The following is a 71,633-nucleotide window of genomic DNA, read 5'->3' as shown; positions in this document are numbered from 1 at the left end:
ACAGCATGAAATGCTTGTATTTAAAAAAAAAAAAAGAAAAGAAAAGTCAAAGCTGAAGGATTTAAATTCCCTCTGTAAGGGGGAAAAGAAGCCAATGAAGCTCAAAGAATGTAAAATAAAGACAAGAAATCAGTAAAACAGAAAACAATACAATTAAGGCAACCAAAAGCTGGTTCTTTGAAAAATCAAATGCAGTTAATAAAACTTGTTGGACTGATTTAGAAAGATGATCCATTTTCCAGCTTCAAAAATTAAATGAGAGGACAGCTGTCCATATACAGAGACATTAAAGCAACAACAGAACACTACAAATACTGTACATCAGTAATCCAAGAGCTCAGGTGAAATGGTCAGACACGTCAACAGAGACAAATTCTAAAACTGACTCCACAAGAGGAAATTTGCATAGCCCTCTATCTATTTGTAAAATCTAATTTGTAATTTTAAAACCTTTCTGAAAAGAAAATTCCAGAACTCTACAGCTCCACTAGTGCACTCTACCCAACATGAAGAAAAGAGCCAGTCCTACATAAATCCTTTCAAAAACGCAGAGGAGGCAATGCTTTCTGGATTCACTTACTGTGACCACAATCAACCATGGTTGCAAAGCCAGAGAAAGACTTCACAATAATGGAAACCACCGCTACTCCTCCAGCAGAGACACAGCTTCCTAGCAAGAAAGCAGCAAGGTGGGAAAACCAAGGCGCTGCAGTCAGGGGCTCCAGACCTCGAAACCCAGGAGGGGAGCGGGGAGGCTTCTGCTGTACCTGATGGCGCCCAGACAGCAGGGCGCCACCTGGGGACGATGGCGAGGATGGAGGGTTGGGCTCCCTGCTCCCTGGCCTTTCACTCACCTGCTCCAGGTTTCCATGGCAGTGGTCCCAGCACAGGAACCCATGTCTGTGAAACACGGTCTTTGAGGACATACTCACCCGTTTCTCCCAGCAGTGGGGGCCCTTGAGGCTCCCACCCGGTGCTGTACATGAACCTTGGGCTCAGTGGCCTACATGGCGTTTGCAGCTTCAAGTTCATGTAGCCACCGTCTTGAGTAAGAGGAGACCCTGCTCCTGTCCCAGGAAAAGGGACTGGGAGGACACCCAGATCTGCCTCTCAACCCTGGCCTGCGGCAATGTGCCAGAGGTGAGCACACAGCCCTTGAACTGTCCTTGGACGTAGCTCTTCAGCTCTACTGTGTCCCCAGATCTTCTGGGCCTGCCCACTGCAGTGCCTGGAGCACCTGCAGCACTGGGGAGACCTGCTCTCTGTGGCAGGCAGCGAAGCCTGTGTCCCCCCCTGGTTATTGGCGTGGAGCCGAGGTGTCCTGAGGAAGAAGAGTCTCGGATCACCCCCATGTGAAAAATGGGGCCTGGCCTTGAGAGTTAGTGGGCACATCGCTTTGCCCCAGGAAAGGTATCCCAGACAGAGACTGAGTGCCAGGGGGCACGTGTTAGATGACTCTGGGTCAGGGAGTCCTCCACCTCAGGGGAGACAGCCTTCAAGGAGGGAGGAGGAAGAGCGGCAAGGTCCACTGGTCACAGAAGGCTTCGGAGGCAGGGAGGGTGGGGGAGACTTCCAAGCCAGCTCAGAACTTCCCCAGCACCAGGCTGCTCCCAGCAGAGGCTGGCCACACAGGTGCTGGGTGCCCACTGCCCCAAGGCCTTTTGCCCAGATAAAAGCATGGCCAGTGTGGTGGCAGCAGGCCCTAGGTGGGCAGAGGAAGAGTCTCTTCTTGGTCTGGGGAGACTCACCCCAGGGAGGCTCTGGGAGCCAGAGAGCCGCCACCACACGAGCTTTGAACGTGCAGCCTCCCCTCTGGGGAAGCCCCATAGATGGCCACTGTCTAAGAAGGCTCAGGTGGCCGGGTGGAGCTGGGTTCAGGTGTGCTATCAGGTGTGTTGAACAGGTGAGACACTACGAGCAGAGGAAAACAAAGTTCAGGAAACAGAAGACAGGCATCACCCACAGACTGCAGAAAGGCCAGGGTGCCCCTGGAAGTTCGGAGGCGGCAAGGAGCAAGGGCAGAGGGCACAGGGAGGGAGGGAGGCTGAGGGCCCGTGGGATCCGGCCTTTGTTCAGGGATCTCTTAGGTTTTCCAAGGGCTTGTGCGTTGGCTGACTTACACGTGGAGAATGGGAGAAAGGAGCTTCAGGACTCTGCTGTGGGCCATCAGATTGTCTTGTGGAGGGGACATTCTAACTAGGCCAATGGCAATGGCATGTATCAGGCCCAAGATGGTCTTTCCCCAGCCTCCAGACAGAAGCCAAGGCCCCTTGGCCATTAACCAAGCTTATCACAGTGACCAGCTGTGTCTCTGAATGCATAGCTTGCCCTTGGCACACATTGCTTGGTTATTATTTCTTTGTTTGTTTGTTTGTTTGTTTTGGGGGTGCTAGGGATGGAACCCAGGGCCTCCCTCATGAAAAGGCAAGCACTGTACCATGAGCTACACCCCAGCCCCACTGGTGGATTTTAAAAAATGTAAACTAAATTTGCTTTTCCCACCCATGGCCAAAAGTTAAAATTGTCTTTTCAACAAATGGAGCCAGGCAGCTGAACATCCATATGGAAATTAATGACTCTTGACCTTTTCTTCATGCCATATTCAAAAATTAATTAAGGAGTCACTCTGGTAAATGGTGGAACAGACAGCTGCAGGCTCATCTTCCCTAGAGAAATTGAAAAACCATCAGAAAAAGAACCAATTTTGTTAGAACTGTGGAAAACAGTCACAAGTTTATAGCCACCAAGGAACTGCTAAATGCCCCTCGCCCAAGGAGGCAGTCTAGGTCAGAAGCAGCTGCAGGACCTGCAACCCAGTCCTGGAGGGAGCAGGGCTGGCCATGTTCACACGTCATCCCCATAGGTGCATTACGGCCTCTCTGGGGCTGCCTGCAGGGGCAGCAGGAGCCTTGCCTGTGTTCACACCACCCCAGAACTCAGGCCTGAAGAGCCTTGGACAGTGCCTCAAAGCACCTGCCCGGAGCCAGCAGCCATCGGTGCCTGGGGCGAGGACTTGGGTAGAAATACACCAGTGTCTTTTTGAAGGCCTGGGAGCAGAGGCTGGGGAGATTTCTTTGGAAACTAGGATGTTCAAAAGTCAGTATGTAGATGCAGGAGTTTAGAAAGCCATGTGCATACCAGCTTGCTGAGGAAAGACCCGAGAGGGGCCTGACCATCTACCTTGGGTGGTCTCCAGGCCAAGAGCAAGCCTGGACAGCACTGGAGGCAGAAAGGGCACCGGCCAGCAGCCGTACATCCCGTCTTCAGGGATCCGCTCTGGCATGGGTCTGCCCTCAGTGGATAGCCAGGCCTGCACGTGGCCTGGAAGAGGCCGGGAGGGCCCGAGGAGGGCAGGGGCCCGGGGATGGAAAGAGGCAAGCCTTGCATATCTAGGCCAGGGAAGAGCGTGTCTCAAGGCTGACTTCACAGTGGCACTTTCAGGGACATATGGCTCCATGTTGACAGAAAGTACATATTATATATATATATATATACTGAGAATTAGTGTGAATGGTAGGGGTGAAGTTCTAGGATTTAGATCATTAACACACTGAGCCGCTTACGGACTCAGTTAATGAGTGAAAGATAATGTAACTGACTCAAAATAGTAGGTGACCTAACAGGCTTTGGAGAGCAGCTCACACAGACACACACACACACACACACACACACACACACACATGCATCACACACACACACACAGAGACATAGGTACATACAGACACACTGATACATGTACACATCCATGTAACACATAGACACACACAGGCACACACATTCACAGACACAGAGACACACAGACAAGAACACACAGGTACCCATAGACACATGCACATGTATGATGCACACACACACAGACACACACAGGTACATAAGACACACCAATTCACAGACACATGCATACACATAGGCACACACATTCATAGAGACATACAGACACAGACACACAGGTACACACACACACACAGACACAGGTACATACAGACACACCAATACACAGACACATGCATACACATAGGCACACACATTCACAGAGACACACTGACACAGACACACAGGTACACACACACACACACACACACACGGCAACTGCCATTCTCACACAGATGTCGTGTTCCTGTAGCGCTCTCTCCGTGATCAGTTGGAAAGCCTCCATGGACAACGGTAGCAAGTGGGGACGTTACAAATGTTCCTCAACATAAAATCCCTACAATGACTGCCACAGAGGCCCAAGCCCCGGGAGTGGCGTTCAGTCCAGGGCAGCTCTGCCAGCAGGGACGGCATGGCATTGACAGATGGGCAGATTGGGGGCCAAAATGATGGAGTTCATTTCTACATGTTGGTCAATGTGATTATAGAGACTCGATCTGGGCTGGTGAAGACCAGTGCCCAGCAGAATGTGAGCCACTTGGAATCTTGGCACCCAGGACGCTGGGAAGACTGGACCTGAAGCACGGGCACGCTGCTCTGGCAGCAGAGGCAGAGGGTGGCTCTGGGGCACCCCGCAGGAGGGAGCCTGGTTCCACAGAGCGGCCTGTGCTCAACCCAGCTCTGGCTCGTGGCCAGGACACAAAGCCTTGGGTCAGAGTAACACGGGGTGCCATCTTTGGGGCTCAGTTTCCCTATGACATGATAAGATAATGTTTTCCCTGGCATTCCTCCAAGATGGGAGAAAGGCAAAGAAGATTGAAATTTTGGCATTTGCTGATAAATGGATGGAACTGGAGACTATCTGGCTAAGTGAAATAAGCCAATCCTAAAAAGAAATGCCAAATGTTCTCTCTGATACATGGATGATGACTTACAATAGGCATGAGTGGGGGAGTGTCACAGAATTGGACAGGGCAGAGTTGAGGGAAGGGAATAGGAAAGACAGTAGAATGAACCGGACATAGCTTTCCTATGTTCATATATGAACATATGAGTGGCTGGGGTTGTGACTCAGTGGTAGAATGATTGCCAACACGTGTGAGGCCCTGGGTTCAATCCTCAGCACCACATAATAAATAAATTAAATAATTAAAAGTATTTTTAAAAGAATATGAACACATGACCAGGTAACTCCACACCATGTTCAACCACAAGAATGGGAAGTGACGCTCCATGTATGTATGACATGTCAAAATACACTCTACTGCCATGTATAACTAAAAAGAACAAATAATTTTTTTTAAAGAAAATAGAAATAATTTACAAACAAAATTAAAAAGAAGTGAGTTTGTGTCAGAATGGAAAGCCACAGGATTTTACACCACGCTTCATGGGTTCCTCTGAAGAAAGGAATGGGAAACACCACACTTGACACCCTTGTCACCAGCAGGAAAAACAGTCATGTGCATGCCCCTCTGACCCGGAGGAGGTGAAGACGTGGTTAAAGATCCATGCACACCACTTTTATTGAACAAAATGCTGCTTGCAGAAAGAAATATTTAAATTTTCAAAATATGTGGATTAAGGATGGTTATTACCACAGGAAAGGAGTGGGGTCTGGAGCAGGAATGGACGTGAAGGGTTGCTACAGCCTAAATACTCCAAAATTATAAAGGATTAAACCAGCTGGGAAAATATCTCTGCCTGGACATGATGACCTGAGTGGTCAAGTTCAAATTTGAAAGTCTTGAACTCTTGTACCAGAAAGTGACAGAGGAAGGAAACCTGGATCCCAGCCCCACCCAGCCCCCTTCTGTTCCACCTCCCATTCTGTCCAGATTCAGAGGCACCTGCACCCTTGTGCGGTTACTTAGCTCACTGTCCCCACGAAGAGCTGCCTTTCAGCCATCTTTCAAACTCTCAGGCAGCAGAACCCAGGAAGGGTCTGCAGCAGGTGAGCAGAGCGGGGGTTGCTGGAAGGGAATTCCAGGTCCTGGGTTCCTGGGGAGTTGCCTCCAGGGCAAAGGCAGGCTTCGGGTGTGTCCTGGCTCATGACTGGTGTGGGTCTGGCTGAGGAGAGCTAGCAAGAAACCCTCTGGCAAGAACACTACTGGGCAGGAGACTTTCACCAGGACTAAGCACAGCACTGTCCACCAGCAACAGGACTAATGATTGAAGGAAATCTATCAATTATTAAAAAAAAATAGTTTTTCGTGGAATTAAAACTACTTCGAGTGAAAGTGAGAAAAAGCTGGTATGTCATTCACACCAACTCACAGAGGAATGTCCGCCCTATCCACACTGCATCTGTAGGCTGGAGACCGGGGCCACATCTCAAGCATATTCTTACTGATCAAGCAGGGATTGGGGCTAAGTCTGAATTACAAAGGAGACTGACTTTGTTCTCTGCCTGTGATGACTGAGTGGTCAGGGCTGAGATACTGTTTGGGGGCATCTGCTGGCATTTGTGAGGCTTCTGCCTGACAGACATCCGAAGGGATGTTGTTTCCTATGCTGTTCAGGAATGTCCGCTGCTCAGTGCCTGAAAGCTGGGTCGCAGTGCTGCAGCTCCCTAATCTGGGGAACACGAGTCTGTCCAGAAAGAGCTTTCCATCCAAGCCATCCAGCCGTAGATCTTCAGCTTCTCTACAAGTGAAGAGTAGAGAATTCAAAACCTCCTTCTTTGTTAAGGCAGCTCACTATATAGGTGTTGGCCAACTAGTGGACGCCTTCACCTCCTGCTTTGCTGGCAATCGGCCGTGACGTGACGTATGCGTATTATTAGATCACTGAAGTCTCAGGAAATGGTACTCAGTACAGAAAGAGCCCTGCTCACAGCTGCCCAGTGCTCGCTCTGCAGACCTGGTATCACTGCCTCTCTTCCCCCATCTTTCCTTCAGACTGTCAATAGTTGCGGAGGGAGGAGGGTCGGAAGCACACGTCTGTCCTGTAAGCTTCAGTCTGTGTGTGTGATGTCAGTAGGTTCGACACTTAAATCCTACAATACTGGCACACGATTAGGAAGTAAAGTCTATGCTTTACCAATGAAGTAGTTTTTCTGCTCCAGGGCCCCAAGGGGACCCCACATGACATGGCCGCCATACCTCCCTAGGCTCCCCTGGGTGGCAACAGCTACTTAGACTTCCTTGCTTTTGACAACCTGGACAGTTTGGGGCACAACCAGAATGGCGCCCATTTGGAATTCACCTGGTGCTTTCATAATGAGCATTCTGGGGTTGTAGGTCCTGAAGGAAGACGGTGGGGGAAGAGCCCCCTCGTCCCCTGTCAAGGGTGCCCGCTCTCTGCCTGACTCGCCAACCCCTGTTGCCACTCCTGGAGGCTGAGGATCACAGGCTTCTCCACACTCACGCTGCCCTCACCCCCTTCCATGCTTCGGTCCTGGGAAAGGAGCCCTCTGCACAGCCATGAAAGGAGCAGAAGCCTTGTGCTTCCTCCTGAGGGAACATCTCACCAAAGCCCTGGAAAGTCTTCTGCCAGACTTCCCCCATTCTCCCCGTTAGGGACTCCGTCACTTTCTCATATCAGTGTGGATTCACAGGGCTTTATTTTATATTCGGGTTACAGCACAATGCTCTTTTTAACACTTTTGTTGTGCAAATAGTTCCAGCTTTGGCCCTGGGAGCACTTCATTAAGCTCCTGTCAAAGTGGGGAGGTGCTTTTTTGGGGGGCGGGTGCTGGGGATGGAACCCAGGGGCATTTTACCACTGAGCCACATTCCCAGTCCTTTGTATTTTTGTATTTTGAGTCAGAGTCTTGCTAAGTTGCTTAAGGCCTCACTAAGTTGCTGAGGCTGCTTTGAACTTGTGATCCTCCTGCCTCAGCTTCCTGAGCTGCTGGATTGGCAGACATGCACCACTGCACCCAGCAGGGTGGAAGGGTATCCTCTGACCATGATAGTCATGGTTTCATGGCAGGAACAGGTTCCCTCTCTAATGATCCTTACTGAGAGGCACTTACCTGGGCACCCCACCCAGGTTTTATGGTCTGTATTATGATGTTGAGAATGGGTAAGGTCAGGGACCAGTGACGAGTTCATCTTTGAGAATGATGAATGGACAAAATTAATTCTCCCTGAGTTTGATGCAGTTGTATTCTCAAGGGTATAAGATGAAATAAGCATCAGGAAGCCAGAATACACATTTTGCACACAGCATATGGCAAGATCATACCTAAGGCATTTAGAGAACAGGAAAAGCATGGGTAGGAGTTGCAGGCACAGAATTACCCAGGTACCTTCCTCATAAAAGGGGGGAAGGAAATCAGAAATATGCCTCTCCCTAAGCAAGAATGAGCTGTAACTAAAGATGGTGGTGAAACATGTTGCTTGGATGGAAAAGCACTGCCGTTTATTTTCAGCTCCATGTTGAGAACTGTTTCTCCCTGGTGAGAAGAGAAGCCAAAGATATCTCACACCTACCACCCAGGAAGTGAGACTGAGAGCAAGGCTTCTGAGTGCTTGGGTTGAAATGAATTTCCAATGAGGCCAAACTTTGACTCTGTTTGATTGAGAGGCACCTGTTCCATTGGGTGTGCCCCTGTTTAAAAAGGAGCCTCAGATGTTTCCACCCCAGGCTTGGCTTGCTGCAGTGCCTGAGCTGTGGGGTGAATGTGGTGTAGGGACAGATCCCTTCCCTCAGTGCCAAGTCCTGGACACGCCATCCAGACACCTGGGATCCCTATGTTCCCTCCCCACCGGCCCTTGTGCATGCAAGGCAACCACTCTACCAACTGAGCTATATCCCCAGCCCTCTTTGCCACCATTTTAAATCATGTGTTTTAACACCTGTGCTTTAGAGGCTGAAGGAATATTCCATTTAACAGTGTTCTTGCTTTGCTGTGTGTGTGAATAAGACAATTGGAGCCATAGAAATTGGTGCCTCTTTTGCCCTGCAACCTGAGGTGCAGGCATGTCAGGACCTGCTGGGGTCTCCTAGCATGGCTGTCCTGTCAGTACTCAGCTCTATGTGCTCCTAATCCCCTCTGCCACGGGGACACCCTGCCTGCGCATAGAAAACTCCATCTTTCCTGCTTCATCTAAAAAGCCTTTTTCATCCAGGTTCATTTTGGAAACTGGCTGAGGAAAAGCTGCCGGTTCTGTCCTTGAGACGCGCACGGCCATCTGCTGCTCATCTGCTCTGGGGAAGGGAGTAAGTTGCCACCTCGGGGTTGGCATCCTGGCACCACACAGTGACCAAGAGAAAGCCACCTGGCATGTGCTGGAAAAGCTTCCTGGAGCAGACGCAGTCACTTGCTGTGTGGCCTCCCCTGGCTAGTACTGCCTTGCCAAGCACACACTAATGGCCACCCAGGTGCAGAGAGGAGGAAGTGGGGGGGCACTCCCCTGTGCCACCACTCTCACCCAGGGCCTGTGAACGGGGAGGAGCCTGGTGTGGGGAGAAGTGCTTGTGGTATTCTGCTACAGAGCTGGGAGCAGCAGCCACGTGCTCCAGACGGTAGCCCAGGGCCAGGGCTACCAAATTAACTCCTAACTGGGAGCTGTTCTGTAAAAAGTGAGTCCTTCCCTCAACCTCCCCTCACCCTTTCCTACACTTGGCGTTGATGAACTCCAGGAAGACAGGCCAATTCTGTGCAGAGTCCCAGAAGGAAGCTGGTCCCTGCCAGCGGGAGCCCTCCTTAGAACGGAATTCTTTAACTTGCCTCCTGAGCCTCCTCCCTCTGCAGTGGCAGCGCCTGATGCCAAATAAGGCCACAATTTCATGGGTGACCCTAAGCTCTAAAATGCAATGTTTAGTAACCTTCAAGGGTGGCTTTTGGAACCTATAGCAGAGCAATAAGCCACTCAAACATGCATGCCTTCATTTCACACGTCCTTCTCACCCTGGGCATTGAGATGGTGTCTATCTTACATCCAGCATGCACTGCAGAAGCTCTTTCCAGAAGCTCCTTATTCTCACAACAGACTCCATGCACCCTGAGGGGCCAACCAGGGACGTCCAACACAAATGCTCCAGGGCCTGTTATCACCTGGATCCTCCCTGCACAAGCCATCTTGGCTGCTGGCAACGCAGCACATTCCACTGTGGGAAGAAGCAATGAGGTTTCCTTTTCCTTCTGAGCCTAGAGAATATGGAGATTCCTCAAAAATTAGAGCACGCTGTGAGGTCTTAAAAGTAAGCCCCATTGGCCTGTCCTGGCTCCCTTAATCAGACCTCCCACTCCTAAACTGTTGTCCTCAATTGAGTGGAAAATGAACATGGCACCTTCAACACAAAGGATAGGATCAATACCCTCATTTGTGGACCAGGCACTGAAATCAATACTGGCTGCTAGGCTCTGCAAGCCCCCTGAGAGTTACTTCCATTTGCCCTCTGGTTTCTTATTTCTCCTTCAATTTTTATCTAAGCTTTAAGAATTAAAACAGCAAGGTTTCTTTCAATTCCTACTAAAGAGAATCTGGACCACGTGCCCAGAGCTCAATCACGACATTGTAGGCAAACCCAAAGGCAGGTCAGACCTTCATCTCTAACAATGCAATGTGCTTTGGCTTCAGTATCCTCTTCCTTGCCCTTATGGGAAACTCTTAATTAAGCATTGAAAGGGAATCTAGGGAATCTGCCATCTTGTCTACCACTGTAGAAGGATTGTTAAAAAATAAAAGAAGTCTTACGTCTTCAACCCACAGTCCCAAGCAAACAGAACCAGAAAGAAACATGTGAGTGCATTCACACAAACACAGCCCCTCTAACAGCTGGTCTGTGGGCATCGCTGCCCTGTATGGGCTCTGCTTGTAGCTGGAGAAGAGGGAAGAATCGGGGAAAGCTGCGTTTAAGTGGGGAGCCCCGTGCATGTGAGCATCACCCAAGCATGCATACACACCTAGAGCAATGGGTCCATGTTTTTTTCTGGCACTCATCAACAGGTTTCTCCTACCTGGTTATTTGACATACATCATCGTATAGAAATCTCAGAGAATATATGGAAAATTGAAAATTGACTTCTGGTTCAATAAGTGGCCAATGAACCAGAGGTGTTTAACCTTGCTGTGTGCCAAAACCCCGATAAAGGAAGCGAACAAAAGATCTCAAAGTTATTCTCAAAATGAACGGAAGAGGCGAGGACTGCAGATGAAAGGGTGGATTTATGTTTGGAATCAGGAAGGAGGATGGATGACGGAAGATGCCGCACCTCAGACTTTTGGGGAAGATGTCCAATGAGGCCCCAGCATGCCCAGACTTGTCAGAGCAGGTACCTCAGCAGGGGCAAGAGGCCAGTGTCTGTGCCACCTTTGACTTTTCCTGGTCCTCCCACCTCATGACAGCTGGCTTCCTGAAGGTTCCCAGGGCAGAAGTACACTCCCAGAAAGGACACATGAATTCTTCCCTGAAGAAAGAGAGTGGGCTCTGCTGGGGACAAAGAAATGATCTATTGCCATTTAACAGCCCCCCAAAGAAAAGCTGAGCTCCCTGCCCTGTCACCCCAGCTGATCCCAAGTGGAAGCCCACCCATAGAGATGCGTCACCAAACACACAGGGCCTCCAGCAATTTCTCAGTGTCTCAGTCTTACAGAGGAATGGACCTTTAAAAGCATTTAAAGAAAGTCTTAACCAAAAAGGAGAAAATCTAAAATAGCATCATAGAAAAAGTATCTCAGAAAAAAAAAAAAGAGACAGCACAGGCAAAAGAAAAAACAACAAAATAAATTACAACGAATGCTCAGAGAAATAAGAAAAGATATTGTGCCCATGAGATAAGAACAGATTGCTTGAGAAAAGGAGCAATCAGAGAGAGAGGGAAAAATAGAAAACAAAAAACTGTTAAAACCAAACCACAGTTATAGAAACTCCTGCCATCGGGACTTTCCCACAGCCATATGAAGAGGTGGCCGGCCCCCAAAGCTGGTGGACCCCACTGAAAGGGCCGGGAGCCTCCCACGTCTGATCTTGGTTAGTTTCTGGATTGCAGACTCTGCCGTCTGTGCCAGCTGCTGTGTGCTGGGGATGCGAGGTCACACCAGGGTACCATCCTTCATCCGGGCTGGGGTTGTGCTGATTTTTCTGATTTGAAGCTGATTCGAGGCTGCTGTGTGTCTTCTTTGGCCTGTAGTTCTAGAGCGTGGAAATTCCAGATGCCCACAGAAGCTTCTTGGCCACAGTCTGAAAATATTTTATTTCTGTAATAATGCTACTCATGTTGAAATGAAAGCCATTAGTCATAAGAAAACTTCTTTGACACAGTACCTGTGTTATGTGTATTATTATTATTATTATTATTAGCCTCCTCACTGGAGCCCATGAAAGGTGGGGCACTTAAGATGGGGGTCCAGCAGCACAGCACAGCCCTAGGGAAACCTGCCCTCCTGCTTCTCGAGCAAACATGGCCCCCAGGGGGAATGCAGTGGTGGAGAGCAGGGACTCCTCTTCCGGGGGCAAAGGTGGAAGGTGTGATGTTCATGAAGCTCTGGCTCCTGTGGTTTGGATTCCTTGATTAGTAAGGGGAGAACACACTAGCTGCACCCAGCATGGTGACAGATCTAGGTGTCCTTGGGCCTGACGCTAATATCATTTGGAATGTCTCTTTAAGAAAACAGTTACAAAATTAGATACACAGTGACTTCTTCAGAATGCAGAAAGAATTCATAACAATGACTAGAGGATAGAATCCAGCTCTCTTTCTTCCAAGATCTCTTTAGGTTACCAACACTTCTCAGTAGCAACCTGTCCTTTCCTTCCCGTCAAACATTCGATGGCTCCCATCAGCTCCCAACAGGTGAGTTCCCGAGCAGGTAAAGTCTGTGATACTTAGTACCTTCACAGTGAATCTGCTTCTAGTCTGGAGCACAGATGTGAGCAAGACAGCCCTGCCAGCATCCTCACCTGAACCTGGGGGCGGCTTCACAGGCCTGCGGCCGCGCCGCTACCCCACGCATGCTCTCGAGGGCCCAGGCTTGGTTTAAGCCCTGCTCTCAGGCTGCACCTGGAAACCCACTGATTTTGTCTCTCAGTGGGTGTTTTGTGATGTGGATGAGATCATAGAGCAGGGGGTGTCCCAGTCCACCGGCATACCCTGCCACACAGCACCCTGTGTTCCTGGCATGGAATTCAGGTATGGAGACACACAGCAATTAGGAGACGCAGAGTAGGACAAAGAAGCACAACTGTCCACACCTCAGTAAGAAGGGCTCCCACAGCTGGCTGTCCACAAGTCAGAACCTGCAGTGGACACAGAGAGGAGGCACACCTGACCCGGACGGCCTCGCACAGGCTTTCCTGCTATGTAACGACGCCCTTGTGTTGGCTGACCACTGGGGCTGAACAGGACATGGTGGGAAAGGGAGGGTCTTGTTTCTTTCTGGCCCTGCTTGCCCATCGGCCAGCCATGATATTGGTGCAGAATGCTGAGGCAGAAGCCAAAGGACGAGCTTGCCTAGCCTCTGGGGCTCCCACCCTCAGAAGAAGCTGTGCCATGTGACAGCAGGGTCTGGAGATTCTGCCTGAGTGAGCGGCTCCTACCCTGCAGTTAAACAGCACCCACAGTAAATGGGAATGGAAAAGCTCAGGAATGGAAAACCCCCGGGTAAACAGGAATGGAAAAGCTCCTGCTGATACTCACCTTGTATTACTCAGAATAACATTAAATAACAAATGTAAAAATGGCATAACTTGAGAGAGACAGGCTCTGTGGAGGAAAGGGAAGAGCTTTGTATGTTAGGATGGTGACAGGACACACTTTGCATTTTTACTTTTCAAGTGCTTTGTTTACATCAGTCGATGGGGCACTGTTAAGGCCATGGTCGGGCAATGGACTGGGACTATTTTAGCATAGCCAAGGATGGGAGGAAAATCACCAGGACACCGTGATTAATGTTGGGCTAATGTTTATTGACTATTGACTAGCTGATTTATTCTCTACTTGAGTACTGGATTCCTGTTTCCTGTGGAATATTAGAACACGGGTCTCACTGAATTTAAGTAGGTATTATTTCTTTCATGAAGATCACACCCACTTGCTAAATAAATTATTTCCATATGATGCATAATTACCTGGAAATTAAAATGACATTTCCAAAGTTAGTTAATAACCTGGGTAGGTTAGGATAGAAATTTCTAAATATAATGTCTTCCTACCTTAGCATAAAATCATGCATGCATAAAAATACTGGAAGAATGCAGATCTTTTCAAGGGTTGAAGTTTTAAATGATTTCTAAGTCCTCACCTCAGCTTCCTGGGCTTAAGTGCTCTCGGGTGACCATATATTCATTGCTTGTATAATCAGACATGAGTTCAGCAACATCTCCGCCCTCATGTCCTGCGACATCTCCACCCTCGTGACCTCAGTGCTAAGCATTGCAACTACCTGATGAGCATCACCTGTCAGTCATGCCAGGAGGCAGAGCTCCACACTTGCACGTCTCTGAAGAGCCAGTCTCTATATGGTGAATCTCCATGTAAACACTCAAAAACTACTATCTCTCCTTGTGCAGTTTCTGGGTGGAAGATCTCCCCTGGATTTTCCTCATAGACTCTTCTCCCTGTACCCCTGTCAATCCACTCCCTACTGACCCTCTCCTTCCTTTGCTCAGAGGAAGTTGCCCCTCTTCACCAGTCGCCCAGGCCCCTGGATGCCTCCCAGACCCCACTGTACTAATTCACCCTCTTTCCTGCACCTCCTTCTCCGCTGCCTCCATCTCTGGGATACTCAACCTCCAGCACCTCAGCAAGATGGCATTTTTGTAAGCATGAAAGCTAAACAATGCAAAGATGGTGCTCCTCCCAGCAAGCCACCCACTGTCCCCAGGCCCATGCCTAGAGCCAACTCTGCTCCCTGCCTTCTGGGTACGCTTCCCGACAGATCCCTGCCCTCTCACAAAGAAAAATGTGTATTTTTATACAGACACACAGAGTTGGCTTCTGTTTTTCCTGAATAGAATTATATTTTTTTTCCCTAGATAATTTCCTTTGGAGGTTGTTCAATGCCAGTCAATATAAACCACACTGTTTTTTCCTTTCTTTCTTTTCTTTTTTTACCTGCTGCATAGCATCTATGTCCCATTGTTAATTTGAGAATTCTCATATACGATCATGTGAAATATTTCCAATTTTTTCCTGATTAATAAAGCTGCACATAATTCTCTGTGTGTGCAATTTTGTGCACATTGTGTTCCTCTAATGTGGTTATTTACACCTTAGTACAGACTATAAAATGGCCATTACATTTGCCAACATAACACAATATACAATTTGTTGATATTTGTCAAACTAATGGCTTTAAAATAGCATCTCATTGTTTTCATTTGTATTTCTCTATGTTGAGCATATTTTCATTTGCTTTATAGCCATTTGTAATTTCTCTTCTTTCAATTCTCCGCTCTGTGCTTTGGTCATTTATCTTTTGTGCTATTTACATTTTCCTCTGATTTTCAGTCACTCAACATATTCTCCACCCAGCGCGAATCTTTTATTATGGACATTGAAATTCTCTTCTCATCCTTCTCATTTAGCTCCTATTATATCTTTTGCCATTAAGTTTTTTTCTTTTTGTAGTTTGAAACACTCCTAAAGTACATCACATGCTCAGAAACCCATTCATGGTCTATGTGTTCAAGTCTTGTCCACACCAAGATTTTTGGCATATCTTCTGTTTTTTTTTTTTCTTCCAGCTATTTCCTATTTATTTTTTAGTAAATAAAAATATTTTTATGTCACCGGAATCTGGTTTTGGAAACCAGATTCAAGGTGTGAAACTTCTTTACAGGAGCCGAACATTTTCCTAATGCTAAATCCCCATACTTGCATTTGTTAGCCCTGTGTCCCTCTGTTCAGTCCTACAGTAGGACACTCTTGCTGTGTGACATGTTCACAGGTGGTGCACTGTGGTCTCTCACTTCAACCTGGCCTGCACACACCCCCTCAGACATGTAGACTCTTGTTTGTTTTTCTCTAAAATCATCTCAGCTGTTCTGTACTTACTTCATTTGAGTTTTTAAATTACTGTGCCAATTTCCATGAACAACTAGTTGTCATTTTTCTCATGATGCCCTGTAGGAATGACACAGGGCTCTGGCCTTGGTCCATATCCCCAAGTATATGCTTTTATCTTTTCATGCACAGTCTTTTCCAAGCCTCAGTAGCTGATTAGTACCTTCTCTTTTAGTCAAGTACTATTATCTTGAAATAGGCTATGTGCCTGCCATTTGGTCAGTCACTCTGTATTGGTTTAGAGGAACAACGAGAGACCCACTTCAAAGCCCATGAGTCGAGTATGCAGGCCTTTTCCTCTTGGTGGTGATTCTTACCAGTCGATTCCCTGCCTCCCTTTATTTATTTCACTTTTCCTTTTAGGCTGCAGATAATAGGGTGCTCGATGGGGCCTCAGCATTTCTGTTCTTGGGGCTTTTCACCCTTTCTCTGGTTTGGGATCAGCTTCCAGCCCTACCTCTCAGGCAGGCAGAGGGGTCACAGATGCGGAGCCCATTCACAGAGGGAGGAAGGAGGCATCCACACACGAGTCCCCTTGCCAGTGGCACAGGAAGAACTGGCCAAAATCAGGAACAGAATTCAGTGTGCTATTTGAAGAACATTTGCAAGGACAGTCAGAGAACAATTCCTGGGCTGTTTTTTTGAAACAAAACCATAAAATCTCAGGTATATAAGAGGAAGAAGTTTAAGAGCCTCACCGTACAACCTGGTTTCTGCAATTAGTGGCAATGTGTTGCATTCCTGATAATCCCCAGGAGGTTTCAAGATTCTCACTACAAAAAAAAAAAATGGTACATAAGTGAGGAAATGTTGGTCATTGGCTTGATTTTGCAGCTCCATAGGTACACGTTTCAAAGCATGTACATGGTAAATCTATACAGTTTTGACAATTAAAACAGAGGAACAATATTTAAATTTAAAAAGATTGCTGAAACAAAAATCTCTTTTTCTACAACTGCTCCATGCCCTTGAGGCCAATGACGCGATTGTGGTCCTCTGGGGTGCACAGTGAGCAGAACCTGCTTCACCAGTGTGCTCACTGTAAGCCCTTCTAGGAAGCCCTGCTCCTGGACCCTGGGCCCATGGGCGAGGCCTGACACCTGCAGCAGGATGGGATAGGAGCCCTGCTGGAGGCCGCGGCCCCTTCACAAGTCCCTGCATGAGTCCCTTGAAGTCAGAGAAGCCCCTGGTCACACAAACACAAATGTCTGGGTCCTCGAGTGAGCGAATGACTGCTGTTTGGCTTCTCAATATGGGTGCTTTGCACCTAGCTGTTGAGTGTACCTTTCAAAGACAAGGGGTAAATTAGATTTCCAAACCTTGGAGCTGAGGACCAAGCCTGGCAACCTGCCTGTGGTGCAGAGGGCAATCATGTGGGGGGACACCAGACAGTCTCTCCCCTCTGGTGACAATACCTCAACGTAGACAGACGCCCAGAGGCTGCTTGAGTCTTCCTACACAGGCACAGTCCTCCTTACACCGCTTTCCCATCCATGTGCAAACACCCAACAGGCAGCACTGTCCCTGCCGTGTCCTGTGAAGCTCACGTGATGCTGAGCACAAAAATAGGGGCTTGAATTCTCACGGATTAGCCACTTGCTTTCCCTGGAGACCACGCTTTATCTCTCCAGTCATACTGACCCAAGAGATGAGGCGTCCACAGGACCTACAAACACGCTGATGGCAAACAGGAGCCAGGCCTGGGTGGCAGCAGTGTTCACAGAGCACTTCCGCTGAGCAGGCACCCAGTGGGCCCTGCTAATGGCAGGACGGGGCACTGGTGGGAAGCTATTTTGTGGCAGTTCAACTTACAAGGTGGTACCCACCGCACAGTTCTGTAGAAGTCACACAGAAGCAGCCCAGGGTCAGGAGTGGGACAGGGCTATTTTTTCCCCATAGGTTTGGAACAACTGTGCCCGTGCTCAGTTTAAGGAGCTGCACAGCATGGTGACTATGAACACTGTCACTACGAGGGCTGTTCCAAGCCGGGAAGCCTCAACACTCTCAGGCACCCACTCCAGCTCAGGACCCGGGGCCCTCCCTGCTCACAGGGCTCCGTGGCTTTGGCTGCGAGTGGTGAGTCGACATGGCCTGGTTGGTGTGGCCTGGTCAGCATGGTCCTGCCCACTCAGCCCAGGGCCTGTGGGACACCCTCACCTGCAGAGCGGCTCCCAGGCACAGGCTGAGGATGGATGCTGAGCCCTCTAGGCCACCTCCTTCCTGGTTTGGAGCCTTTGGTTTTCCTCTTGCTCTCCTGCTGTTTCTGTTTTTGGTTTGGGTTTGTACCCTGCTTCCCAGAGGCCCAGGAACACCTCCTCCATGGAGGACTTGGGAAGCCCCTCTGAAGGATCCAGGCTTTCCATCCTGAAGCAAGAGGCTGACCAATCACTACATTTGCTGGTGACTTGGGCGTTGTCCCAGCCCAGGAAGCTGAGGGCATGTCTTCAGGAGCTACACTCACCTGTTCCTGTGTAATCCTACCCCTTTGCCCTATTTGGGACAGAATGTTCCGTGGAAGATCCCTTTGTGTGTCCCCTTCTCTTGCTCTGCCCTTGGGTGTGGCCTTCCTAGATGTCAGTGAACCTGCTGACAGCAGGCATCACTAAGCTAGACTCAACCCCCCGAAACCTGACCTCTTGTCTCATTTGAATGGCTTCTCTCCAATAAAAGGATTCAGCATGTACCCTCTTTCTCTTTCTCTCTTTCTGTGGACCCTTAAGGTCAGAGGAGCCACCACAGGACCCAAAGAAAAGGTATCTCTGTCTCTTGTGTGGTTATTTCACGCAGCCCAGTTTACCTGGAGTGACCCTGAGTGTTTTAGTCGTGAGAAACGCGACAGAGGACCCTCTGTTCTTTGCCCCTTGGGTTGAGGTCCTAGCCCCTGCCTGACACTGTGTTGAAACCTCCCTGCAGTTGGGATCTGAGGAGTCTAAACACAAAGGGAGACCAAGCTTTTATCTGAATCCGTTTTTCCATAAGCCTGTTATTAAATACTCAGCTTTCAGACCTTCTGACAACTCAGCCAGCCAGACCCAGAGAAGCAGCTTTCAGATGTTAATCACGATTCTATTTGCCTTTCTGGAACCTTCACAAGCAAATCCTGTGAGATCAGATGAAATTGTCCACAGACATTGCTAGGCACTTTTTCACGTTGAAAAATGTCATATTTTTCACCTCCAGTGAAATAATTACCCCCAACTGACAAGGTTAATGGACATCGCAGGATCTGATCATTTAATTCCAAGATTACAGCTACTAAGACTGCGCTCAGTAGGAAATTGCAACAAAGAAAAGCCATTTATAAATGAAAGCGCAGACTTTTGATTAAGTGTGCCTCATTCTCAGGGTCTGCACTCCCGTCCCCTGTCATTAAACTCATCTGTGCCTTGTGATGAACAGTGCTTAGAAGAAGCAATTTGCCACGTCTCATTATCCCCAATGTTGGGAGAAAAGGAAGGCTCTGCAGATAGTGCTGCTGGGCTCTGACCTGTGGGTGGGGGCAAGTGACGCTCTGGGAGCAGGGTGGGCTCTGCCAGGCCCCTGCAGCCTAGGGCAGTGGGCTGCCTGCTCTGGCCCTGACTGACCGGGGGAGGCAGGAGGGTTGTGAGGATCCCCCTGCAGGTGGTGTTCTCCAGCAGAAGCTCTGGAGGCAGCTGCCCAGGTCAGAAGGAAGGCGCCAGCCCTAGTGTGGGACGGGGAGAGTCCCATGGGCCACTCATGGGCTGTGAGATGTGGCCAAAACCCTGAAATCTCTAGGCCTCCAATCACTGAAATGATCCAAGGCAGGTTGTTCCGAAGGACCGAGTGAGGGCGTAAGAGTGGATCTGCTTACACACTTTTAATCACTCTGTGGATGTTGGATTTATGTCACTGTTGCTGATGAAGGTCTCCCCTGGCAACCACTCAAGGGTTGCTAACAAGCCAGGGATGACCTTCTTTTACTCAGAATTCTCCTGCCTGGAGGGCGGGCTCTGAAGGAAAGACGGCCCCCTCCCGGGAACAGGGTGCAAGATGAGGAAACGGAGCCAGCCCCACTAGGCAGCCCCACTCGGGCGCCCCAGGGTGTGCTCTGGTACTGCACACTCCGCTGAGCCGCTTCTGTAAGGGGCAGGAGTAGGGAGTGCCAGCACTGGCCACCGTGGAGCTGCCCCTGGAGGAGCCAGAGCACCACAGCCACACTCGCTCACACTCACAGTGCAGGGTGAACCTACACACAGTGAAGGGCGAACACACACACACAGCGAAGGGTGAACACACACACAGTGCAGGGTGAAGACACACTCACAGTGCAGGGTGAACACACACACAGCGAAGGGTGAACACACACACTCAGTGCAGGGTGAACACACACTCACAGTGCAGGGTGAACACACACTCAGTGCAGGGTGAACACACACACAGAGGTGGTGAACACACCCACGGGGTGGTGAACACTCACACAGTGCTGACTGGGCCTGGGCAGTGCAGGGAAGCCTGAGAATGCCGCTGTCCCCAGGCAGAAGCCCCTGACGGTGGGCCAGCTCTCCTCACCCACTGCTCCTCCTCCTGGGGAGTCAGTGCCCTCTTGCTTCAGCTCTGACTGAAGAGAGAGAGACGTGCTCCTCTTCTCCAACTCCAGGCTCAGGCCAGCAGGGGAGGCAGGCAGCAGGGGTTTGAATGGTAGCTGCCAGGCTCCTGCCCCCATGGGTTCTAAAGGAGGTGCAGGATTTTGTTCTGAAGACAGGGGCGGGGCCTGCCCCACCCACCTCCTCTCCCAGCCCCAAGGGAGGACACCCCAGGGAGAGCTGTACCAGGCTCCACCAAGGCAGAGCTGGGTCCCTGCACATGGTGTGACTGCAGCCTGAGCCCTGTGTATGCAGCTGGTACATATTCAAGTAAGCATGGCTTTGTTAACCTTCTGGTTTCTGCTTGCTATCCATGGAAAGGGTAATCTATTGGAAGAACTACATCTATCTCTGAAATATTAGTTAGGACTTAACACATTAGGAAGACCCACAATATAATATCCCAAACTCATAAAATGCTTAAAAATTCTCACCCGAGCTAGTAACAATACAAAAGGGTTATCAGAATTGAAAATTCTGAAAGTTTATTCATTTACTCTTTTAGTGGATATTTTACCATAATGTAAAGATTTCTGAATGGGGCTGGAGTGAGGCTCCACAGTGGTAGAGCTTGCTGGGCTCGAGGCCCTGGTTCTGTCCCCAGCCGCACTAGCTACCCCCAAAGAAGATGTTGGAAAGGCTGGGGGAAGGCAGGCAGGCATGCTGTCAAGGAGATCTGCGGGGAGGGGAGGGGGCAGGTGCAGTCACAGCAGGTGCCTCAGCCAGGGCTCAGTCTGCGGCAGGACCAGAAGCTGGGTCGGGGTGTAAGAGAACTCGCCTCCCCAGGGAAGTTGCCACTGAGGTCCACTCAGTCATTCACTCCACTGGTTCTCGCACAGCCCAGGCCTCCTGGGCCTGTCATCAATGGGGACGGCACCAGACAGCACCAGCCCCGGCTACCCTGAGCGCTAAAGGGCAACGGGGAGATAGGGGAAGGGAAGGAGCAGGGCCCCACAGGGAACCGTCCTGGGGAGGCAGGAGAGGACCTTGCACAGGGGGGCCCAGAGCTCAGGGACCCAGAGGGTAAGAGCCCTAAAGCCTGGCAGGGTCAAGAATGCAGGATGGAAAGGAACCCAGCTCCAGCCTCCAGCTTTCCATGCAAAGTCCCCCAGAGCAAGTATTCTGCAGGCCCCGAGAGACAGGATGGTCCCCCTGCCCCCATGTTCCAAGCTACTCAGGAGAAGTCTCGCACTCAGGACAGCAGCCAAGATGCCACAGTGACACCCACAGTCCCTCAGAGGGCTCAGCCCCTGCTGTGAGCTCTCAGAGCCAGGACCAGGTTTGGCTGGTTACCAGAAGGGAGGTAGGTGGGGGACTATGGATGCCTGTGTCCCCTCCCTATGGCCAAAGCTGGTGTGGGTAATCCTGGGTGAGTGGAAGGGCTGAGCGCCCCTCCTCTTCTGCTAAAAATGTCCCGTCTGCTGAGGAGTCTGCCCAAAGAGGGCAAGGGTTTGTTCCCCTGGACCTCCAGCACGTCGTATGGAGTTTGGCATGTGGTGGGTATTCAGTGAACATTTGCAGAATAAATCAATAATGTCATAAGTTTGTCTCATAATTTTTAGGTGCTTTAGCATCTGAAACAATGCCAGTATTTGGAAGGCCTTGAGAAACATTTCTTAAGTCAGCAAATACCTGTACTCAAGGTGGTCCTCTCCCCCATTCACCTTTAAAATGAGGACATATGCGTGTGTGTGCCTTTCACAGTGCCGGGACTTGCTCTGTGTGCCTTTTCTTCTTGTCAGCTTTGAAAAGCAAAGCAGGGTGTCCAGGCAGAAAAACACGTGCCCCCACCCCAACATACAACACCTTGGGAGGTCACCTAAAGCAAATCCTTAAAGTGTACTTTTTTTTTTTCTCCCTCAAACTTTCTAAAGAGAAGAAACATGACTTCTAAATTTTAAAAATGTTGTTTGGAAGTGGAAGTGGGGGGAAGAAGACAGCTATGTGGTCAACTCACCCCGAACTTCATAGATTCCACATTTTTACAAATTGTAACAAGAACTTAAAGGCAGGTCATTTAACAATGAGAAACCCAGGAGATACGGAGGGGCTGCATAGAAGGCTCTGGAATCTGGGCAGGTCTTTAAGATTCGTGTGAGTCTGGGGAGGGAGAAGTTTCCGAAGGCAGATGGCCTCTCTCAGGAGCAGGTGGGAAAGGACCTCAAATGTCAGGAACTTCTGCCAGGGGAGGGCAAGCTCCAAGACAGAGAAGGCATTTCTGGGATCAGCCAGTGGGAGGCAGAGCAGAGTCCTTCCGGGGGTGGTTCCTGCAGGGGAACAGCGGGATCCCAGCCCTGCCACTGGATCCTTTATCTCCGGCAACATTTAAATTTTTCAAAGTTTTGACTTCCCAACTTCTGAAATGGGCGTGATAATAATCAAAACGTACATGAAGTATTCACCACAGTGCAAGTTACCTCAATGCACAGAAATTCTTAGGCAAAGATCCAACAGAGCAAAGCTTTGCTGAGAAGCACATCTTTCACCTGGATCTTGAGGGACATGAGGGAGTCCCCAGGAGAACATGGAAGACAGCGTCAGAGGGGACCCTGTGGCAGGGGGTGGGGGAAGGGAGGAGAGGCATCCAGAGGGCCGAGGCCACCGGTAATAGTAGGGGAGCGAGAGGGGGCAGAAGGCGCAGCTCAAAGGCCAGCCATACTGAAGGAGCCCCACACAGGCCAGAGAACCCACCAGTCTGATTCAACCAACCCAGAGAGACAAGGATCGCCTTGTGTTTCAGCCAGATCCTGTTCTTCTCAATGTCACCACTGACTTCGGAGCTGCTGTCTCCAGGTCCACTCACCCACTCTGCTCCCATCAGCAGCTCCCAGCTAACAGGAAGCTCAGTGGCCGTGTACCCTCCTGTCAAAGGGTGAAAAAAGTTGACTTCACTATTTAAAACAACTTGAGGATTAGTGTTTTTGTAAGGCAAAGAGCTACCCACTTTTTTTCTCTTTTATGAATTTCAATTGTTTGAATGTGAATTAAAACAGAGGCAGGTGTGGTGCTGAGAGCCTCTGCCCTGCACAGAGCACACCTCCTGCCTCACCTGCCCCACAGGCAGGGAGTGCCTGCTGAGGGGTGCAAGCCTGCCTGCTGAGGGGTGCAGCAGGAGCGGCAGGATTTCTTCTGCTGAGAGAGTTAATTAATGGGTGAAGTCCTTTGACTGGACACCCAGTTTGGCCCCCAGCCATCTGCTACATCCATTTTCTTTTTCAAACCACAGGGAGTGATTCCCGCCTGCATAGTCTTGGCACTGAACCAATGTCACCTGAACAAGACGTGGACAGCAGCTTTCAGGCAATCTTAAGTCACTTGTTAAAGGTTATGCAGGTGACTCGAGAGACCACAGTCTGCACTGACAAAGAGGCCATTGTCATTGCCCCTGGCCCACAGGGACACAGGTGAGCATAGGTCGCTGGAATCGATGCTTGTGTCCTTTGGACTCTGGCAGTCTCCTGCTCCTGGTGAAGGAAGCATGCTCTCACTGCATAATTAAAGGAAGAGAAAACGGGGGTTGGAACAACAGTACCATAATATCTTGATTCTCAGCTAAAATTGGGGTTTTGATATGTTGTGCTGCATGAGAAAATTCTTGCTCCAAAATATTAATAGTGGAATTCAGTCGGTGGACCTGGATATAAAGCAACAGCACCTCTGGAGCATCTGCCAGGAGCTGGACAGCAGCCTGCTTGGTCTGTGCCACCAGCCTTCCAGCTCCTCAGCAGTGGCTTCCCTGAGGAGCCTGCTCCTCCCTGGGTTTCCTTCCCCCTTGGCCTTCTGGACTCTGCTCCAGTGACATCACTGAATGCTAAGCTTCTCAGTAGGGAGTGTTTTCAGTATTATAAAATCAAGAGGAGGACAAAGCCAGGCCCCTGGACTTTTATTGTGGCAGGCGCTTTTGATAAATGTCTGGGAACCAGGCAGTTTAGAAGCACAGTGGTAAAAAGTAAATTAAAATAAAATTATTAGAATAAAAATGACACCTCAATAATGGAGCTATTTTCTGGGATGAAAGATGGAAAGTTATGCCACAAAACCCACCTTTAAACGAGGACCTGCAGGACAAAGAGACCCACCTGAGGATGAGTGGGGGTGTCTATATCTCCCAGCTGCCGAATCACACTTGATTCATTGGAAGATGTGAGACCTCAGAGCCCCCGGCTTCCTGCTTCTGACAATGGCACATCAAGAGTCTTGTGGAGAAAACAAGAAAAGTGAGAATTTCAAAAACTGAACAAGAACTTGAAAATAAAATTCATGCCAAATGCCCTTATTGGCATTGTTGCAAGAATTCTAAACAAATTAGAAGCTAGTGAGATCCAGTGATGAATATGGAGAATAATGCATTATGACCAAGAAGGTCTATTCCAGGATGGCGAACTTTGAATCATACTTAAAAATCCATTGATGCAATCCTCATGTTCACATAAAAAAGGAAGAAAATCATGCAATTATCTTAATAGATGAAGAAAAAACTTTTGATAAACCATAATACCTGTTTGTGAATCAAACTCTTAACCAAGTAACAAAAGCAATTTCCCAAGCTAATAAAGGGCAGCAACAAAAACGTCCAGGGAAGGCCAGGTGTGAAGAGGAGGCTCTGGAAGCTTTGCCTGAGGTCAGCAGCAGGACTGGCCACCTGGACATCCGGCTTTGTGCTGGAGTTCTCACCAGTTGAACAAGGCAATGGAAACACACGCCAGAAGTGCGGGGAAAGAAAAGAGCTGCCCCCTAGAGCTCGTGGGACACCCAAAGACCTACAGATAAAGAAGAGAGCTCGTGAACTGTTTTAATAAGTCACTATACTCTTATTCAATATAGAGAAGCAACAATAATGCCAACAACCATCAAATACTAAGGATATGTTTAATGAAGGATATGTATAATCTCAACAGTGAAAACTATAAAACATTATTGGTAGACGTTAAGGAAAATGAGAATGAATACAGGTGATTCCTACGTTTAGGGTCAGGAGACCCAGTGTGATAACAATGGCAGCTGTTCCCATATTGATGCAGAGTCAAGGCAATCCCAGTTCTACCAGACCCCACTGTGTGTGTGTGTGTGTGTGTGTGTGTGTGTGTGTGTGTGTAAACTAGTGTCTATGTGGACATGTCAAGAGTCAGGAATTACGAAAAAATACTGACAAAGAACTGTTACAACTCTTACAGTACCAGACATACGAACCACAGCAATAACAGCGTGCTGTTCATGGAAAGAGGGGTGCATGGAACTCACTAGAAGGGAGGAGACATGCTTCCATGCACATGGACTCTGGATTCATGGTCTGGCCTGTGATCTGCCACATTTCTATCCCAGGGCTTCCCAACCCCTGTTTTCCATCGCAGCACCATCAGGAGGGCCCCAGGCCATTTGAACATCCTTCGAGCATGGCACCATCCTTCGCAGGGTGGACGCTATGATGATGAGGTGGGCTGCAGGGTGGCTGGGGTGCTGGAGCTGGCACAGCTTACCCTCTGTGCTCACTCCACACAGCTCCTCCGGGCTCAGTCCCTCACGGGCTGTTGACTGGAAGCCTTCCTCAGTTCCCCATCCTGTTTGCTGACCACAGGACAGCTCAGAGCCCAGCAGCTGGGTTCTAGCCGAGGCATGAGAGGGAGCAAGATGAGACAGTCATCTGTCACCTAATCCCAGAGGTAAAATCCAACCACCCGTGACATGTTTAACAGAAGCCAGTCACTAGGACTGCCCCACTGGAGGGGAGCATGATGCATGAGGATTCAAGTACCAGGTGGGGGACACTGGGCACGTTTTGGGAGCTGCAGTTCCAGTTAAGAATCATGAGTTACAAGAATTTACTTCTGGACCAATGCTCAGTGACTTACAATACAAAAAGATCACCATGGAAGAAATGAAAAGACTCCTATTCAAGTTTACCCGTTTCAAAAGCCCGTCATGAAACTCATATGGCTACCACCATCTTATTCTTCACAGCAACTCTGACTTCCCTTGAAGAGGGGAGAAGAGGGGAGAAGAGGGGAGAAGAGGGGAGAAGAGAGGAGAAGAGGGGAGAAGGCCTACCCCCTGACAGATGCTAAGAACACCCAATCACTGACCTGTGACCTATTCCTCCTGCTAAAAGCCCTGGAGACGACGTATAAAACATAATGAAATAACGCGGCCTTGCATATGACGCCCGGAGCCTTCCCAGGTTCCTCAGAGCCGTCAAAGACACAGCTGGATCCCCTGGCTGACGGCCTCGCTCTGAGGAGATGCCCAGGTGTGCACCATGCCAGTAGCCAATCAGCTCCAGCAGGAGATGTCTCTGGCAGTGGTGTTTTTAGGAAGTGCTGGGACACTGCCTCCTACATGAACTGACTGGCAAAGGAGGCTTTCATAAGTCACACAATGTTCCTGGCAATCTTCAGATGATGAATTAGGTTTTGAAATTCAAAGAAAAATAATCACTTTTGTGCACAGCCTTCGCCTACGTGCTATAGGAGTTTAAAAGGCTCTCCGCTGGGAGAGAACCCGACTTCAGTTGTGCATGGTTAGTCACCACCAGAGAACTTTCCACTACTATTGCTTTATCCAGGCAATTGATTTGAGCTGCTTGAGTCCCTGTACCTGAACAGGACAGAGAATTCATAGCAAGACTGGAACAATGTTTTGGCCGACAAAGTAAGGTGCAGGAAAGACCAGGAAGGACTTGGGCAAAGGTGAACAAAGGAAACACTCGAGAACAGAGCCAGGGGGTGAACCTTGACCACTTGTGGTCAGTCCACCCCACGCTGTGCCCCCACCCCTGCCTGACTGGCATTTAACACACATTCAGGTGTGCTACAGTGATACAGAAGAGACACAGTGGGCACTTCATGAAATCACACACTCCAAGAAGTCGGTGCCCAGAAAGTCAGGTGTGGTTCCTTTTGAGCCTTACAGAGAGATGTTTCAAGTAGGTTTTGAGAACTAGTGCACCCGTGACCAAGAACTCCCCATGCACAGCAGTCCGCCTGATGGCAAGATCTGACGTCAGCAGAAAAACGGGCAGCGATGGTCATGACACATCTCACCAGGGTCCATTACAGGTCAGGAGCCATGTGCGGCTTTGCGTGCATTTGCTGACCCATCCTCTTCTACTATGTAGGCCACGGACTTTTTGTTGTTGTTGTTGTTTCGTAGATTAAGAAAATAAGGCCTTTGGGGTTTCTAAAGCTCACCTAAGGACACCGCTGAGTAAGCACAGGGCACATGACACTCTGGCATTGGATCTAGATCTGGACACGGAACACCTGCAGGAACTGAGAGAAGATCCCTCAGCATGCTGAGCGCAATGTGAAAAGTGTGAGGATAGACAGAGGGAGACCACACGGAGTCCCCGGGGGCACACTGCTGGGCGGGGAGGCTTTGGGGATGGGCTGCCGTCAGAAGCCTCTCTTCTGTCCCTCTACCTACCTGCTGAGGCAAGAAGAGCAAGCTGGGAAGTGCAGGCCCTAATGCGAGTGGGAGTCTTTCCCGGGGTGCGATCTTGCCATTTTCCATGTGATTTCCATGTTTGAGAGCCATTTCTCTGGGAATGCTCACACAAAAAACACCAATAATGTTATTCTGCTCAAACTTCCCCTTCAAAGGGCAGAGTAGGAAGGGTCATGAACAAAATGCCACAACTAAAAGGTGACTTATATAACCCCTGCACCTCTCAATTACTTTTGATTTGAAGGGAGTGTGATCATAGACCTCCACTACCTTAAGGGTTTGATTACAGTCCACCCCAGGGATAGGCATCCCAAAATACAATTAACACGCATACAGCCAGTACCGCTCCCGACCTTAAAAGAAGAAAGGTAGTGCCGTGCTTTGGTTTTACAAACATGTAATCCCACTTGACATGGAGGGAATCACGGGGCGATTACACTAAGGAGCCGAGCGAGCAGCGTTTGTCAGGTTACGCGAACGTTGGCATGGACAGAGACGAACCAAGTGAAACTCAAGCGAAACTGATCACAGCTGCTAGGAAGCTCCACCCTAACCCCCGGCAGTTCCTGGTGACCCAGTGGCCCACATGTGTGCCTGTGTTCAGTAACATCCACTAACAATTGGAGGGATGGGCTGCCTGCACTCGCTGCCTTAAACGTGGGGACACCAAAGCCGTGCCAGTTTCTTTCTTTCTTTCTTTTTTTTAGTTGTCAATGAACCTTTATTTTATTTATTTATATGAGGTGCTGAGAATGGAACCCAGCACCTAGCACATGCTAGGCAGGTGCTCTACCACTGAGCCACCACGCCAGCCCCAGCAGCGCTAGTTTTTACAGTTATCGTGAATTTGCCTTTGCCAGAGCTCTCTTTCGTCTCCATCCAGTGGTGAGTCCCTGTCCAGTGTCCTTCGGATCAACCCAAAGCAGTCCCCACATGAGGGGCCCCTCTGCTGGTGACCAAGGCCTTCGGCCCTCATTTCTCTGGTGCTGTGGTTTGAGAGTGTGCACTCCTCCCATGCCCCAGTCGAAAGCTTGACCCCAGTGCCACAGTATGGAGAGACAGGTGGTCAGGCCACGAGGTTCTGACATCATGGAGGGGATGTGGGCCTTCAGAACAGAGCTTGTGTGGTGCACACAAGGCCCTGGGGTGTTCCCCAGCATCGCGCACATCCACACACTCAGAATGAAACACACACTCTGGACAACACACACACACTCATAGTGACAAACTCACACACATGTACAGAGTGACAAGCATGCACAAACACACACACAGAGTGACAAACTCACACACACGTACAGAGTGACAAGCACACACACAGTGACAAACTCACGTGCACACACGCAGAGTAACACACACACACACACACAGAGCACATATATGCAGCCAGGTAAGTGCACACCTGTCCTGCCAGCTACTCTGGAGGCCGAGGCAACTAGGAGCCCCACTTGGAGGCCACTCTGGGTTACTTAATGTGACCCAGTGTCAAAATCAATTAAAAAGAACTGGGGATGGAGCTGAGCAGTAGAGCCCTGGTCCAGCATGGATCAGGCAGGCCCTGGTCCCAACAGGCAGCCACTAGGTGATTTTAGGAGGGAAGGAGCAGAGTTGAGGAGTGGGTTGAGTCCTCCTGCCTCCTCCTCCACCACAGAGGACCTGGCCTGCCCCAGTGGTTCAATGGAGACTGATTAATATGAAGCATGTTGAATATAAATGTAACTCTTCAATTCTGTCGCTCTTCGGTTATCTTGGTAAACCTCAAATGCTGCTTTAATTCCTCTCTGTACTTCCTGTGAGTCAGTGCTGATGACTGGAGGCCTAGGCACGTCACTGGAGAGGACCCCTCAATGTCATCCCTGTAGGTTGCACCCTCACTTTCCAGCCCTGGTGTGGTGTGTGCTGTTTTCTGTTCTGGGTGTGATGTGTGTTAACATGTATGTTATGTTCTTAAACACGTGTGTGTTGTAGGTGTAAGTTCACGGGTTGTGTTTAAGTGCACTGTGAGTGTGTTGGGTGTTGGGTTTTCCTTGTCTGTTTGGAACAGATCTATGTATTAAGATCTCCTTGTTGCTATGTGACCATTATAGAAAAAACATTTTCTGTTTCCCCTCCTCTTCCCAAATCACATCTACCGTTATGCCTTTTCTTCCAAGGTGTGAAATTTGCCAGATTTTACAATCTTTCTGGGGGCCTCTTTGCATGTGAAATGACGTGCACATGGCGCCATCTGGTGGCCAGTACATGGAAGCCCAATGGAAACCTCCAGTTCTGGAGCAGGCAGAGCACAGAGCTGTGGGGAAGATGAGGGTGGGTTACTCCCACCTCCAGGGCTGGAACCATCGCACCTACGAACCAACGAACGCCTGTTTAGAGAAGAGGGTGTGGCCTACTAAAAGTTTAACACCTGTTAAGCAACAGGACAGATCCCTTTAACTGTCCCTCAGTTCTGACACAACCAAGGGTTCTGACACATTTTGGGCTATCCTAGAATCTCCTTTTCAAATAAGTAATACATTTCCATACAGACTCAGGCAGGGAAGTGTCCAGGACTCCTCCACCTCTGTGGCATGAGGGCTGTGCCTGGGGGTCCTTGTCAAGAGCCTGGGCTTTGGCTCTACCTACAGTCGTGCCATGGGGTTCTCCCTACTCAAGCCAATCCTGCTGGGCTGGGTCCAAACCAGGAGGAGAAGGACCCTGCACTACTGGCAGGGGTTCCCTGGCCATCTGCAGGAGCAGCAAGAGGTCAGACGGCTGCTGGGCCCTGCAGACCAGTCAGCATGGCCAGGGGGACAGCATCAAATACCTCGTTCCTACTCTCTGGTTTTAGGAATGGGTGGCTTCAAACATGGTGGGTGCCCTGTGCTCTCCTCACACTGTAGGAAAGCACAGGGGGGAGATGCGCTGATGTGGCCTGAGTCATGGTTCTGGGTTGATGTCGCCCGCCTGGGTTCTGTAGGCAGGTTCCACTCAGCATGGCCACGGTTTAGTAAAATGCATGAACGTCGGATTCCCTTCCCATGGCTTTGAGAATGGCCACTCAGAGGTGCTCACCTGGGGTTGAGTGCTGTGTGACTTCCGCTCCCTGGGTCTTCCCCTGGGCCACGTGTCCCTCCCCTTTGCACACCCACCTTCCAGCTCTTCTTACTTTTTCTTAGAGATCCTATGGGTGTCTCTGGAATTTGTCATCCTTCAGAACCCCAAAGAGCCTTCCAAAGCCAGGTCCTGGCTCTCCCTCGTACCCGTCGCGTCTGCATTTCACTTCCTGGTGTGGCCACGGTCTCCCAGGTCTCCCAACCGAGCCCTGCTCTTTCCCTCTGTGATGTCCTCTTGTAGATGACCCTTCCCTACCTTCCTGCTGTGACAGCTGGTGGTATCCCATCCTCGGGGACCATCCTCCTCCCTGTCTGATCTGCTCTACAATCCCTGCCAAGTTGAGCACAGCCCTCTTGTGCCCCCACAGCAGATGCTGAGGGATGACCACAGCAGATGCAGAGGAGTGGCTAGAGAGGGCTCTTTACAGAGGTGAGCAAGCTAACAAAAGGCCACAGCAGACTCTCATTTGGCATGCTGATGTCCTGGAAAGGTGAGGACATTTGGACCCAGACACACAGAGGGGTCAGGTAGGGACACAGGGAGAATTTGCAAGCTGAAAAGGGGCCTCGAGAGGAACCAACCCTGCTGACACCTTGACCTTAGACTTCAAGGTCTCCACATGATCCTTTTTTCCCCCCTTATACCAGAGATTGAACGCAGGGGCACTTAACCACTGAGCTATATCCCCAGCCCTTTTCTATTTCATTGAGACAGGGCCTTGCTAAGTTGTGGATGCTGGCTTTGAACTCATGATCCTCCTGTCTCAGACTCCTGAGCTGCTGGGATTACAGGTGTGCACCACTGCACCTGACCACAAGGCCTTTGGACTGGAGCTGTGACATCTGTTCCTCCCTGGGTCTGCAGCCCAACTGCCTGCCCTGCCAACCTCCCACCTGGCACTTCCACAGTCACCTGAGCCAGTATCCTAGACATGTATCTATAGACATTCTATTCTCTATAATATATCTATTCTCCTCTATAAACACTTATCTCATTTTGTTCTGTTTGCTGGAGAATGTAATAGGTACTCCAAATTAAAACCTGTAATTGCTCCTTTTTAATGCAAAATACAATGCCAAAGCTTAGGCTGGCACTCCCAAAGTCCTCCACATCCTAGTTGTAGTCTACACTATTTTCTTAACTGCTCTTTAATGAGCACATTAGCAATAGCATTTATTGAAAACCAACTAATATCTAGCAAACTTTTTCCCTGTGCTTTAAAATGATTTAAACGGGATGGGGTTGTGGCTCAGCTGTAGAGTGCTGCCTAGCTCTGGGTTCGATCCTCAGCACCACATAAAAATAAATAAACAAAGGTATGTGTCCAACTATAACTAAGAAAAAAAAATCAAAAAGAAAAAGAATTTAAACAGATTAGAGGGTTAGAAGCAGGCTGGATTCAAATCTAGCACTTTATCTGACTTCCCTGAGATGGAGTTTCTTCATCTGTGAAATAAGAATTCACTAATCATTCTACAAGTGGTTATGGAACGGCCCTTAGAACACCCAGGGCTCGCGATGTTGCCTATGAGCACTCTCAAGACCAGGGCTCCTCTACATTGAAAGCAACGACCTAAACCAGGCCTGTGGGCTTATCAGGCAGCATCAGCAGGGTCCTCCTGAAATCCTGGCCCCAAAACTATATGTCCAGCCTCTGGCCGCCAGGAGCCAGCAGCTCTTACTAAGGTCAAGAGGAGGAGTTTCATCTCAGCAGTGTCCAGGCTGAGTTGTCCCTTGCCACCCACAAGGAGGCAAAGAGTCAGCAGTGGGAGAAACACATGGAGAAAAATGGGCTGGACAGGGAAATGCATCGACACCATGGAATAAAAATTTAAAAATGTGGATCAGGTGTGTAGTGCTTCATGAGCCAACAGAAGACAAAGTTTCAAAAAGAATCCAATGCCAAGCCTGGCAAGACAGGGGCAGTGCACCAGATGGCCACGTGCAGGGTGCCATCTTCCCTGAGAAGCAAGTAAAAGCTCTCTAGGGGACACACTGACCTCTAGAAACTGTCCTTGAGGCATTCAGCAAATGAAGAATTCTTTTTTTTTCTTAATTTTTTTTTTTTTTGGTGTAGTTGTAGATGGACTGCATACTTTTATTTTATTTGTTTGATTTCTATGTGGTGCTAAGGATGGAACCCATATGCTAGGCAAGTGCTCTGCCCATGAGCTACAGCCTCAGCCCCGAAGAAATCTCCCACTCCCCCAAATTGACTATCTTGCTGAAAGAATGAGAGCCTCACTTGGGGCTGGGGCCTGCTCCCTTCCCTGTTCCCCACCCAGCTGTTTGGCGGGAACTCTACTCCAGGACAAAAGTCAGAACTCCCCCTCATCTCAGCACCTGGTCACAGGAGATGGCACTTCAGTGGGGGCACAAGCAGAGAACAAACTCCTGGTGAGTGTGACCAGCGGTTAAAGCCTCCCTCCCTCCCACTCAGCGGCAGGAGGCCTACCAGTGCAACACCAGGTCCAGGCCTCCCCAGGAGCCACCTGCAGAGAAGAGGGGCCACTCTGGGAGAGAAGCCAAGAACAGAGTCGCTGCTGTCAAGCACCCAGAGTATGACTCAAAAAAATGCCCACCCCCCGCCCCGGGTGGGGGAACAGAGAGCTCCAAAGCTCCAACTAAAGGAACTGATCTTATCTAAAACCACATGTAATCGTCCAGCCTATGAGCACTCTCAAGACCAGGGCTCCTCTACACTGAAAGCAACGACCTAAACCAGGCCTGTGGGCTTATCAAGCAGTATCAGCAGGGACAGCTCAGCAGGGTCCTCCTGAAATCCTGGCCCCCAAACTACATCTGCCTGAAATGAACTGGAACAGGCTGTGAGCACCTTGTGCCCCAGGACATAATGAAAATAATAGGACAATTACCCAGCAACTACTAGAGACTGACCAGGGGTGTGAGGCCAAGGAAGCACATGATTAACAGATGAACTTGACTGGAGAGACTTGAGGGTAAATGTGAACTAAGAAGCAGGGAGCCAGATGTGATGGCATGCACCTGTGGTCTCAGCTGACTAGCCAGGTTGAGGCAGGAGGATCACTCGAGCACCGAGCTCAAGGCCAACCTGAGCAACATAGCAAGACCAGGAAAGAAGAACCACATTGCACCGTGTCATCCCAGATCTAGTGTGCATGGCCAAGTCAGAGCCTGCTGAGGGAGGGTGACACAAAGGCCTCACACCATGGAGGAAACAGGCTCCACCACGGCAGACTAGCAGATAGCCCAACAAACAAGCAGATATAGCAAAATGGGACCTGGAGGGGGCGGTGAGGGACACCAGTGTGCACAGCTGCTGCAACACAGCACCTTAAATATCCAGAGTCCAAAAGCACAAAACACCAAGAAACAGGGAAACATGACCCATGCACCAGAGCAACAGAAATGGCCTAAGAAAGGACCCAAGTTTCAGGCTTCACAAAGCCTTTGAGACTGCTGTTGTAAATGTGTTCAGTGAATGAAAGGGAAATGTTTTTAAAGAGGCAAAGGGAGGCAGATGTTGCCACCTCACCAAATAAAGAACATCAACAGAGAGATAAACATTATGGAAAATGAAGTCATGGAGTGGAAAACAGACTAGTCAAAATGAACATCTGACCACAGGGCTGGACAGTAAATTTGAACTAAAGGAGCTTCAGAGACCTGGATGGATGGCTTGTGTGCCCAGGAATTCAAAGCCAGCCTGGGCAATGTAGTGAGACCTGTCTCCAAGGGAAAGAAAGTCAGGGTATTTGAAGAAAGATCAATAAAGATTATGGGAAAAGAATGAATAGTAAAACAGTTCCCGAGAAATGCTGGGCCTAGTATGCAGAGAGAAAACATAGCTGGGAAAAATATTTGAAGAAATAATGGCTTCAAATTTTCCTGCAGAGTGGCTTTGAATGGAGCTCCCAGTTTCCTCCACTGGCCCTACCCTGGGGCGGATGAGCCCCTGCAAGGTTGTCCCTTGACTGAAGCACAATTTAAAATGAAATACCAGGGGTTGGGGCTGTAGCTCAGTGGTAGAGCACTTGCCTTGAACGCATGAGGCCCTGGGTTTGATCCCTAGCACCATATAAAAATGAATAAATAAATAAAAATGAAGATATTTAGAAAATAAATAAATAAATACAAATAAAATGAAATACCAAGCAATGTCTATAACTTAGTTTTTCATTGTATGAAAAGACTTTAATATCTACTGTCTGTCTTCTACATGACACAATCCAGGGACAGAAGGGATGAGAAACTTAGACAAATCCATGAGCTCCTGCTGAGCCATCCCTGTCCCTGTAACCCAGTGGTTGATTTTATGACTGTAAGATCATCCGTGTAAGCGCCAGGTGGAGTGAGAACACAGGGCTCACAGCACCACCATCCCTCCTGCGTTGGCAGGGGTTAGGGTGCTTGGGCTGGGATGACCCTGGGCTAACCGAGAAACGTGGAGCCCTGTGACATGAATGTTTGTAATAGGTGATGTCTAAGAGCACAGTGGGCACGTGTGACTGGCGTTTTCAACACTCCACTGGAGAACGAAAAGGTCGCTGCTCCTGGACACCCATCCACAGCTGCTGAAGAGAGCAGAGGCCGCCTCAGAGGACGGTCCACAGGCTAGCCTCACTCGCGAGCACCAGCACGTTCCAGTTGTGATTCTGTCACAGAGTCTCCAGGCCACAACTTCGAGGACAGCAGCTGAATACACACTAAAGGTGCAGGCGGGGTCTTGGGGGCAAATGCCAGAACAGCAGTGGCACTAGGTCAGAAACTTCCTCTCCAGGGCACAGATGGCCGATGGGCGAGCCGCACTCTGCAAACCGCACAGGGGCACCATGCCCTCCCTGGTTGGCCCTTCCACATCAGCGTCCAGCAAGGATGGTGTCTGGAACCTAGTTTTGTCCTGGGCACCAAGAAGGCAGGTGGGGCCGGGTCCTGTGTGGCCACCATCAACCACCCACGCAGGAAGGGACCCTGCCCTCGGTGGGACAGCCTGTGGCACATTGGATGGGCTTCTTGAGGAAGCAGGGGGCGGCCAAGGCATGACCATGACAGCTGGCTGCTGCTCAGGAGGGACCTCGCTTTGTGAGTCGCAAGCAGGGCCAGGGGAGGCTGGAGGTGGCAGTTCAGAGGCCCCGGGAGCACCTGCCGGTGAGGAGAGCCAAGACACAGGCGATTAGAAAGACAGAGACAGCCACGCTCAAAGAAATCATGACGATTCACCTGAATACCCCCCGCCAGGACCTTCAGCACAACCAAGAGCAGACAGCAGCACACAGACCCTCCGTGCAGACCCTCCACACGTCAGGATGCAATTCTTCTCGGGGAGAAAGTACCCCAAAATTAGGAAGAGCACCAACGCATGGAAATCCTGCGTGTAAAGGAGCAGAGGAACCATGAGGTGCTCTAGCCAGCAGCCACTGCCACAGCGTTTCTGAACAGGGTGGATTTCAAAATGCAGGAAACTGGAATAAATGTGGGACGTTCAGAAATGATGGGTGACATCGTTAAGCTTCAGTTTTAGGTTGGGATTTGGAAAAACTGACAAGAGTAGGAAGGTGGTCAGGTCCCGCTTCTCTTGTTGGTACTGAAGCACCAGGTGACTGGCTTCCAGCAAGACCAAGGATGGCTTCTCATAGGGTCACTGTGCTGGGATCCTGACTTGTGCATCCATTAAGACCAGCACCCACTGACTTGCAGACCAATTCATGGCTCAGTAGGAGCTCATGGATGCCAATGAACAATGATCATTCCCATTTGACTGAAGGGAAGCAGACCCAGGATGGTCAGGTGACTTGCCCACTGTCACACAGCAAGCTTGAGCCTATTTTCCGCACTACGGGATGTTGAAGGCTTCCAAACGAGGACATGGGCCACGGTTTTCCCAGGATCACAGCTGCCACACGCAGACGCGTAACTGAACCTTGAGCCTCAGTCCTGTGCCTCTAAGTTACCTGCTTTTCCCAAGTAACCAGTGTCCTCAAAGGTCAGTACCAGAGAGTGACCATCCCCAGGGATCTCAGAGGGGACCGCCCCTCTGCTCAAACCCACACCATCTGATCATGTGAGCACTGGTCGATTTTCACAGGCGGACAGGACAGGGGGGCAGGCACAGTGCAGCAGGGGACCCAGGGCTGGATCCCTGGTGGCTACGGGGTCCCAGGCACCACTGCTTTCCCACGAGTTCTGATCCCTGCCTCTGTGCTGACCCCATGTCCACAGAGTCCCCTCAAGGTGAAGCCACTTAGGTCAGAGGCTTTGTCATCTGCAAGTGCCACTGCGATGTCAGAGATACCTCTGTACCTTGTTCAGTGGACCAGGAAGACCTGTGGAAATCAACTTTCCTTCGGCAGCGTCCACACCTGGGCGCAGACCTCACGGCGGCCTGTGGTACACTGTGTGCCACTGGGTGCCCTGCTACACAGCAGAACGTCCCCTAAAATCCACACACTGCATCCCCGACTCTGAGGGTGGACAGGGTCTCTACAGAGATGATGAAGTCACAACAAGGCCACCAGGGTGGGCCCCATCCCATGTGATTAGTGTCCTGGCGGGGAAGAAGGCAGGACAAGGACTCCTGGGTGGTGGCAGCCGCATGGGAGCACTGGGCGAAGTCAGCGTGTGCAGCAGGAGGCAGCTCTGCAGGACCAACCCAACCACTGCAGGCACGCGGCCTCCTGGGGGTGCTTGCGGCCTGCGCCTCGTCACCCAGCCCTGGCACATGGAGGTGCCCGCCACCCTCCCCCCAGCAGGAACAGAGCATGGCAGCCCCAACGCAGGACGCAGCAGCTGCCACCAGCTCTGGTCCCTGGCTGCCATCTGCACTAATGCCAGCGGCTCGCCTTCCCTGCCTACATTCTGTCCTCGGTCACTGAATTCAAGGACACCTCCCCAGAACCCAAACTCTGGTTAGAGTAAATCAAATGAAAGAGAAGGACAAATGCAGAGGTCCACGTTAATAAACACAATCTCCAGGGGAAAAGCAGAGCAGACAGAGCCACCTCTCCATGGAGCTTTGCGCTGGTCCCCAACTAAGGCAACCTACTTGGGGTCGGAGAAGCTCTCTCCCCAGATGCAGGTCGTCCGCTACGCCGTGCTCTGTCTTCTGGGAAACGAGGCGCGTCCCCACGTGCCTGCTCCCAGAGAGAAGGAGGAGCGCCATGCAGCCCAGTGTGATCAGCCTCAGTCCTTGGCACAGGGCTGGGCTCACAGCTGCAGCCCAGAGTGGAGGGACAGAAATCCGGAGCAGGCACCTCGAGGTCCCCAGGGACACGCGTGCTGCCCTCGGGTGGCTCACGGCCGTCTGTCTGCAGCCAGCACCTGGTAGCCAGAGAGGGCGTGGAGGGAGGGCCGGGAGCGCCTGGCGGCGAGGCGGAGGGGCTCGGCAGCCTCGGGGGTGGGCTGGCACTCGTGCGGGACCTGGTGGCCCACTGCAGGGGCCCCTCTCGCTTCTTCTTCTCCTCCCTGGGCAGCGGTTCTTCAGCAGCCTGCGCTCTGCCAAGGTCCCTGACATCCAGCCCTAAAGCCACCGAGGCCAGCAAGGCCGTGCACCTGTACAAGGCCGTGTCTGTTTTCCTTCTCTGGGGTGGTCCATGCAGGCTGGCCACAGGTGTCACCCGAGAGGAGCCCGTGGCAGGGCTGGCCGGGGGCCCCTCCTCTTGGCTCTCAGCCTCCGCCAGCTTCTCTTTCTGACCATCTTTCCAAAGAGGCAGGTCAACGCAGGCCTGTCCGGGCACCTTCACTGGCTTTGGTCTTCTGCGTTCAGACCCGCCAGGGGAAGGGGCTGGCTCCTCACAGGACCCTAAACAAAAGCACAAACGCTGACAATGTGGCACCGTCTTGCAGCAGAGATCAGTGAAACTGTGACGGAAAGCAGAGCTCAAACCTCCCGGTAAACATCCTAACCCAAGGCACACGGAGTCCTTCCGGAGGGCCGGGACCCATCTAGCACTCTGAGGACAGACTCCAGGTCCTGCAGCTCAGCTCCCCAGAGATGGGCCAGAAGGACAGCCCCTGCTGTTCCCTACCCTCCAGAAAGCCTCCCTCCCCAGCATCGTGACAGACACCTCCTGGAAAGAAAGTCTTGGAGCTACAAAACGCACACACGTGCACACGCAGAATACTCCTGCTTCCTCATGCCCCGTATAAACACGAAGATCTGCATCTACAATACGTCTTGTGGGCGAGACCATTGCACGCACAGACGTTTCAATATTCACAGCAGCTCAGTTCACAAGAGCCAAGCCATGGAACCAACCTAGGTGCTCTACAACAGATGAATGGATAAAGAAAATGTGACACTCATACACACTGGAATATTATTCAGCCATAAAGAACGAAATTATGGCATCAGTCCGTAAACTGATAGTACAGGAGACTATCATGCTCAGTGAAATAAGCTAGGCCCCCACACCAAAGGCAGACTGTTCTCTGATATGTGGATGTCAACTCACAACAAGGGAGGGGAAGATGAGAAGTTCATTGGACTAGACAAAGGGAATGATGGGAAGGGAGAGGGGATGGGAACAGAAAAGAGAACATGGATCACACATCTTTGGTCTCCTTATGTATGAACACATAACCAATGTGACCCTACAACATACACAACCACAATAACAGGACCATACTTGGAACAAGTTACACCTATTCTATGTGTGCACAATATGTCAAAATATACCCTACGGTCAGGTGTATCTACAAATAAAAAATAAAAATAATAATAATAATAATAATAAAAAAAGAAGAGCGTCACATAGAGGCCAGTGGTTCTCAATGTGTCCCCTGGACCCCAGCAGCCCCTAGGAATTGAGGACAGGCGCATTCCTGGCCCATCCCAGACCAGTGAAGCAGAGCTCTGGGGGTGGAACCAGCAGTCTGTGCTGAGACAGGCCCAAGTCAAAGCTTGGGGCCACAGCGGTAGGGGATGACACCCCCAAAGGCCGGGAAGCCTGGAGGTCCCCAGAACTTAACACTAGCTGCAGAGGAGGCTAGAACTCCCACCACACATGTGCTCACCAGTGGCTGATCCAATGGAAAACCCTGCCATCGGGCTCCCGAAGCCTCCGTGACACAGCCTCTAGCTTTTCCAGCACCTCCTCCTCCGGCACCTGCAGTGTGCTTTATAAGCTGGACGACCCGGGACGCGGGTGTCCTCTCCTCCACTGGAGGCCCTGCCTCCAGCATAGCTTCCCTCGCCCCGCCTGGACGCAGAACCCTCCAGGAAGAGAAACGGGCATGGGAAATTGAGCCCACAAATCGCCCAAAAGACACCAGAAAAACACTGTTCATGTCTCCATCACACTCAGAACCTTGAGCCCCCTGACGCTGTCAAGTGCGGAGGCCAAACTCTTCTCTGCTAACTAGTGCCCTTGAGGCTTTTCAATGATTCCCGTCTCTTCAGCCTCATGTCAGCTCTTCCTCTCAAGAGAACTGTCAGATCGACGTGTTCATTTTGCTACCTCCTATCCTAAATAAATTGGGTCTATGTAGTAAAGCATGTCAGCAAATTTTCCGGTAAAGATCAGGAATTATAAATTCCCCCAATTCCTCCTGGAGCCTACTGACTTCACCATAAGGACTGGGTAGGAAAAGCCCCCCGTGGGGTCGAAACCCAAGCTAACCACTCCCGGCAATACCATACCATTACCTGGCTGGTCCGCAAATAACGAAGCCAACGGCGTGGATTTCTGACTTTTTATTAAGTGAAAGGACCAAGGGCTGTTTCCATCCGAGAGAGGCCTGATCCTGCAAGAGACAGACTGTGTGTCACTTAACAGGACCGCAGGATACACCAGGTTTGGGTACCTACGCTTCAGCCAAAGCTTCAAAGGTGCAGAGGAAGTGCGTTTCACCCTTGAGCTTTGAACAAAAGCTAACTAAGTACACGGACCTTAAGACAAGACAGAAACATGTCAGGAACTTTTAGCCAGTGAACTGAGTCTTCACTTAATAAAGCCAGCGGCTCTCATGCTGGCTGCTTTCCGGAAGCCGAGTCCAGCCAACAGCCTGGGCTGGCCGCGCCACAGCCCTCAGAACGAACCCCGAACCCTGCAGGCTCCACACACCTACCTCTCTCTGACATCGGCTCTTTCATGCATTTGAACTGAGTTTGGTCCCCACGTACAACCCCTTCTCTTGAAATTCCTTCCAATATCTTCAAATTCTCCTTGCTGAAAGGCTGCGTTCTTCCCCCACGTTTTATTGCTCTCGTCGGAAGTCACTAAACAAAGAGCATCATCGTTAGTGACGATGGCTTAAAGCCACATGCACAACCCATCAGCCACGAGACCCCTGACTCAAATGGGAAAACAAGGAAGGGCAGATACATATTATCCAGTCCAAAGGAAATCCACTTTTCTAATCAGAAAAACAGCAAGGGAAGTGGGCAGAATTAATGGAAAATTTGATGGAAATTAACAGCAGAGATTGGATTTATCCATCTGATGTTCTGAGACAGCGAGGTGTGCATTTTAACTTCTGAAGCAGGAACCAGACTGAACATTTAACTTAAAATAAACTCAGTACCCTAATGTTAGAAAAAAAAAAAATCTAAGTTTTAAGCTTGAAACACAAACACATGCTTTAAAGTTGTAGCTTAACCTGATTTTTCAGGAGCAATAGGGTTGGCTACAAGTGCCCCGGATAATCTGGAAATACTCAAGGTCCCTGTCCTGCCTTTACTCTCGCCCCACAGGTTTGAGCAGGCTGGTACCCCTACTTTGCTGATCTGCTTCCTCCAGGGCCCCTGCCTTCAGGAGGTTTGGAAACCACTAGGGAGATCAGCCCCAGGGAGAAAAGCAGCCCTGAAACACCAGGCGTGTCCAGGAGCCGAGCAGGAAGGGCACCTGCAGGAAGTCCTGGGCTGTGGAGAGAGGGACGGACGCCACGACCCCATGCTCACACACAGCATCACACACCACACACACATGTACACGTGAATATAGCAAGCTCCTGCTGGGGCTTGCCTCTGGGGGAGGCTGCCCTCAGCACAGGGCTGGGGCGCTTCCTGCGGGGGCGTTTAAAAACCAGAGGCATTGGGTGTGACGATTTGTGGCTTCTATGTTTCCATTCTTTTCCAAATTTTAAAACATGTGCACATACACATGTGCTGATGCACACGCACACACCTGTCTAACGCTCTGGAACAGGCACTCACTGCTCTCAGGAGGAGTCTTCACAGAACAGGGGAGGAAGGACTGGCTGCGGCAGTCAGGAGGCCAGACCCCAGTTTATCTCAACAACACAACTGCAGAGAGCCCGACAGTCCTTGGTTTCTTGTTCTCCTCCTCCTCCCATCCCCCTCTCCTTCCTCTCTTGATGCACTCCTGTTTTTTCGCTGTCTAAACATTTTCTGAGCTGGGCATGGTGGCCACACCTGTAATCCCAGTGGCTAGGGCTTGGGAGGCTGAGGCAAGAGGATTGTTGAGTTCAACGCCAGCCTCAGCAACTTAGTGAGGCCCTAGGCAACTTAGCAAGATCCTGTCTCTAAATGCTACTGCCATCGGACAGGCCCCCAGGTCTCTGCTGTTGGAGGTTTGGGTGTGGTATTTCTGCCTCAGTCAGCAGGGCTACCTAGGTTTCTGTTTGTTCTGCAGGTTGGTGAGCGGGGTGGGGAGTCAAGGGCGCTCCTGGCATCTCCAGCTTGCTGCCACTCCTTGGAAAGACTCAGGCTTAAAGTTTACCACCCCCTCCTGATACTGTCACCGGGACACAGGCCAAGGGTGGACAGGGCAGCAGGCACCACAGCCAGGAAGCTCTGACTGTCCGACAGGGAACAGGTGCATTCTGTCCTGGCTTTGAGCCTTCGACCTGAGTCTGCACCCTGAAAGCTGAGATCTCCAGAATCAGCGAATCTTAGTGTTTCTCATTCTCAAAGTGAAGTGGGCCCTAACATGGTCTCACACGGCAATGCCGGTCACCAGGTGAGCCAGCGGGGGTGACAGTGAGGAAGGAGACATTCTGCACAATCACTGGCGCAGCTTGCCAGCGACTATTCTCTGCACCGTGCCGGAAAACTGCTTTTGTGCCCAAGTCAAGCATGCACTGAGGCCCTTTCCCTGGGTGTCCCTTAAGACGCGTCTGGGTCAGAGCTCTCTCTTGCTGGCATGGTGATCTGACCCCATGCCCCTGCTACTTCCCACTGTAACACCCTTCCTTCTGCTTTAGACTCCTGCTGGCAAAATAAGTGCATAATGGCTCTTGCACAACGAGTGTTTCTCACTGAAGTCCACCCACGTGTCCAGGGAAACAGAGCCAGAGGACATCGTTGACCCTCTGCAGGCAGAGGCAGCCCAGGCCCCTTGGCCGGGTGTGCCTATCCGTACCCCAAGCGCCTATCAGAGGCCAGATTTCCACAGTGAACACAGCCAAGGCTGGGAAAGGCAGACCCCAGACAGAGGAGCAGGGCAAGCCAGGAAGAGCCCCGGGGGTGGTGACAGGGCAGCAGGAAGCAAGTTGGGAGGGCAATGCTCGGCACACATGGAGCCTCTGCACGCCAGGTATTCCTAGGCCACCGTCACCCTCAGCGCACAGAACAGCATCGCAGGGCTGAGGAGTTAAGGGAACTCGACCCATGTCTCAGGGGCAGGGCCAAGGCTGGGGTCCAGCCCCTGAGAGTCTGTGCCAAAGTCCACCCACGCCCTACTGCCCTCCATGCCAAGCACTGTGAGAACACAGGACCTCTGGGGAGCCGGGCTGGGGCAGGGACACAGACAACAAGAGCGGCTGTGCAGCAGCCGAGGCTGGACAAAGATGGCCATGCTGAGCTGGGAGGACCTTGGCCCATGTCCCCCACTAGAGTCGGTCCCACTTGGAATCCTGGGATCAGAATGGCTCATCGCTAAGACTGAGCACTGGGGGTGCCCACTCTGAGTTGGCCTTGTGCCCATTGTACAGGAAGGAAGTCATCTGAAATCCCTAAAGTACCTCCTTCATCCAGGACAAATTTTGGGTGCTGTCAGGCTGCCCAGCGCCACTTCCCCAGGTCCGAGAGTGGGCGCTCCCAAGGGTGGAGGAGGAGGAGAGGGCAAAGGGCAGAGGAGGAGGGCCAACGACCTTCTCCTGCCTACAGTTAAGCTCTGACTGCCCAGGCCCAGGCAAGGTATAAAACACAGCTTTAAAAAAAGATCCTTATCAAAAAAAAAAAAAAAAAAAAAGCCTTCTCAGAAGAACAAACCATTTACAGAAAAACGATGGCACTGTGAGGAGACGGTCCAGGAGCTTACCAAGAAATTAAAATCCCTGCCGCTCCCCAGGGTTTTCATTAACAAAAAGGAAAAAAAAAATGGAGTTTACAGCTGGAAATTTTCTTATGGATTTTTTTTCTCCCCAAATAAGGAGGATAAGTCAAGAGGACAGAGGTTAGTGGACAAAGAAGAGAAGCTGTGAATGGATGAGCAGGGTGGTAATGGCCTTAGTCCACTGACACTCTCATCACCCACTCTGTCCTCACCAAGTCTGCTCGTGGGGTCTGTGAGGACTCGCCTTCGGGAAAAAAATAAATCAATGATCTTCTTCATCCCACTCCACCAACTGTGACCCAGGGTCTAAACGCAACTCTCAGCGCACAAAGAAGCGCGTGCAGACCCGAGCCCCTCCAGGGAACGCTCTCTCTAAAACCACAACTCGGGCAGTACTTTGAAGCATTCGGTTGGCCAAACCTAAAGTAGACTAAAGTTAAATCTCAAAAGTAAAATGTTTTTTTTTTTCCCCTTAAAAAACAAGCGAACAAGGCTGACGCTGTAGTTCACTGGCAGAATGCTTGCCTAGCACATATGAGGCACTGCATAAAATAATAATAATAAAATAAACAAATAAAACAAAGGCATGATGTCTGTTTACAACTATGAAATATCCAAAAACTTAGCAACGTATGGCTTAACAAGCTGGTGTTAATTTTGCACGTGGACATTAACAAAGTGTCTCAAGAGCAAGGACTTCACCTTCCACTTGAGCCTGCCCACGTCACACTGCACAGAATCCACAGGTCACCTGTGGTCGTGAGCAGAAGGAAACTGGCCTTAGGAGCCTGAGGCCAAAGCGTGTTTTCCAGATAGTTGCTGCACCTGTTCGCATCAGCAGCCCGCGGCCTGCTGTAAAAACACTTCTGCTTGGTCTGAATCCAAGGCAAGCAAAGGACAGGGTGAAGAGAGGAGCGACAGGAGGGGCGCTCACGCTGGATGGCCCGCAGCCGGGGCAGCATGGCGGGGCTGCTGGGCGGGCTGCGGCTCCTGCTGTCCGGACTCCTGCGCTTGTCCAGGCTGGGCGAGGCCTGCACAGTTATCTTGTGCTGGAAATCTGTTGGATACAAATCAAAGAACAAGATTTCACAATGTCCTCTGTGCACATCAATAAAAGCACACACTGCTGTAAGCAAGCACTGAGCAAGGCTATTTCAGAGTCTGTCTCTCACTTTGGTTTATCTGTCCTCAACTTGGGTTCCAGAGAATGACTGACAGGTTCTGTGTCAGGTACAATGACACGCAGGGAAATGCTCCTGGGTCATTACACAGCTCTTGATCCACTGGCAAGTGTCACCTGCGTGCAGTTGAAGACGGTTAAACACAAAGGTGAAGCAGGAGGCCAGGCCATCACTGAGAGCAGGGTGGACTGCTCAGAGCCCGTCCCCTCACCCCCTGAAGGGCACCAAGCACTTCACGGGACCCTGTGGTGAGTGAGACAGAGGCGCACTCTACAAACACTCTCCAGGCTGTCCTCGCCTGGCTGGATGGGGCAGAGCGAAGCCCCAACTGAGGGACTCTGATGACAGAGCAACATGGCCAGAGGGCAGGGAGGCTGAAGGGGAGAACCAGCAAACCTGGGGGCACAGGGAAAGGAACTCTTGGGCATCTTTCTGGGAGGTGCTGAGACGGACTTTTGCTTATCTGATCTCCCGCTCACAGGGCCGTTTTTTACGGCTGGGCAGAGGTGGGCGTGAATGTGCAGATTTTGTCTGGTGAAGACACAAACAGTTCCCAAGAGCATAAAAGACAAACCCCCCCCCCCCAGGTTCTGGCCTGCTGCCACACTGGGCTCTGGCGGGGTCTGGGTTCTGCTCCATCCACTCCTGACACCCTGCCTCGCACTGCCCACGAAGACCCCGCTGCTCGAATTCCACTGAACCAGCTTTATCTGTGTGTTTTGTTGTTGTTATTTTGCTAAAATAACAACAAAAATAAAAAAGTAAAATCTTCGAGACATATTCATTTCATATTTGCAAGAGGGGCATGATTCACATTTTTTGAAACGATCCTTAAAGAACTTTAGTGGACAACCTATTATTTGAGATGAAGTGGGGTTAGAATTTGGAAGGCAAGGCATCTATGCAATCACTCAAACTCAAAATCTCAGGTTGTTTTGATACTTTCTTCTCCCTGACCCTACACATCCATGAAGCATAAAATTCTATTATATTTATTACGTATTATTACATTATAAATTCTGTTGCATATTCTTACAGAAGAGAATTTACATCCAGGTTCTAGAGTTAGCAAACTTGGTGTCCCAATTCTACCCCTTACTAGCCAGGTGAATTCTGGGAAAGTAACTTCTTTAAGTCTCACTACATTCACTTATAAAAATCGTTGGAAAAAAAACATTATTCCTAATTCACAGGACCGTGATGGAAAATTGAGCCTGAAGAAGTGAAGAGTGCCCACCACCAGCCCTAACGGCAGCCGGTGCTGGTGCTCATGACCTGCTCGCTGTCCCTCCCCACGACCACCATGTGTGCACTCAGGCTGCACCTGGGCTGCACAGTGCCTTCTCTTCCCACCCTCTTGGGCCAAGTCCAGCTCACAGCAGCTAGATGCACTTTGTAAAATGCATGACTGACCGTGGCAGTCCCCTGCTTAAAATTCTTCAAAAGCTTCTCATGATTCCAAAGTTACAGATTAAAATGTAGCTGACTCAGAAACCCCTGCACCTGGAATGTGGGCCTCTAGCCTCTTCTGTGATGCTGGGGCTGGACCCCAAGGCCTCAAGCATGCCAGACAAGCACTCTACCTCCGAGCCACAGTCACAGCCCCTGGTGCCCATTTTAAAATGCTGTATTTTAGGTTCAGATTCTCCTGCAACTACCCAACCCTGCCACACAGCAAAGGAGAAGTCCAGAAGATGCCGGATGCATGTGCTCCAGCAGGACTCGCAAATGCTACCCCACCAGGAGGCACTTCTCCCACAGGAGGGGATAGGCTACCACAGGGGACAATGGGACACGCAGGGATGAGACTATGCTGGGGTGAGGGTGCCAACCATGATCAGCTAGAGGCAGGAGAACAGGCCGAACAATCCGAACTCAGAGTGTGGCCTCCCCTACAGAACCTGGGCCTCGTGGGTACCCTTGACCTTCTGAAGCAGGGAAAGGGCGAGTCTGTCCCAGTTCTGTGCTCAGGAATTCCACCTTGTTGCTTAGTGCCTGGCTGCCGTGAGGCTCTCCCTCTGGATATCGGCTCCCAGCCAGAACCGTGGCCCGGGTGCTGAGGAAGGCTCTGCAGGTGGGTCAGCTATGCACTCAGCCAACAGCCTCCAGGGGATCAATCACTTTCACATGAAGGCATGTGACCCTCCAGAATCCCGAGGAGCCGGCCTGCTCCCCATGCACATGCACCCTCTCATACACATGTGTGCAGTGGTTCCTGCAGGACTTAGTCCTTCTGAAGCTGATAAAGTTAGAACACAATGCTTTAGAGAAATACCAAACCTGGGAATCGTCACAACCTCTCCGCTTTGCTTCTTACACATCCTAAAAGCACAATCTAAGTTCAAAATAAACCCAGTAGAGAGGGAGTGATTTCAAGTGATCACAACACAAAACATCTTGTGACCCTACCTCTTCCTTCTACAAGTTCGGAGAAAAACATTCAGTATACTCACAAAGCACAAAGTTTCACAACTAAGTGGCACAGATTATGCTATGTCGCTTTTTAAATTGCTAGTCTTCCTTATTTCAGAGCCAGGCACCAAGAGATCCTAGCAGGGATAAAACAATATTAGTTTTCTAACAGTAAGTCATCATGGCTATAAATAGTCATAAGATTAAACATCATCATCAGTGATTCTCAAAGATAAAATCACAAGTGAACCTGACTATTCGCCTTGAGTAACAGGTGTCTGAAAGAACCACAGGCACACATATTGAGGGCTGATTTGTAGGAGCTTCTTCGAAGTTCTCTGAGCTGGTTCCACATAGAGAACCTGCAAAGGGGCTCATGGTGGTAAGGGAACACCCTGGTTGGAAAGCCACACCTCCCAGCTCTGTCTTCCTGGACAGGGCGCCGAAAAGAACTGCCTGCTAGATGATAAGTATAACTCCCTTGAATGTCAAGTATGAACAACTGAATATAGGTATGAATAACTGCTGTTCTTCTACAGTAAGAACGCCTGCCCTGTTCTGGGTATTGCACGTGGTACTGCACCCAGGAGGAAGGGTTAGTACCAGGACTGCAAGGTGCAACGCCCCCCTTGTGGGTACAGGAGGTAACTGCAACGCCAAATCCCAGAGGCTGATCTCATTCCTGCCTGATGGACAGATAGTAAGCAGCACAGCAGTGGATTCTTTGGTTATGTTTTAACTGACAACTTTCACTAAGTGCCACAAAGTAAATAAATATGTAACTAGAAGAGAAACATCCAATAATACAAGCCAGGAATAAAAACAAAAAAAAATAGATATATTTAGTCCGTAGAACTAATATGTTCCAGGTATCAGCCAAGGGCCATTGAGAGGAAAAGCAGGAGCGCAAGTCTGACTTAGGGATCCTAAGGAATTTCACTTACTCTCCCTGCCCGTGAAGAGCAGAGAACCACTGGGATGGTTTAACTTTTCTTCCAAGATTTTTGCCTTTCCGAAATCCAATTCTTGCTACTTGCTCCCCCATAGTTCCCAAGAGAAACCTTGAATGTCAATGACCACAGCTCGGTTCCCACATGGGCAGGAAAGGGGTGCAGGCAGAAAAGGGGTGCAGAAGGCAGCTGGAAAAGAAAGCTACCGTCTAGTGCCTCTCAATCTTCCCATCTGCTATGCAGGAAAGCAGAAACCTCACTGTAGACACAAGAGTCTATAATTAACTTACTGCCGATACCTATATATGAGACTGTCCTGTCAGTGGGCTCCAGGCACACTCCAGCTGAGGCAAACATCAGAAGAGAGCCTGAAAACAACTGGTTTTCCTCATCAGAGAGGGAAGTGTGTAAGGCCCCCAGCCTAGTCTCACCTCGTCAAACTGAATCATCAGTAACAGATAACCTTCATCACCACCACACATTAGCAATTTCTAATCAACCAACAGTACCTTCAAAAAACCTTAAAAAGTCACTCCATCCTGCAAGCCTTCCAGTGTCTGTAAATAGTTTATAAGACAATTTATACACACGTTGTGTAAAATACAACTCTCACCACAGTTATTTAAGTGAAATTTCCATGTCATTAACAAACACCTTAGGAAGACACAGCATCCACAAAGAGCATCTTAATACAAACACATATGTACCTGGATAGATAATATAATTCTATATCAAAGTTTTAGCAATCCTTATATGTTATTATCACAATGTTTAAAAAAATGCCTTTGAAGACTTCCCTAGATTTACTGGTTTATTTTTATGCACTTGGATGAAGGTTGGAATATAACTGAAGAACTCGATTTGCTATGTTGAAGGTGCTGATGACGGCAAACGTGTCCCTGTGAACTCGGGTGCCAGATGTGATCACAGATCCTCGAGATATCCTTAACCTTTAGGATAAAATGTCAACGTCCTATTGTTCCGCACTTTACAGTGCCACCCGGTGCCACACCAGCAGGACACAGGCTCTGCTTTGATTTCAAAAGGACTAGGTCAACCCACCACGACACTGGGAGGCAGACTGAGGCCTGAAAGAAGGGCCACACACTCCTCTATGCTGCTTTGCACCTGAAGGTCATCGGGTCACTGAATGAGAACAGGATGAGCAACCAACTGTGCATATTTACGTATTCACTGTTTTAAAAACCTTCCTGCCCAAGCTTTCACAATTCTGAGGAGACAAAGCCAGTTAAGAGTTTGAGGCACAGAGATCCTCCAGAAACGTGAGAACATGTCCTACCTGAGGGGAGACTGATGCGATGTCCATCTTTGAGCTTCAAGCGGCTCCTCCTGAACTTGCCCTTCCTCCTCTTCACCTGGGGCTTCTCCTGGTTCAGCTGGAAGATCAAGAGGTTCAGCTCTCGCTCCAGCACGTCGATCTCACGCGCTGCCAGCTGCTGCTCCCGGCGCCGGAGCAGAGCTTCCTGAGACTTCTGCTGCAGAGCAGCCCGCACCAGCTCCTCCTCCCGGGACCGCAGCTCCTGCAAGGGTCACACCCAGGGAGTCACTCTCCGCAGGGAGGAGGCCCTTCAGGACTCTAACACCTCCTGCAAACCTCAGCCTCTGGATTCCCAGGCGCGCTGGGTGAAGCTCCCTGTCCTCAGGAGCTCGTGGGAGTCAGGACAGCCAGGGTGCAGAGCCGGCCAGCCCACCACGGACCTGGAGGAAATCCAGGCCTCTGAGCTCCCTGTGCCCTCTTAGCTCTGTGACCCAGAGAGGGCATCTCTGTGCCCTCTCAGCTCTGTGATCCAGAGAAGGCTTCAGGAGCTCTCACACGTGGGCTGCCACCGGCACATTGAGGTATGTTAGCACAGCAACGAGCACAGGCCTGAGTAGCCCATTGCAAAAGGAAGCCCAGCGGTGAAGCCATCAGTGGAAGGATGATTACTCTAATTCCAAAGCCTGCAGTCCAGATTTCTTTAGAGAGGCCCTTCCTGTGGGCATTTAACAGCTGCTTGAGAATAAAACATCAGCTGGTGTGGGAGGAGGCAGAAAGAGCCTGCAGGAAGGGCTAGTGTTGGAAGGGACAGTGGAACACACCAAACCGCGACCCTCTGCACAGGCACCCCCCATGGAGCTTCCCTGGCCCCAGACAGCGCCTGTGAATTACCCAACAGAAGTTCCTCGGCAATGCCTACCTACTGACTAATGTCAACTTCCTCTTGGTTTTGGTTATAGAATTTATTGAATTTCTGAGAAATCGGACATCTATGAGTTAAAAAAAATTTTTATGCCTCTTGGAAAAAAATTATTCAACATGGAATCTGAGAATGCTATTACGTTTAAACCATATCCCCATTCCTATTTCTGTTGTATTCTCTTCTTTACCAGGGACGTAACTATTCCTTTGAGGGGTGAACTCCTTTCTATTGTAGACATACTGCTATTAAATCCAGCACTTACACGGAAAACAGGGTATCTGCAAGCTTTTCCCGTACTCTGCTCAGACGAACTCAGTCTTAGCGCAGTCTCAGTCCACCCTTGGTTGGATCTGCAGAAGGCTGCTCAGGCATAGCCTGAGCAGGATAGGCTTTGGGAGTACTGAAGGTGGGGAACATGTCCCACTGCATGTGGCCCACCTCCAGGGTGCTGGTCCCCAGGGCCAGCCAGGGACTAGGGGGCCAGTTCAACTCTGCCAGCCCCTTGGACTTTACAGATGGACCCAGGTCTGTCAGAACAATTATCACAAAGCAAAATAAACAAAGAACATCACCTCCACCACCACCACCCCCCGCCCGCCCCTACCACACACACACAAACTAACAGGACAAGATCCAGAAGAGACTAGAAGAGCCGGGGTGCAGCTCAGAGATGGAGCCCTTACCTAGCAGGATGAGGCCCTGGGTTCCAGCCTCAGCACACAAAAAATTAAGAGACCAGGAGCTCCAAGAACAAATGTGTTCATTCAGATCAAACCAACTCTGAATTTATGGCAATTTCACCAAAGAGAACTGAAACTCAACTCTGAAGCATCCTTTAGTTTAAATTTTTTAAAATAAAGTGCACAAACAAAACTGCAGAGGGAATGGTTTACCCCAGATAGCCAGCCTTCTGGTTGGCCTGTGGATAAGCACCAGCTGGGTCCTGCTTATACAGCTCATTACAGTGTGTCAGGTGCAGACTGCTATTTATTACTTGAAAAGAAAGAAAAATGTTATGTATTTTTAAAAGTTCTGTAATTCATTTTTTCACTGGTAACTTTCTCCAACTAGTTTGTCCAAATTGGAGCTTTTACTACAGTATATTTGGGGACAGAGGATAATTTCTATTCAGCTTACAGCTTCTAACTCCCAACATGACCTTTTAAAAAAATATTACTTTTCAGCAGTGTTGACGCCGATCCAGCTCACTATTGTCAAATGAGAGGCATAAGGACGAGATATGGGCAGCACATTCACTCGGGCTTTTATGTCACTACTACATGAATTAAATAAGAAACCACTTTTAATTCCAGGTTCAATCTAAAATATGCATCCCCTTGTAATAACCTCACCCGAAAAAAGAAAAAAAAAAAACAAAAATCACTTGCCTAAAACATGGTAAATATTTATATATGATCAAAAAGAAAGTAGTCAAAGAGTCCTGAGGGTGGGGAACATGTCCCACTGCATGTGGCCCACCTCCACTTCTGTGAATTTTAAAATTCTAAAGTAAAAGAAAAAAAGAGGTCTGGGCCATTAAACCCTCTGGCTATTTTGTAATGAAGCACACCAAGCAAGTCCTCCTGCTGGAAGGAGTGCCAGAAGGGGCAGTTGTTGGCTGCAGGCCATCCTTGAAACGGCAGATCCGGGTTCCCAGACGGGCCGCTCAATCATTAACGACAACCTCCTGTACCACAGAACCCAAGCAGGCACTTGGAGAGAGGCTGGGGGACTCGGGACCCACATCTGAGAAGCTGTATATAGCTGAGCAATGAGACCGTGGCGGCCCAGTGCCTGGCCATCCATTCCAGCCCACGCCTCCCAGCCAGGGAGCCCATGTCTCCTTGTGAGCAGAGGAGACCCATCTTGGACCCTGTGCTCCTCACTGTGTCAGAAAGATGCCATCAGGAAGCTTTAAGCAAAACATAAATTCATAAGGTGGGATGATTCTCTTATGATGAATCAAAGGCTCACAAGATACCATCAATGCTGGATTCCAAAGAGCAATGGGTAAGAATCAAAGCGAAGGAAAAAAATCAGCACCAAAACAGCTAATGCTGGGATTCCTACAAGGGTATAACCTGATAGAGGTCACCAAAATGCAATCAGAAGAATAAGAAAGACTCCACTCTCAACCTCAAGAGGCAGAAAGCGCTCTGGAAGCAAGCTCTTATTCCTAACCCACCGACGGGAGAATCGCCCAACACACCTGCATCCTGCAGCCCCAGAGAGGCTTCATCAATGACTAAAGGAAAAAGGTCAGAATAGCTGTGACTAATGAGATCACTTCCCAATTTTAATTCTGTGATTTTTAGTATTTTTGCCTCAAAATCCTCTACCCCTGCATAAAATCATTTTTATTTTTCTGATGAACCATCAAATTTTAGTATTCCTGAAAATAATTTAGAGAAATGTAAAAGGGAAAAAATATCGTTTTTAAGTCAACTAAAAGCACTGAAGTTCATCCTAAATGTAACGGTGACCTCCCCGCTGAGAGTAGCCCTGCCAAGAGCTGCAAGGTGAAGGGCCAGCCAGCCTGTGGCCTCCACATCCCTCCCCAGCAGGTGCCCACCTTCTGCCAGGGCACCACCCAGGTCAGCTAAGGCTAGCCTGTCCTCTCCTGAGGTGAACAAGTACCCAGCTCTTCCTAAGTGGACTGGTGTACTGCAAGGAAAGTTCAACCGACTTCCCCCAATCCTAGGGACAATGGCCTTGCTATGACACCCAGAAGCAGAGAGTGATGCTGAGTTCAAGCCCATTTGGCCAGGCCATCTGGCTTAGAGCCCTGGTCCTCACCACTAAAGATGGCCACCAGTGCTGGCATGAGACCCCTGGGTGATCCCATGCCATCTCCTGAGCTCCCTAGAGGGGAGCTGACAGCCTTCCTGGCAGGCTAACATCCCAAGAGCCCAAAGTCATCCATCTGGAGACCAGACCTCAGTCCTCCTGAACGTATGTTCCCCTTGTCCACCTGACAGTCCAATGAGGTATGGGATTCTTACAAGGGTATAACCTGATAGAGGTCACAGAAACTTACCATGTTGTACTTCAATGTGACATGTTAGGAATTTGTGGGCACAAACATTCAGAGGGCTCGACAGTACTGCAGGTCACACACTCCAGGCAGGAAGAAACCCTGACCATCAAAATGCTCAAGCACTACAAAATGTCTTTAAGAAATAAATACTACCACTGTACCAGAGAGGCGTGCCTGAATTTGGGGTCCCTACGTGTCCCTCAATAGCATCTGTCTTCATCCAGGAAACCACACGACTCATCTCCCAGTCCGCCTTCCCACTGTGCTCCTGACCCAGGGTGCCCTCTCATGTCACAGAGCTGCAGCCTCAGTGTGCTTAGCATATGGGCTTATCCACCCCACACCCCGAGAAAGCCTAAGCCAAGCACAGCTCTACGGCAACATCTTAGGAGTCCACACTTATGCATAGTCCCGTTTCCCCAGCAAAGCAATGGTCTCAGAAATCAGAGAGGTGAAGCAGGAAGAACCAGCATCAAAGAGGCTTTGGAAGCCCTGACCATGAAACCATGCAGACCTTGTGAGTCTGAGGTGCATGAGCCAATTGCAAGAAGGCATCTTTGTGACCTCCAAGTACCAAGCAAGTATATGAGATGGAAGGGTTACTGTGGACATTTTGGCAAGAAAGCTAAAGATGCACCAAAATGCTTATGGGTAAAATAACATGATTTGGTTTAAATATTCCAGTTTAAAAAACACAATGGGAATCAGGTGTGGTGATGTAGGCCTGTAATTTCAGCTACTCAGGAAGCTGAGTTAGGAGGATCACAAGTTGAAGACCAGCCTGGACAACTTAGTGAGACCCTGTCTCAAAAAATAAAAAGTCCTGGAGATGTAGTTTAGTGGTGTAGCACCCTGGGTTCAGTCTCCAGTAATGCCAAATAACAGTAGTAGGAGTAGTAACAATAATAATAGTAGGGAGAGATTTATCAAATGATGAAATGATGGCAATTACTAAACTGGTTAATGCACACAAAAGGTTTATTATGCTACTCCTTTTTTTTTTAACATTTAAAAATTTTCCAAACAAAAGGACTTTTCCCCCAATTATCTATTTTAAGGACATTTTTGCTTTTATTTTTAACCAAAAGAAAGCAAGAACCCATAAATCCTGAAAATACTGTAGAATAACGCTACTAGTGACTTTGGCTCTTATTTTCCATAATTTTTATGAGTGTAAGCATGTTACAATTAAAAAGTCCACCTCACCTTTTCCTTGGTTCTCAGCTCATCAAACATGTGCTGAATTTCCAGTTTCCAGTCATCCTGCATGGAATGAAAAGAATCCTGGGGCATTTCGGTCAGCACGGCCTCTTCTAGAGCAGTCAGCTGCTGGAGAATCAAGGCGAAGGACGGGCGGATGTGAGGGTCTTGCTCCCAGCACTCTAAGATAAACAGGAACCATGTGATTCTCCCTGGGCATACTTCAGGGGACTTCCACAGTGTGGTTTTAAAATGTATTTTACACCAACCTGGTTTTCAGCTTGACATCTGTCACTGAACCAGAAACCCATGTCTTCAACATCTGCCCTGAAGGTTTAAGGACCCACTAACAAGAATGTCCACACTTTATCAACCCAGGTCCCTGCCAGGAAGGCTGCTGTGGCCAGCACCACAATACGGTCAGCACCTGGACCCGTGTGTCCCATGCCTTGCCGTGAATGGTGTTGTAGAGGCCTCAGCTGCCAGGGTCACAGACTTCCTGGTGCAGAAATTCATGTCCATAAAACCCACCCCAGGAACACAGTCTCCAGAGTGTTGTCCTCACAACAGCAGTTCTAGGAAACAGCACGCCTTACCAAGAGTAAATGAGTTTCGAGAGATAAGGATCAGATAGACAAGGTCAGGTACAACCAGGCTAGGTAAGCCTGTTAAACACTTCTGATCGTTAGGTGTGACAAATGGCAGATGTGGCCCAGCTCAGGGCTGCTTGAGTTCTGCGCTGTACAGGGAAACTTTCATTCCACTCGGCTGAGCTCTGTGCAGAAAGGAGGCTCTGTTAAAAAACGCATGGTGTTCAGCTACTCGGGTCACCAGCGGGTCACGTGAGGGTTCCTATCCAAGACGAAGCTTCTCCCCTAAGCAACTGGGAATTGGAATCACCAGACACTGCTTTTTATGGCTATCCATGCGGATGTCCTCACGAGCCCCTCTCCTTGGCCCCAACACACGAAAGCAATGGTTGCACAAATAAATACCTTTCATGAGCTTGGCAAACGGCTCGGGACAGGTGGACGGGATGGGCAGAGTGAGCTTGTTGACAGCCACCCCATAGGCCACAGCAAGACCGTCGATGCCACGGTAGGGCACCTCTCCCGTGAGCAGCTCCCACAGCAGCACGCCATAGCTGGGAAGAAAAGTCAGCAGGGTGTCAAAGGGCCCAGGAGCCCCTTCCTCAAGACAGCTTTGACACACATGTGGCCTTCCTGAAGTCCCCACCAGGGTGGCTCACCCAGCTGGCTAGTGGCCACTGTCCAGGGGGAGGACAGCTCAAACACCTGCACACCACACAGACCCCCTCCACTAGGGCTGCCTGCACTCTAGGCTGGGAACTGATACACACGGGAAAGAAGGGAGAACACGGCACATGCCAGGAAAAGGCCCTGGGGTGCGCTGGTGCTCCTCCACCCTGGGCAGGGCTGCTCTGGCACCGAGGCCTGTGGCGCACCCAGGCAGGATGCAGGTCGTGGTGAGCTGCTCACTAGCCCTGTCTGCACTCACAGCCCAGAGAGACCATCTTCACTCAGCTGAGCCCTAAATAACAGCAAACCCTGCTCCACCCCTCAGAGCTGTTCTGTGCAGAAGAGAAAAGAGAAAGGAACGCATCACGTACATGACGCAGCACCACAGATGGTGACATGCCAGACCTCTTAGCTTTCACCCTGAAACCAATACTTTTCCAAGATTATCTGGTTAGTTTCTTGTCAATTATTTCCATCTTGATTCATTAGTAATGACATGATTTCAAGAATAAGTAAGCTTAACTCATATATTGGTTAAGAAAAATCACCTCAGAGCAGGGGATCAAAAAATTCTCAGAACTCAAAGTCTTCAACATAAAAAATTAAAAAAAAAAAAAATCTCATTAGCTACAGCCCCATGGGTGAAGCTACACTCACCTGTTCCTTTGTAATATAACTCCTTGCCCTGTTTAGGATAGAATCTTCCATGGAAGTGCCTTGTGTGTGTCCCCTTCTCTTACTGTGCCCTTGGGTGTGGCCTACCCAGAGGTCAATCAACCTGATGACAGTGGACATCATGAAGACAGACTCAGCCCCCTGAAACCTGGCCCCTTGCCTCATTTGAATAGCTTCTCCTCAATAAAAGGTGTCAATGTGTGCTCTCGCTCTTTCTCTTCCTCCGGACCCTTAAGATCAGAGGAGCTGTCACAGCGACCCTAAAGAAAAAGTTATTGTGTCTCTTGTGTGGTTATTTTGTGCAGCCCAATTAGCCCAATTTAACTGGAGTGACCCCTGAGCCTTTTAGTCACGAAAAGAAACCGGGCACTCCCAGCCTCACTTGCGCCCACACCCCCACGTGCAATGCCTTGCATTCCGGAGAGGGGCAGCATGCGGCTCTGCACCCAGCAGCCCCAAGGGTCCCAGGGTCTCGGTCCTCTGCTTTCTTATTTCCTGTGGTTCCTGCCTGCCGCCCACCTTGCTTTCGGCCTGTTTCAGTACCACTAACTAGCCTGGCGAGGCTCTCCCACCATCTACCAAGCAGTGGGAGCATCAATGACAAGCAAGCCAACTGGGGAGAGCCCTGCTTCCTGGCTGTCACAAGCCCCCAGCCTGCTTCCTGCTTCCTTCTAGACAGACAGGACCACTGGGAGCATGTGGAGCTCACGCCCCCTGCTGACCACAGGCCTGTGACAGAGGCACAGGATGATTTGGCTCCCGCCTTCAGACCTATCATTTTGAATGTGAACCTGATGGATGAAGTAGTTTAATAATTGTTAGAGTCCTGAAGTATGATTTCTTACAAGAAATTTCACTCATCTCACATGCTGGAAAACCACTGTGATGACATCAATGAAAACCCTTATTTCCCTATAAAAGCCCATGCTCAGCCTCTAACAGGGGACAGTCTAACTCAGTAAGCAGGGATGTGTAAGCCTTTGAATTTTTTAAACTGGTGCTAAGACACCACAGAATTCCCCACCCAACAATAAGCTTCTTACACGTTGTAAGTAAAATAACTAAATCGTATTTAAATGTTGTAAATATAAAGCAACTTTATGGAACTTTTACTGTCAGGTGTTTCTGCCACTGACTTCACGTGTGGGTCTGAGTAACTTCCAGTGCATCTTAAGATTAAAAGACAAAACAATTTTTGCTGATCAGAAATTTGGAAGTCAGACACATCTGGGTTTAAACAGAGGCTTATCACTTCGTGGAAATGGACACTAGCAAGTGACATTGTCTCTCCTGCCATTAGTTTTCTTTTGTGCTAAAAAAATAAATAAAAATTTGAGTTTTAACCACAATGAAACACACTTCACATCTGGGACACTCACGAGGCAGAAAATCGGATAACGACCCACGTTGGCAAGGAACCTGTGGACGCTGCTGTGAGCTCAGAGAGGAACAGCACTTTTGGAAACCAGGAGTGGCTTCTCAACAATTAAGCATAGAATTGCCACATGGCCCAGCCACGGCACTCCTGGGTACATGCCGGAGAACCAAACCCGCGTCTTCAGGGTGTTTGCAGCAGCATTATCCATAATAACCAGGAGTGGACGCAGAGCAAACACTCACCGCCAGTTGAATGGGCGAGCAAAATGGGGCCCATCTGCAGAAGGGACTATCACTTGGCCCTGAAGAGAATGAAGCTCGTGATGCAGTGGAAGAAGCCAACACAAAGGGACAAATATTGGAAGGTTCCATTCAGTTGAAATGTTCAGAATCGGCGAGTCCACAGACCTGGCATGCAGACTGGTGCCCGGGGCCGGGAGAGAAGGGGCCCCGGGACTGAAGGGTGAGGGGATATGGAGATTCTTTATGGGGTAACAAAAATGTTCCACGTTGACCGTGCTGATGGGCTTTACTGATATACCGAAACCCACTGTAATGTGCCTTTCAGGGGCGAATTGCACGATATGGGAATTGCCTGTCAGCAAGGCTGCTCAAAGACCACAGAGAAAAATCTGTGAGTTTAACATGTGCCACGCAGGTCTTGATGAGCGACAGCCAAGGCTAGCTAGCTCTGAGGACACTGGAGCTGTTGGGAGGCCTGGCTTCTCTCTGCCCTCCTGCTGTTGGTGATGTCACTCTAAGGAGGTACAGCTGAGGGACAGCAGCAGCACCTGGTGTCCCAGCTGGGTTCACTCTCCGTCCTCACCCTAAGGCCCTCAACTTTCGAGGAAACATTGAGGACATGGAGGGACCGTCTAAATTTCCTTTTCCTCCAGCTCCTTCCATGCTAGTTGTCTGTGAATCACAGAAGTCAAGTTTGCTTGAGGGGGGATTTCCTTTCATTCCTTGGCCCTGCCCTTCACTCAGACGGTGAGCTCCAATCAGCTCCTGACTTCACGGGAAGCTTCACCCAGTACACGGGGTCTCCACTACAGAACCCTCGAGTCCCCGTCCTGTGGCTCTTGACTAGAAATCTAAACCCCCTGCAGGTGCACCTGGCGGCTCAGCTCGGGGCCACCCAGCCCCACAGGACTCAGCACAGCCACCACTCACCTCCAGACGTCACTGCCCTTGGAGAACAGGGAGGACCTGATGACCTCGGGGGCCATCCAGGCGTAGGTGCCGGCCGCACTCATCCTGGTGGTCCTGTGCCACTCGCGGGCCAGCCCGAAGTCCGTGATCTTCAGCGTCTTGTTGTAGACGTTGTCCTGCTCGATCTTCTCCAGCAGCAAGACTGAGGAGAGCCAAGGAGGACACGCTCATCGCCCCGCTCTCTGGTCATGGGTTTTCAACGGCACTTAAAACACGATCTCACTGGAGTTTGGGGCACAGGTGAGAATGAATTTGTATTTCATCATTTTTCCTAACTTAAAGCAGGCAGGCCTATTATAACCCTGACTGGGTCATTTGTGCCTCAAGTTACGCATTTTTAAGAAAACCTAAAGGTGCAACACAGCTTAGAAGTCGCTATTTTTCTTTTTGGGAAAGGAAAGGGTTTCCATGGCAAGAAACATTTGCTGAGACTTCTGATCTGTAACAATTTGTCTGATATGAAAAAAAAAAAAAAAAAATACACTGTTTTCTTCCCAGAAATGCCTCGTGGCCCAAGCAGACATTCTCATGACTGGATGGTATATTACCGTAACTCACGACCATAAGATTTTAGTCTCCTGAATTTACAGAACGCTCGCCATCATCCTTTAGCTCCTGAACATTATTTATAAGATGTCATTAATTGCTTTACTGAAGCTTGAAATACAGCAAAAAGCAAAAGCTTCAGAGAGACCCCAGGTGCCAGTGTCCTCAGCCCCGCCTCCTGCGATGAACTTGCGGGCAGGGAACTCACACCAGGTCTGGGGCCTCTCCTGTGGGCCTCTCCTGCTCTGCAGCTCGCAGGGTGCATTCAGTCCTGCCAGGCGGCCAGCCCTTCACCTTCCTGGCACCCTCCCATCCTCTGCCCCTGGCTGATTCTCCTATGCCCAGAACCTTGAGCAGGTGTCCCTGGGTTTCCAGGAGGCTCCCACGAAACCAGCGGCCACGCCCTCCTCCTCTGTACACACACCACCAGCTGCAGGTCCCCCAGGCATTACAGCACTGTTTACCTCTTAAAACCCCAGGAACAAACTACCAGCACATGCAACAGGATGGATCACAAAACCATTCTGTGAACTGACAGCCGGACATGAAGGCCCCTACTCTAACCCCACAGGAGGTTCTGGAGAGGCAAACCCGGGTCAGTGCTGCCGGAGGCTCTGGAGGAGGTCTGACTGCAAAGGGGCATCTGGGAAGCTCCAGGGGGTGAAGAAAATTCTTCACCTTGATGGTGACGGTCACAGGACTCTATTAATCTGCCAAAACTCATCAAACTGCACACACTCGGGGGGCCACTTCACTGTGTATAAACCAGATTCCAATAACCCTGCACTAAAAAAAAAAAAAAGCCCCTTTGTGGTTCCATGTAACCCAGGCCAGTGTCCACACCCCTAACTGGGCAGCCACAGTCCTCTACATTTGCACACCGACCTAAGATACACCCCATACCTCATCCTCTAGAGCTGGGCTGGCTTTTCAGCCAGACCAAAGGTCTCCTTGGTGAGACCCTCCAACCCCCAAAGGGAGAGAAACAACCATCCCATCCTGCATACAATCCGCACAGCACTCAGGAGGCATGGTGCACCGTGACACCTGTGTTCACCCGACTCTTGCTCCAGTCAGCCAGCCTGGGGTGCAGGGCCCAGAACAGAGGGGGCATTGGGGAGAAGAGGAGGTAAATGGCAGAAGAGATTCGCCTTCGGCTCCTGAACCTGCTCTGCGGAGACTGATTCAGAGTAAGAGCTGAATGTCCACAGAAGAGGACACACGGGCCCTGACACTGCCCTGGTTCTTGCCCTTCTACCCCCTGGGAACATCAGATTAAGAAGAGTCACCAACAAATACTGAGTGTCCCCTGCATGCACTCCTGCCACCAGCATGATCTCATTCACAAAAGCCCCAAGAGGCAATCTTCATGACCAAAGGAGAGTCAGAGAAAGCGAGCGACTGAGCAAATCCACTGAACAGAGAAAGCGGTGCACGTGGGGAGGGATGGTTTCACTCAGGTTCACCCTGAAAAGTAAAATACGTTCTTCAGTTAAAAGAGCAACCAGGTGCTCTTAGAAGGAAAATGAGAAAACGAGCATATGAGGTTTTGGAATGAACTATCCGAACAAAACTGGGGCAAGACAGAAGGCATGATATTCTTCATGTCTGATCATAAGAGCCATTTTCTCCAGTGTCAGTCTCTGCTGAAAACACTCTCTGCCAGGTGAGGCCAAAGATCTTTCATTATATAACCCACTACACAATTGACAGGTAGACACTGTTGTCTCCACGTTATAGATAAGAAAGAGACACCAGAGGTTGAATACATGGTATACAGTCACACAGGTGTGTGGGGGGGCAGTGAGGCCCAGTGTGACCCCAGAACTGGCTGCCCTCATCCTTCCAGCAGAGCCCAGCTGACAGCTGTCATCAGTTCCTTGGAAGAGCTTGCTCTCTCTGCAGGGGATTTCTCCCAGGTGCCTCCTGTTTTGATTTCCTGTCTCTGGTTCCCCACCTATGGGTCTGTGGGCAGGCACCCACACCAGCAGCTTGGGTCGTGCTGGAGAGAGGACAGGTGACGTGTGAAGGGCCTACAACAGAGCCCAAGACTCAGCTGCCCGCCATAGGACCTCCCATGCAGACACAGCCTGGGATCAAAGAGTTTGTGGCAAGTTTTCAAATTCGCTCTCGTGGACTTCAGTGAACCCTGTCAGGCTTCTGCCAGGCCAGAAGCCATCGTGAGAAAGATGTGCATTTACCTTCCCTGTGCGGTCCAACAGCTACCATACCAGTCATAAAAACCAGTGCACCTGGAGGCCGCCAGGTCTGTATGGGAGGGATATGTGCAAGGGCCCATTGTCTGGGATTCTGTTTCAGGGCCGTGGGGCAGAATTCCTGAAATTTCTTATCTCTTGGGCAGTGTGACTGAAACCACTAATAGCGTCTCACCAGGGGCACACAGTGGGCCCCCAGCCAGGTTTCAGGTACAGGTGGGGCCACCTTCCACTTCCTGTCACCAGCAGGAAGGGCCGAGGAGCACTGGCGGCCACCTCGGCTCAGAACTACAAACCAGGCAGCCTTGGTAACTTCCCACTGGCTCCCCTTCCTGGGCCTTCGGTGACCATGTCCCCCAGCTACCTCCACAAGATCAACTGGCTGCCCCTCAATCTCAGCAGGAGGCACGGATTGTTCAGCCCCTTGGAAAATTCTGTCCAGAATTATAGTACAGGATGTAAGCAATTACAGGGCTGGGGCTGGGGCTCAGTGGTAGAGCACTTGCCTAGCGTGTGTGAGGCACTGGGTTCGATTCTCAGCACCACATACAATAAAGTTCCATCAACAACTTAAAAAAAAAAGCAATCACAATGGGTCCTGTCGCCAACTGTGCCATTTCTTGCTTCTAACAAGGATGCTCTTCCCAACCCAGCCACACCCTCACTGCTCCAGACCCTGCTACAAACCTGCCTTTGCTGGTGTCCCCCTCCTGAGACCACCCCACATGGTTCAGAACCTCCTGCTCGCCCCCACCCTCTCCATCCTGCTTTACCACGTTAGCTTTAACGCTGAGCACTTGCTTCTGCCAGCACAATACCTATATTACCATTTTATTCCCTGCTGGAACATAAGCTGCACTAAGGGAGGGGTCTGTTCTGCTTTGTTCGCTACTGACCACCAAGAGCTTAGGAGAGTTCCTGGCACATAGTGGTTAATCCATCAATAACTGTTCTATGAGTGAGTGAGTTGGCTTATACATACAACACCCTTGTAAAGAAAACACAGACATGGTCAGCTACAAGGCAGGTGTTCGTGGACACAGTATCCAGTTTTAATGAGAAAACATTTATGATTCACTGATGTGAAATCAGTCCCTGCTGCCAGCACCCTGCTTGGTTCACTAACAGGACACATAATGAAGGAGACTGAGACAGGACTCTTATGCCATACCCTACACTCATAGGCTGACGCAGTATTTGTAGAAAATCTGAAAAAAAACCCACACTGTGTCAAGCCAAATCTTCAGAAATGAAAGTTGACATATCCTAGGTGCAATGGAGACACTTCCCTAAATACTTGTAATTTGCTCTTTTTTAAATTTTTTAAATATGCAGAAGTTACCAATGAGTTGTGCAAACAAAATGGCTACAGTCGTAATTTAGTCCTTTCTGCCACTCATCCTGGGTGACACTCCACACAAAGCAGAGCTCAGGCCCTGTCCTCAGGGGTGGGCTGACTGAATCAACCACATCAGCCAAACTTAAAAAAAAAGAAAAACCCTTTCCCTCAGCCAACATGAATAAACATGAGTAAATGGCACTACAATTTGGAGAAAGAACAATAATAATGATTTCTTCGGTGATAAAGAGTCAAAGAAAACGTATCAATGAGTTCATGCACAAATAAACTAGAACTAGGCATTGAGAGGGTTTCTAAACAAAATGTAAAAATGCATAGTCACCAGTGGACACGTAGGTTTTATCTTGTGCTATTAACCACTTGGACACACACCGGGAGTTGGCAGAATTCAACCTGTGAGCCAAATTCGGAACGAAACCTCCTTTGTAAATAAAGTTTTATTGGAAACTGCCACATTCAACTGCTTACATGTTGTCGTGATTCTTTTGGCTACAACAGCAGGGCTGAGGAGCGGCCAAAGACCACGTGGCCTGCAAAGTCAGAAATGCTTCCTCTCAGACCCTTCCTGGGGGTCTGCCCAGCCAGAGGAGCCCACTTGATCCTCCTCAACTCACAGGGTCCTTGGGGAAGGGTGGGCCAGAGGGGTGGAGTCGGAGCCCACTCCTCACACACCACAATCGCCTCATCTGTCCCCCAACTTCAGAGGACAAATGCTTGGAGATGTTCCTTTCCCTGGAACTTGCCAGAATAAGCCAAGCAGAGTCTCATCTGGCACTTCCTGTGACCAGTCAGAGGTGACCATCAGACAGCTGCCTTGACTGGGATCCAGCCTGCAGATGGGAGGATTTATATACCCCAGACCAGCCTCATACAGGAATCCACACATCCAGTCCTTGGGGTAGTTCCCAGACTTGGCCCCACACCTGAATCCTATGGGAGCTTTCCAAAACAATGTCCTGCTCCACCCTAAGCCAAGAGGAGGGACGTGGAGGTCCGACCAGTGAGGGGGGGCTACACAGTCTTGGGGATGGAGTTTAAGAGATGGTATGGAAAGGTTCATTTAGAATTCTTTCAGTTCCATATATTTCAGGATTTTCAAAACAAGATGCTAGAATAGAAAGACATGACTCCTTCCCAAGTAACATCAACTGAATCAGAGTATCCAAAAATGAGACAGGGAAGTTTATTTGTAAAAGCTCACGCGGGGACTGATCTAGTGATCTAGGAAGGTATGCAGGTGCTGAGAAGGACAGTGTTTGCTGTGCCAATAGGGCCAACCAGTGCCAAGGACCCCAGCCCCCCTGGATGGCAAGAAAGGTTGCACAGCAGCCGGGAAGGTCCACACACCCAGCCTTCATACGTCTGCCACTCAGCGAGACTCTGCACGTCACACAATGGCATTCTCCATGCAGAATTTGATCTACAAAATGTGGGTTTTTTCCCCCACTGAAAATGTGATGTCAACATGCAATGGGTCTATTCCTGTTTTAATATCACTACATATTTTTAATTTATAATTAATAATAATCTATATTCCCTGGACCTCTGTCCAGCTGGTTTTAAAACCAGTTTGTTTAGACCCACTGGCTTCATAGTGAAGTAATCCCATGGGCGGGGTGGCCAGACGCTCCTCAGAGGACCCAGGAGCCATGGCATGAAGTCCAGAGGTGCCCAGAAGCTGGGGGCCCAATTCAAGGGTGGCTGCTGCTCCTGTCACCACCATTATTTAGCGAGAAGTGCCCAAAGGGAAGCAGCATTTGGAGAAGATGAATTTAAAAATTAAGCTCACACTCCCTGGGGGGTCACTTGGTGGAAAATTAAAGTATCAAGCAAATAAAGTGTCATCAGAGTTCCTCCAGCACCTCTCACCCTGGACTCCTCAGCTGGCTCAAGTCCTGTGTGGGGACACTTCTGTGCGGGGAGGCCCTGGGGATACTGGAGACGGTTAGGGACTTTTATAGTTACAGCCACAGAAAACTGAATTAATATTTTACAATTCTAAAGAGAGTGAGAAATCAGGGCAAAAAATAGACTAAACAGCTAAACAAACTTATTTTAAAACCAGAGCTTGGGGCACGATAATCAGCAACTGACCTCAAACCAGCATCTCAGTAAGTCCTTTTATGTTTTTATCGCTGCCATTCTAACAGCCTCTGGCAGCACAGTAATAAAGCCTATGACCCCAGCTTTGTTCTTTCCTTCCCGCTACTTGTTTTCACCAGCAGACCACATACCACCTTCCTCCTCAAGGACCCTCAACAGTTCTCTGATGTCCACTACCTGGCACACACACCTGCACAGCCCCACCAAACCCGAATTCCCGCCCCAGAAAACCCATCTCCGCCTTTCCTTCTGGCCACACCTAGCTGCTCACCACTGTTCCCTGGAAAGCTCTCAGGCTTCAATGCTGGGATTTATCTGGCTGCCTCTGAAGAGTTAATAACATTCAACAGATTTTCCCTACAGGGCTCTGCCAGGCTCCATGACAGGAAATCAATACACGCTGTGGGAAACCAAGATCACCTGCTAGCAGGTGGCAACACTGATTTGCTTCCAGGTCTGGCTGACCTGAAGCCAATGCCTGCCACCAGTGAAGGTGGACACCTACATGCTTGTGTGAAGATGCAGGGCACACGGGCAACCTTGGACCAGGGGGACGGCCCGCCCCTCTCTTCCCAGTCTCTGACTACGGAGTGACCACTATGTACAGTCTGCTAATCTGGAACTGAACAGCCGTCCCCCAGGTGTAAAAGTTAAGAAGTGGCCTACTCACAGTGAATAGGCAAGCATCTCGGGCCAAGCATCTCGGGCCGAGGAAGAGAGTCTCTGCCTTGGCTTTTTGCTAATCTTTTTTTAAAAAACATGAATTTTTTTAGTTTTTTTTTAAGTGGACACAATATCTTTATTTTACATTTATGTGGTGCTGAGGCTCGAACTCAGAGCCTCAAGAATGCTAGGAGATCGCTCTACCACTGAGCCCCAGCCCCCTGCTCATCATGTTTCAAGAGCACATTCACGCCTCAGCAGCCACTGGGAAGTCTGTGCTGCCTGCCCTTGTGCCCTGGGACAGGAAGTGGCCCTCCAGGGAGCAGTGTGTCCTGGTGAGAGAGTACAAGAGGGCAGGGATAGGTATCTTTTAATTGATAACAGCGTAAGTAAGAGTGGCCCCAAGCCACTCTTAGAAGGCCTGAAATACCTTATTTGTTATTACATCTGCTATAATTTTATCAAACAATTCCTTTGTTTATAACGTATTAATGGAAAAGCTAAAAATACATAGATTCCTTTGTCAGTCTCTCTTAGAGCTTTAGATTGCATTTCATAAAAAATAACTTTACGCCTAGTTGTAGACTATAGGTGTAGTGTATCTGTAAACCGTAAAGTAAATTAGTAATAATTATTCACAACAGGCTAAAAAACAAAAACAGCAGGATAAAAGATGTTTGGTCATTGACCTCAGAGCTACTGACATCTGCGGCACAATCTCCCTGGGATGCCATTTTCCTTGAAGAATGATGAAGGCCACCGCTCACTGGCTCAGCGTGAACACCAAGCCCACTCCAATGCCCCCCTCAATTCCTAAGGTGCACCTTGATCCTTGGTCTCCACCCAACTCCCAGAAAGCCCCTCCCACAAGCAGCAGCAGCAACAGCGTGTCCTCAGCCCAAAAGTCCCTTCTGCCCAGCAGTTGGTGGCCTCTCAAAACAGAAGTCAGGGGGCCGGGTGTGGCTGGGTGGTGGAGCACTGGCCTGGTATGCCCAAGGCCCTAGATCTGACCCCCAACACCGCAAAACATAAATAAACTAAATAAAAACAGAAGTTAGATCGCACTATTCCTAGCATAAAACTCCCAGGACCCTGGAAGAGAAAGCTCAGGGCAGCTGAGCGCCTACAGCTCTGGCCTTCAGCCTCATTGGGCTCCCCAACTCCTCAGGCCTGCTCCCTCTTCCCCTGCCTGCATCTGTGCTAGACTCCTGAACTCCCCTGGGGTTCTTTCTCAGAGCGGCTTCTGTGGCCACCCACCCCTGTCTGAGACAGTCCCTGTACTCCACCACTACTGACAGCAGCCCCCAGCTGGATAACACAGGTGAATGCATGAATGCATACATACCTGTCGGGCCAAGCTCTATGATGGCAAGGATGTTGTCACTGTCCTCTGGTTTGCTACTCTGTCCCTAGGGCCTGGAGGAGCCTGGCACAGGGTTATATGAATTTCATGGATCCTCAATGTTTCTCTCCTCTCTGATGCACGTGTAAAACTAGCAGTTCTGCAGTGGCCCAAGGTGGCCTGGTATCGTGCCTCGCTGGGGCAGGCAGACAGGATGGCAGCAGCCTCCTGGGAGTTACGAAAACCACCGTTGTTCAACAACAAATTATTGTTTTAGACAAAAATTTCCACAGACTTCCACCAGCTCTGTTATGTGAGTAGACTGCAGAGTGAAAATAAAGCTCAATATTGACTTTTAAGGTCTAGTTTACAAGGTCATTAACTTACTACCACCATTAGCAAACAATGAATAAAGTCAAACAAGCATGCTGTGGCGGAGTATCAGCTACACTGGGAAAAGTCTGAGCAAGAAGTCCCAGCTTCATGCCCCAAGCAAGAATTCATTTGCTCAGTGAACAAATAGAGCCAGACAGCCAGAGTAAGGCGGCACCAGGCACTGTGACTTGCACATTTAAGGTTCTATTCGAAATTTCATTTTACATCCATCACATAACTATACTAATGGCCACATGCAACAAATACTTAGCTGAGCTAGTGACTAGCCAACTGATCCTTTGGAAGCCAAGGTGACCTCGCCTGACGATGACAGAAAGTAAAATGCTGTGGGATGTCTGGCACTGTGTTCTGAGGGTAAGAACTCTGAAAAACCAAGTAGCGGTATGTAATCACTTTCAAAGTACAAAAAATCTACTACATGCACAACCATCTGCGCTCTCCAAGTTTTTCCAGTGTCAACAAAATCACAGTTATTCTTCCAGAGCCATAGTATTTCTTGTTACGATTTAGCCCATTTGTGTCCCATGGTCCCAGATGTGGGACACCTACAAATACTTAAATTTGGCAAGACTCCAAATCTGAAGTACACTGAAAATGGTGCATCATTACTATAACAATGTCTAAGACAAATAGTCCCAAAGTCCTTCACCAGACCTACAGAGCACTAAGAATACACTGGGGCACTGACCCTCTTCTATGCCACATTTTGATAGGCTGTGCTCCTATCACTTAGGCCATTAAAATCAGAGCTATGAGAGACTTGGGGAGCACGGGATCACACAATGAAACAACTACAACAAAGCATTCACAATTCCTATAACGTGAATGCTACATTAGTCATTTTTAAGTAATTTTCAGTACTGAAGGATTTTGATAGGAAAAAAATCTATACAAACATACAACAGATCTGTCATTTCTTCGGTCACTCTTCTTTCTGTTCTTGGAGGACATGGGCTCCATTTGAACCACCTCCAGTCCCAGCAGGTTTTACAAGACTGAAAGACACGCTGCTGCAACAGGCAAATGCCAGCTCCAGCTGCAGCCTTTAATCTTCCAAAGCATTTCATTTCATTCATATGAAGTGGTCTTCAAGAGCAAAGAAATAAAACTTCAAACAGCCACCTTATTAGCTCTTTTATACAGTGAAGGTTAACAGTATTTGGATTTAGGTCACATGTCAGTTCTTTATTGACACCAGAAAAATACAACCTGTTTATAAACAAGGTAAAGGGCACAGGCCAGGATTTCAAGTACCTATGCAAAGACAATGCACTTGATTTTAACCCACAAGTGCATACTGGCTCAGACAGACACTTTCTATCTGAAGAAAAGAAGCTACCCCATCTAGAACGAAACCACAGAACGTGTAAGTGAAATCACGTCCTTATACACAGAGATGGCAAGAGAAAAAAATCTTCCCATAAGTCAAAGGTCGGGCCAGGGTTGGGCTCAGTTGTAGAGCACTTGCCTAACATGTGGGAGGCACTGGGTTTGATTCTAAGCACCACATGTAAATAAACAAAAGTCCATTGACAACTAAAATATATTTTTTAAAAAAGGCAAAGGACATGAAGCCATATTTAAGGGACAGAATATGGGGGAAGGGAACGGAGCTGAGGGCATTGCATGCATAGGCTGCGAGTTCAACTGACACAGGACTGGGAAAATGACAACCTCAATACTCACTTGTAAAGGGCCAGTAAAAGGCCACTAGGCTAGAGGGCTGCCAGGGCACCTCAATGTCCAAGGACACCTACCTCAGTTTGCACTCCTATCCCAAAGAATGGTCAAGGGGGCCTACACAAACATACAAAGGACATATCATTTCTTGTTGCCTGCTCTTACTGCCCCTGAGGGTTCCTGCCAGTACAGATATAGACAAAGGTTTTATCTACAAGCAATCTGGTCTGCCTCTTTAAAAAAAAGACGCCCAAGGGCAGCAAGTCAAGGCAGGAGGCACCTGCTCCAAAGCAATTAACCCAGGCCTGCCGGGCCTCAGCCCTGAAAGGCGCAGACCAGAAGAACACAAGATGCGCCGGGGGGGTCCCGTAGTGGCAGCCGCTTCTTTGCCTGCCGCCTCTCTGCTCCCGGCGAGGGTCCTAGGAGCCCTCCCCGATGTGGCCCCAGCTGGCATGCGCCTCACCAGCCCACTTACTGTTGCTGGACTTGAGGTCCCGGTGCAGGATGGGCACGAAGGCTTCCTCGTGCAGGTAGAGCATGCCGCGCGCGATCTGCACAGCCCAGTTGACCAACACGTGCGGGGGGATGCGCCGCGCTCGACGCGGACCGGGCGCGCGCGGATCGGGCGCGGCGGCGGCCAGCGCGCGGTTGAGCGCCCCGCCGCGCGCGAACTCGAGCACCAGGCAGAGGTGCGGCTGCCGCAGGCACACGCCGCGCAGCTCGATGATGTTGGGGTGCCGCAGCATGGCGAAGAGGCGCGCCTCGCGCTGCACGCTCTCCGCCGCCGCCGCCGCGTCTTGCTCCGGGTCGCGGCGCGCCGCCTTCACAGCCACTTCCTGGCCCTGCCAGGTGGCACGGTACACCTGCCCGAAGCCGCCGGCGCCAATGAGCTCCTTGAGTTCCAGCCGCTCGAAGTCGACGTGCACGGGCGAGCCGGGTCTCGGAGGTGGCGCGGGGGGTGGCGCGGGGCCGGCGGCCGGGCGGCACGGCGCCACGTAGTTGGCGGGGAAGATCCCCAGGCGCCGCTGCACCTGGCCGGCCCACCAGCCCTCGTCGCCCGACACGGCAGCGTCCTGCGACAGCACCTCCACCAGCTGGCCGCGCCGCAGGTTCAGCTCGTCCTCGCAGCGCGCCTCGTAATCGTAGAGTGCGGCCCACAGCCCGGCGCCCGCGGGGCACGCACCACCCGAGGAGGCGGACGACGAGGACGCGGCGCTGGCGGGGGCGACCTGGGCCGGGGATCCCGGCGTAAGGGTCGCCCCCTGGGCGCCCGTAAGGGCCATGCGCGGCGCGGCGGGCTTAGTTCAGTCTCCCGGGCGGCCTGGGGCGCGCATCGTCCAGTGGTGTCGCGGTCTGCGCCTAGGGTGGGCGTATGGAGAGCGGAGCACGGCCCCAGGAACGCGGAGGTCACGCCCCCTACCCGAAGGCCCGTCCCAGCCTCCGTTTAGGTTGGGCAGCCTCTGCTGCTGCAGCGGCCCCCATGGACGCGAACACGGTCGTCCCACGGTGGCCTTGGGCCTGCGGACGCCCAGCCGCGCGCTTCTCAGCCTAGCACCCGCCCAGCCTCCTCCGTCACCCCGGGCCGCCCCGCCTCCCAGGACCAATGGCCCTCTCCAAGTCTATACCCAGGGCGGAGACCG

At 50.0% G+C, this 71,633-nt stretch overlaps 1 protein-coding gene across 1 annotated transcript; it reads right to left on the bottom strand.

Annotated features, from left to right (window-relative positions):
• Positions 1-35,704: 35,704 nt before the first annotated feature.
• Map3k21 (mitogen-activated protein kinase kinase kinase 21) lies at positions 35,705-71,276 on the bottom strand. Its single transcript, XM_076832159.1, has 10 exons — positions 70,469-71,276; positions 59,649-59,829; positions 56,160-56,308; positions 55,171-55,346; positions 50,027-50,267; positions 45,118-45,240; positions 41,014-41,164; positions 40,592-40,689; positions 38,156-38,746; positions 35,705-36,090 (listed from the first exon to the last, which is right to left on the bottom strand). Exons 1-10 carry the CDS (start codon positions 71,274-71,276, stop codon positions 35,705-35,707), a joined length of 2,904 nt encoding a protein of 967 aa, XP_076688274.1.
• Between the last annotated feature and the right edge of the window lie 357 nt (positions 71,277-71,633).

This window comes from Callospermophilus lateralis, chromosome 13 (assembly GCF_048772815.1).
Source record: "Callospermophilus lateralis isolate mCalLat2 chromosome 13, mCalLat2.hap1, whole genome shotgun sequence".
Taxonomy (NCBI): Eukaryota; Metazoa; Chordata; class Mammalia; order Rodentia; family Sciuridae; genus Callospermophilus; species Callospermophilus lateralis.
Note: the sequence above shows the minus strand (reverse complement) of the source record. Positions and strands in the feature narration are given on the sequence as shown.

Bases quoted from the DNA above. Each gene is read 5' to 3' on its own strand.
- Map3k21 (XM_076832159.1), bottom strand. From the start codon at position 71,276: ATGGCCCTTACGGGCGCCCAGGGGGCGACCCTTACGCCGGGATCCCCG. The intron at 55,347-56,159 runs GTATTTATTTGT...TGTTTATCTTAG, and splicing joins GTTTGCCAAGCTCATGAAAG to AGTGCTGGGAGCAAGACCCT. The intron at 40,690-41,013 runs GTAGGTGTGTGG...TGTCTCTTGCAG, and splicing joins AGAGCCGATGTCAGAGAGAG to GATCAGGCCTCTCTCGGATG.